Source organism: Lynx rufus, unplaced genomic scaffold, assembly GCF_022079265.1.
Source record: "Lynx rufus isolate CCGP_SWC_20201006 ecotype Redwood Valley unplaced genomic scaffold, mLynRuf1.p SCAF_14, whole genome shotgun sequence".
Taxonomy (NCBI): Eukaryota; Metazoa; Chordata; class Mammalia; order Carnivora; family Felidae; genus Lynx; species Lynx rufus.
Window position 1 is genome coordinate 19,647,332 of NW_025814828.1, and position 64,281 is coordinate 19,711,612.

General features: G+C 41.4%; 1 protein-coding gene across 1 annotated transcript; it reads left to right on the forward strand.

Annotated features, from left to right (window-relative positions):
• The first annotated feature begins 37,656 nt into the window (after window positions 1-37,656).
• On the forward strand, window positions 37,657-58,994 carry PRDX4 (peroxiredoxin 4). Its single transcript, XM_047076001.1, has 7 exons — window positions 37,657-37,959; window positions 41,486-41,603; window positions 45,171-45,287; window positions 47,715-47,837; window positions 52,673-52,803; window positions 53,816-53,850; window positions 58,882-58,994. The coding sequence occupies exons 1-7, from the start codon at window positions 37,716-37,718 to the stop codon at window positions 58,930-58,932; spliced, it is 819 nt and encodes a 272-aa protein (XP_046931957.1). The 5' UTR covers window positions 37,657-37,715; the 3' UTR covers window positions 58,933-58,994.
• Window positions 58,995-64,281: the final 5,287 nt, after the last annotated feature.

Sequence of the window (64,281 nt, forward strand, 5' to 3'; positions counted from 1 at the left end):
ACTCTCCCCCTTGCCCCCCGCACCACAAACTTATATGTTGAAGCTCTAATCCCCAGTGTGATGGTATCTGGAGATAGAGCTTTGGGGAGGTAATTAGGTTTAGATGAGGTCATGAAGGCAGGGCCCTCATGACGCGATTTATGCCCTCATAAGAAGAATAAGAGACACGAGAGCTCACTCTTCATCATGCGTGAAAACAGCAAGAAGGCAACCATCTTCAAGCCAGGAAGAGCGTCCTCAGCAGGAACCAAATCTGCCAGGACCTTGATTTTGGACTTCTCGCCTCCAGAACTATGAGAAATAAATGTCTGTTGTTTAAGCCAACCATTCTATGGCATTTTGTTGTAGTAGCTGAGCCGAATAAGACAGCTGGGACAAATGACATAAGTGCAACAGCCTTAGCAAGCTTCACTCATGACTCTGGAGTTAGAAGTACAAAGGGACTAGTGTCTACTTCACACAAAAAAATAAAGTGGAGCCAGAGATGCCCTTACCAGAAAGTACAATAAAAGCACTGAGTTGGGAGCACCTATACTCCCACCTCCTAAAGAAGAGAGGATTTGGGTCACCATGTGGAGTGTGAGAAAGGAAATGTGGTAGGGTTTCTCTCCACTCTCATAAGGTAGGGACAGCATATAATAAAGAGCTTCAGAAAGCTTTTCTCATGTCCCATGGAGCTTTTGAAACACAAGGTACAGCATCTGAGATACACAAATAAAGTCACAAACCTGGGGCTGGAGCCAAAGCTACTCCCGAAGGCATCATAAGAGGGTGGTTTGGGAGCGCACTGCGCTTCTACCACATGCAGAAGAAAGGGCTGCGTCTTCCATGTCCACATGTGAACGTTAGAATTGTGAGTGGCATAAAATTGTGTAAAAAGGAAATCACCCAAGGGAATATGTGGAATGAACAGAGAGAGCCAAACAGAAGTGTCAGTCACCAAAGACCAAGAAGTTACGTATGAGTCAGGTGGACAGTCAAGGAAAAGCATATTCCTGCAAACTTGCATTGAATATGACTGTGAATACATATCATCCCAGGTAAGACAGTGGCAGAGGCTCCAAAGGCCAAAAAGAATAAATGCCAAATACGTTCATAATGTAATGTGAGGAACTAGGATGCCTGTTATGGACTGAACTGTGTCACCCAAAATTCTTATGTTGAAGCCCTAACCCCCAATGTGACTTGTTTGGAGATAGGGCTTTAAGGAGGCAATTAAAGCTGAATGAGGTCATAAGAGTGGGGCCCTAATCCACTAGGACTAATGTCCATTTAAAAATAGGAAAAGACAGGGGCGCCTGGGTGGCTCAGTCAGTTAAGCGTCTGACTTCGGCTCAGGCCATGATCTCACAGCCTGCGGGTTTGAGCCCCGCCATCGGGCTTCTGTGCCGACAGCTCAGGGCCGGGAGCCTGCTTTGGACTCTGTGTCTCCCTCTCTCTCTGCCTCTCCCCTGCTTACACTCTGTCTTGCTCTCCTTCAAAAAGAAATAAACATTAAAAAAATTTAAATAGGAAAAGACAGGACACCTGGGTGGCTCAGTCAGTTAGGCGTCCAAGTCTTGATTTCAGCTCAGATCATGATCTCATGGTTCGCGAGTTCAAGCCCCACATCAGGCTCTGTACTTTCAGTGCAGAGCCCACTTGGGATTCTCTCTCTCCCTCTCTCTCTCTGCCCTGCCCCCACTCGCACTGTCTCTCTCTCTCTCTCTCTCTCTCTCTCTCTCTCTCTCAAATAAATAAACTTAAAAAAAAAGAATAGGAAAAGACACCAAACCATACGCTCTCTCTCTGTATGCATGCACAAACAAGAAACCATGTGAGGATGAACAAGACAGCCATCTGCAAGTCAGGAAGAGGACTCTCACCAGAGACCAACCCTGACGCTTTGGTCTTCCAGAACTGTGAAAAAAGTAAATTTCTGTTGTTCAAGCCACCCAATCTGTAATATCTTGTTATAAGAGCCTGAGCAGGCTAATAAACCATCCTGCAAAGAAATGGATATATGTGGGTTCTCTTGACATTAGCTTGTCATCCACTGCAGAGATATAAAAGAACTGAGGAGAAAGAAGGAGAAAAGAATTCGCAGACGTATCAGTGTGACAGGCATTTTCTCCATACTCATGAAGCAGGGAAAAGGACTGTTTCCCCCTTGCCACAAAATCACTGACAAATGGCTTCATAATGGTTGACTAAGGCCCCTGAAGATCAGGGAAGACAGGAACTAGTGTCTGACTCACCCAAGTAAAATCAAAAGGCTGGAGCTAGTGGTACCTCTGGATAAGGAACAGCAAAAGTGCATCTTGGGAGTAAGCAGCAATTCCACCATCTACAGAAGAGAAATCTTTGATTTCCTTGGTTTATATATGAATTCTACGGGGAGAAAGTAGCCTGAAAATTACTTAAGTACCAAGAGAGGCACATGAAGAGGTAAAATGACCCCAAAAGAGGTAAAAAACACAAAAGCCCTATTGACTGAGGGACAGTCTCACGACCAGACAGAGGAAAGGCATTGCATTTAGCAGGGCATAAAGCCTTAAGTCCCTAAAGGATGAAATGAAAACACCTCTAAGAGAGCAGCCACCCAGGATTTCCTCAATATCTCACACACCAGACCCACGCTATCATTTAATCAACTAGGCAAGGGTAGGCTCTTCTCCCTAAGCCTCTCTCTCGCTGGAAACCACATCAGTGGTGGGAGAATGAACAACTGTACAACAAGGGAGAAGTTGCACAATAGTTCATTGATTAAAAAATAAAGGCAAGGGGCACCTGGGTGGCTCAGTCAGTTGGGCGTCCGACTTCAGCTCAGGTCATGATCTCACAGCTCGTGAGTTCGAGCCCCGCGTCAGGCTCTGTGCCAACAACTCAGAGCCTGGAGCCTGTTTCAGATTCTGTGTCACCCTCTCTCTCTGCCCCTCCCCTGCTCATGCTCTGTCTCTCTCTGTCTCAAAAATAAATAAAAACATCAAAAAAAATTTTTAAATAAAGGCAAAACATGATTGCCTATTTTGAACTCCACATCCATATACACATCATTTGCAAGACTCCAATCTTTAAGCAGGTCCTAGCTGGGGATGGAAGATATTTCTCAATGTTCAGTAACTAAAGTTTTGGTTGTTGCCCTGTAACAAGCTTCTTGGAGACTGGAGGTAGCAACAGAATATTTCCCTATCTAAGAGTAACAAGAAAAACCATGGGACCCTCCTGGGCTTTCCTCCCAGACATGGGAAGAACAACTAGGTCCACAACATAGATTTCACAGGAAAGAGAAAAAGAATAAATCTTCGTTCTTTTTTACCTCTTTTTGACCAAACTGACTTTGATAAGTCAAAAGCTGATGTCTTTTTGGATATCAGCTCCATAAGAACTCAAGGGAATAAAATGATCAAAGTCCAATATGACTATGCTCCAAAGTTCTTTGAAAACCCAAAAGCCACAATGAGGACATAAGGGATCCATCCACATTTCTGCTATTTGATACCACCAGGTGGGAGGCAATGACGCATGATGACTTGTCAGCTCTCCATAAATATATTTTTCCTAGTGTTTTTTAGAGGCCTATAAGACAATTAGAAAAGACCTCGATTCCCAACATGTCACATTATGACAGGAAAACAGAATAAAAATGCAGAAACTGTTATTGAACAACATGAAGCGCTTCCCACACCAGCAGGCCCAAATTGACTAGATCCCCGAAGCTGTGCTGAAATCAACGGCCAGCAAATACCAAGTCTTCATAAGGGGCCTTTGTAGGTCACGTATGTGGGAAGTCTGGATGCATCCTGACAACTTATAGAATGATGGGATGAAAGGGTACTGCCTTACCCCAGCATTTGAAACATGAAAAATGAGTCAAGAATTTACCCGTAGTTCCTATAATAGAGTGACGAAATATGCTATGCATCAGACAGATCCTTGAAAGTCTGTCCTAAACAGAATGTTGAAAGCAACTCATCATTGGAAAAGTGTTTGTGGCAGAGGCTCCAAAGGTCAAAACAAAAGTGCCTAGGACCCCATATTCTAAGGTACAGAAATGTACTATCTTGCTAAACATCAAAACAAAACTAGGTCAACAGCAGCAACCCACTACCCCCCTCAGGGATATGAAAAATTCAGGTGGAAGAAGGAGGAAAACATTGGAGGGAGTTAGCAGCATAGTAGCCACAGTTGGGCCTCATCCCCTTTACCTAACCTCATAATTAAAGATTTTACTGAAATGTGAAGCACCTGCTGTGGAAATGTCACAATTAAAGCTCAAACTGGGGCGTCTGGGTGGCTCAGTCAGTTGAGGGTCCGGCTTCGGCTCAGGTCACGATCTCACAGTTTGTGGGTTCGAGCCCCGCCTCAGGTTCTGTGCTGACAGCTTAGAGCCTGGAGCCTGCTTCGGATTCTGCATCTCCCTCTCTCTCTGCTCCTCCCCCACTCATGCTTTGTCCCTCTCTCTCCTTCAAAAATAAATTTAAAAAAATAAACTGAAACTGACTTTGATAAGCATAGGCTCCACTGAGAGCTGAGCACTGGTTGATTGGTTGTCCTTGCTCATTATCTTTTTTTTTTTAAGAATCTAAGCAATCTTTCAATAGCATCTGCCTTCCTAGGATGACATGGGGACGAATGGTCCATTGAATGTCTCCTTAATTTCCCCACTGCTGAGTACTTTTTGCTGTAAAGTTGGCACTACTGTCTGATTGGATGTGGTCACCAAATTCAAATACAAAACACAATCCAACTAACAGTCCTTAAATACAATTTTCCACGTGCTGTGCTCAGAGAATTGCTAGTGCCATAGTCAGAAAAGGAATCAACTGCAGTTCGTGCCAGTCATAACCTTGAGAGGACAATATATCACCAGGTTTGGCACATCTATTTATGGACCCAAGATTTCCCTCTGTACTTGACTGTGTAACTGGCACTTTAAGCACTTTTCCCAGGCTTCCTCGGCCTCACGTGCTAAAATCTTATTTTCAGGCCAGGTCCTGAATTGAAAATAGATCATGCCCTATGCAATCGTCTATCCAGTTGACCATTGCCCTTTCCCCAGCAGCTCAGATTGATGAGCTTCTTGATTCAACAGATTTTTATCCTAAAAGAGTCCCTACTCATGAGTATTCACATGAAGCACAAACAGGAGCTGTGTGCAACTGGCTCATAATGTTTAGCTAAACAGAGCCTGGGGCAAGCATCAGTTCACAATGTCAGCCTAGACGCATCTACCAAGGAGTCAGTCAAAATATAACAAGATACATTCCAGGGGAATTTTTCCAGTGAAAGCACCACAAAGTCAATCCTCATCCACTGAGAATATCTTTTTCTATGCAAAATTAGTTTCATTCGGGTTTGCACAGTCTTTGGGTTTTCTGTATCTCACTACACTCCTTTTTCCATTATTTACTGGATTTGCCTATCAAGATCCACCCAATCAGATCCAGGCATCTTCAAGAATTTGGATGTATCTGGACACTTTTTCTTGTAACTCTGAGACATCTTTAACAATGCTTTATTTCTCCTTTGTATATACCACTTTCCCTTAAAAACACATGTACCTTGGGGAATAGCCACATTGTTGGGATTCTCATTTGTAACCCATCTCATGATAGGGAAGTCAAGGTTTAACAACCCCTGGTCTTGCTTCATCACTCTCTTTGGGTCCATCAGCACCCACTAATAAGCCTGTAACAGCCTTTTAAATGGGGTATATTGGGTAGTAGTTCCAGGCAAGCACCATGAACAAACCCCAAGGGTGCTATTGCCTAATGGCCATATCTTTTCGCCATAGGTCCCACTCTGCATAAATGTTGGTCACTGACACTTTTTGTCAAAATGCACTGAATAGGTAATTGTTCCTAATGGAAAGGTGATTTGTACAGCTTTTGTGTATTTTCTAAGGCAGACAGTTGGTGAATTCTATGCCTTTCCAATAATTTTATATAACGGTCTGGGTAGGATCCCTATGTGATATACAAAGTCTGTCCAATACCAAACAAGTTTACCATATGCTGTGCCAAAGTTGGTTTTCTGAAGGGTTAAGGACACCAATTTTATTAAATTAGCTTGAGGCTGTTAACTGGGCATCAGCCACATGGTTCACCAGAACCTATCTGGGTTGCTGAACACTGATTCTTATAAGAGTTAATCTATTGGCCTGATTACCTAGATAATGGACAGTTTGTCTAACAAGGACAATCCACTGTCCTTAGCTCTTCCAATCAAAATAATGTCATCACATAATAGTACCATAAATTCTCTAGTGAGAATTCTTATTTTATAGATCTCAGCCTATCAAGTGGTGAGGTATCATGGAAAAGTTTAGGTTGCCTTATATTACAACATAAACTCCATGAAGGCAAGTTAGTTCCCATGACATGGATGCAGATAATTAAAGAGAAGATTATCATGTCCACCCATGCAACTTCATTACGTGCCATCACCTCCATAACCTGGAAGTGAAGAGGTGATGAGTAACACTGCTGCACTGACCTTGCACTCCAGCACAGTGACACGAGGTAGCATAGGGTTTGTTAACCAGCCACGCAAAGCTATTCTGTAGCACTGTATAGTTTTCCTAAGCACCTCTGCAACTATTAATGCTTTGATCTGTGGAGGGACCTCCTTTCACTCCCCTGCCCCATATTCCTGTATCCTACAGTATCTACTGGTAACTCATGACCATGTTGAGGAAGCCTGGTGGGCTTCCAGTTGCCCATTCACCCCACTATCACAATTATATTGTGGCATTTTCCATTGGGAACATCCCTTAAAATCAAAAGAATTACACTTAACACAACTATTCCCACAATACATTCAATAGCATAAGTAACAACATCTTACATGTATATTGGCTCAAAAGTAACCACACTTCATGGTGCCTGGGTGGATCAGTTGGTTAAGCATCCAACTTCAGCCCAGGTCATGATCCTACAGTTTGTGGGTTTGAGACCTGTGTCAGGTTCTCTGCTGTCAGTGCAGAACCTGCTTAAGATCTCTGTCTCCCCCTCTCTCTCTGGCCTTCCCCCCATGCTCTCTCTCTCTCAAAAATAAAAAAAAAAAATTTAAAAAGTACCCACGCTTCAGCACACATCAGTCCACAGTCCAATCTGTGAGTTATATCCGTCTAGGGTAAGTTTTCTACCATACCCATACAAGTTTCTAGGAACAATGGTGACTTTTGCCCCAGGACCCATAACAGGTAAAAAGTTAGACAACTTTGAGTGCCATCAATTCTCCAACACACCTTGACCAGTGGATAAAGCCTCTTGTTCCAAAAAAATAGAGATGGTTCTCAAGCTCTACCCTAGATCTCTTTGTTCTTAAAAGAAAGCTCAGGGTACCTGGGTGGCTCAGTCGGTTAAGCGTCTGACTTAGGCTCAGGTCATGATCTCACGGTTCATGGGTTTGAGCCCTGTGTTAGGCTCTGTGCTGACAGCCCAGACCCTGGAGCCTGCTTCAGATTCTATATCTCCTTCTCTCTCTGCCCCTCCTCCACTCATGCCCTGTTTCTCTCTGTCTCAAAAATAAACATAAATTTTTTTTTAATTTTAAAAGAAAGCTCGGGGTAGAAAGATGGTATAGAATACATTAGATAAACAACAGTCTAAATAGCACAAATCTCAGCTAAGGGTCTAGGTCTCTTGCACTCTTCCTGCCATCAGCAATTCTACCTCCTGCAGAAGAAAGATATGTGTTCTCCATGGAGGACATGGGGTTCTCAGAGACTATGCTCAGCTTTCGTTCCATCTTAAGCAAACAACACCCACCTCATTTTCTGGTGCTCAAACATCATACCCTCAGGAAAGCCTTTCCTGACCACTCTCTCATCTATCCCAACACTGAACTGGGAAAGTCCTGTGTTCAGTGATAGAAAATACAGACCATGGGGGCACCTGGTTGGCTCAGTCACTTAAGTGTCCGACTCTCGATTTTGGCTCAAGTCATGATCTCACAGTACATGAGTTCAAGCCTCACGTCAGGCTCTGTACTGACAGCACAGAGCCTCCTTGGGATTCTCTCTCTCCCTCTCATTCTGCCCCTCTCCTTTTCATGCTCTCTCTCTCAAAATAAATAAATAAAACTTTAAAATTTTTAAAGAAAAGGAAAAAAAGAAAATACAGACCACGTATCATTTCACAGTTGTATAGTTATATGAATATTTCCTAAATTCCCGATAACACAACTAAAATTTTAGCTCCTGAAAGGCAGAAATATGCATCTTTGGTTAATGCAGTCTCCGAAATAATAGTGCCTGAGACATAGTGGGCACTCAAAAGTATTCCAGGGGCACCTGGGTAGCTCAATCGATTAAGCCTCCAACTCTTGTTTTTCACTCAGGTCATGATCTCACGATTTGTGAGTAAGATCAAGCCCCATGTCAATCAGCACAGAGCCTGCTTGGCATTCCCTCTCTGCCCCTTCCCTGCTCACGTGCATGCATGCATGCATGTGCTCTCTCTCTCCAAAATAAATGAATTTTAAAAAAAGTATTCCTGAGGAGCGCCGGGGTGGCTCAGTCGGTTAAACGTCGGACTTCAGCTCAGGTCATGATCTTACAGTCCGTGAGTTCGAGCCCTGCGTCGGGATCTGTGCTGACAGCTCAGAGCCTGGAGCCTGCTTCAGATTCTGTGTCTCCCTCTCTCTCGGCCCCTCCCCTGCTCATGCTCTGTCTCTCTCTGTCTCAAAAATAAATAAAATTTTTTTTTATTTAAAAAAAAAGTATTCCTGACATATCGGACAAAGGGCTAGTATCTAAAATCTATAAAGAGCTCACCAAACTCCACACCCGAAAAACAAATAACCCAGTGAAGAAATGGGCAGAAAACATGAATAGACACTTCTCTAAAGAAGACATCCAGATGGCCAACAGGCACATGAAAAGATGTTCAGCGTCGCTCCTTATCAGGGAAATACAAATCAAAACCACACTCAGGTATCACCTCACGCCAGTCAGAGTGGCCAAAATGAACAAATCAGGAGACTATAGATGCTGGAGAGGATGTGGAGAAACGGGAACCCTCTTGCACTGTTGGTGGGAATGCAAATTGGTGCAGCCGCTCTGGAAAGCAGTGTGGAGGTTCCTCAGAAAATTAAAAATAGACCTACCCTATGACCCAGCAATAGCACTGCTAGGAATCTACCCAAGGGATACAGGAGTACTGATGCATAGGGGCACTTGTACCCCAATGTTCATAGCAGCACTCTCAACAATAGCCAAATTATGGAAAGAGCCTAAATGTCCATCAACTGATGAATGGATAAAGAAATTGTGGTTTATATACACAATGGAATACTACGTGGCAATGAGAAAAAATGAAATATGGCCTTTTGTAGCAACGTGGATGGAACTGGAGAGTGTGATGCTAAGTGAAATAAGCCATACAGAGAAAGACAGATACCATATGGTTTCACTCTTATGTGGATCCTGAGAAACTTAACAGAAACCCATGGGGGAGGGGAAGGAAAAAAAAAAAAAAAAAAGGACGTTAGAGTGGTAGAGAGCCAAAGCATAAGAGACTGTTAAAAACTGAGAACAAACTGAGGGTTGATGGGGGGTGGGAGGGAGGGGCGGGTGGGTGATGGGTATTGAGGAGGGCACCTTTTGGGATGAGCACTGGGTGTTGTATGGAAACCAATTTGTCAATAAACTTCATATAAAAAAAAAAAGATGCAAAGAAAAAAAAAATAAAATAAAATAAAAAAATAAAAAAAAAGTATTCCTGAAATTAAATAGTTAATATAATGTGCATTTTCAATGTCTTAATTTCTTTGATTATGAATAAGACATAGCATAGAAACATAAAAACATTGCAAGGGGTGCCTGGTTGGCTCAGTCGGTTGAGCACCCAACTTCAGCTCAGGTCATGATCTCGTGGTTCGTGGGTTCGAGCTCTCCATCGGGCATGCTGCTGTCAGCACAGAGCCCACTCCAGATCCTCTATCCCCCTCTCTCTGCCCCTCCCCTGCTTATGCTCTCTCTCTCAAAAATAAATAAAACATTTTTAAAAACCATATTACAAAGAAATAAGTGTTATAATGACAGAATTTGGGACTATGGGCAAGAGAGAAGGGAAGACACTGGGGATGGGTGGACTTTCCTGGGGCTCACGGAATCACATGCCTTAAGTGACTGTCTACATGCGGATGAGGTCTTTTCCATCAGCCAAATACCAATCCACTCCACAAATGAAGGTGTAAACCCCATGAGCATCTACTGATTTTCAGCAATACACAGGCTCCACAACTAGGAAAGACAATCAATTATTTTACTTCAGACCAGGGGGAATGTTTCAAACATGTAAAGAACATACGGATATATACCCACAGTGCAAAATTATGGTTGCGGCAAATGAAGGTGTTGTGGTCAGATACAGTTTTGAAAGCTTGTATTGAATGGGAAGGTGAACACATCCTCTCAGGTAAGACACTAGCAGAGGCTCCAAAGGCCAAGACTAAATAAATAAATAAATAAATAAATAAATAAATAAATAAATAAATAAATGTAACATTGTGTGTCAACTATACTCAAATTTTTAAATTTAATAAACAAATAAATAATAAAGTGAGTATCAGGCCACCTTGCAAAGAAATGGATCCAAATGAATTAGCCCATCACTCAACCCAGGTATAGAAAATTCTTTAGTTGAAAGGAGAAGAGAATTTTCAGAGGGAGTTGTTAGCATGCTGGGAATTTTCTCCACCCTCATGAGGGAGGGACAAGGACTATTTCCCAGTTGCCACAAAATCACTGACAAAGCACTTCAGAAATAATGACTGACATCCACGAAAGCTGAAAGAGGAAGAAAATGGTAGGAGCAAAGGACCTGGACTCATAAGACCCATACTTGGAGAATGGCTCTGACACTTCTACCGCAGTGCCCTTCTCCTAAGCTGAACATCCTGATGTCTCAGTTAAGGTGGGAAATTCATATTACATATTTATTTGGGTCTCTCCAGGTCCTAGGGTCCACATTACCCCTTCCAGCATCAAGATCTTCCATAATGTTGTTTTCTGGACCTCTCGGAAGCTCATTCCTGATCCTTAACTCTGCCCTATACACAAGGGATTTCTTCACCTAGTGACAACCACATAATCAGTGCCTCAAAATTACATTATTCGGAAAGTATTCCCTGATGACTCACTCACCCACTCTGACCTCACCATAGAAGAAATCCTGCATTCTTTCTATGGGCCCTAATAGCATCTGGATTTTTTATTTCAGAAAGAGCGTTTTACAGTTTTTTAATGTTTATTTATTTTTGAGACAGCACATGTGTGCAAGTGGGGAGGTGCAGAGAAAGAGGGAGACAGAATCCCAAGCAGACTTTGCACTGTCAGCACGGAGCCAGATGCGGAGCTTGAAGCCATGAACCATGAGATCATGACCTGAAGTGAAATCAAGAGTTGGACGCTTAGCTTGTCAATGAGGAACACGAGAGAGAGAAAACATAAAAGTGGGAACTCTTACTCAAGCTCCTTCCCCCAAATAAAAATGACAATCACGTTTGGCCTCTACCCTTCTCTCTTTCTTCCACACCACCCAACCTTGGCTACATGTACAAATGACAGATGTCAAAACTTGTCCATGTTCAACTAGAGGCTACTTTCAGAGTTCAAATGGCTCCAAAACACACATGTCTGGGAGAAACATTTGTGAATCCCAGCCTTACCTACACATCCTTTACTTTTGAGTCTCAGAAGCTATGTTAAGATTCATATTAAAAAAAAGATTCATATTTATCATTTATTTCAGCTTCAATCCATAGAGAAGGTATTGAACTATATCCCATATAAAGACGAAGCAATGAGGTAGAGAAATTTAGTATCTCTCCCAAGGCCACCAAGACATAAGCAGATGCTCTTAAGCCACAGGAAGAGGAGGTTTCACACCATATGGAGGCATCATTTCATGTGCCGAGCAGATAAACCTCACCTTTCACGGGTGCTCTGAGAACACAGCAGTACATAGGAACCACCACTGTACTTAAAATAAGCAGTGTACAAAAGGAAAACCACCCATTGTGCCTACAACTAAGGATGCAGCAAGTGAAGCTTCTATGAAACAGACTCACCCCTCAAAATATGTATTGAACAAGATGTTGAAAGTAGCCCCTCTTCTCTTCTAAGACATATGGCAAAGACTCAAAAGAAACAACCAAGGCCTAGTATAACCATATTTGAAAGGGAGGTGCTGGGCTATGTTGCAAAATAGACCAAAACTTGTTCTGCTGACACTGTCCCACAGCCCTTCCGGATGTTCAGTTAGAAAGAATATAGAATCGTCAATGAGAGTTGTTGTGGTCGGCATATATTCAACGGTCATGACTCTGGGTCTCCTTCCCCTACTCTCAAAGACATAATTCTACATAAATTATAGGCTCCCTTCTGGAAGCTGCCACAGTTAGAACCCAAATTCACATGTGTTCTACTGGGAACTGAGCAGCAGTCACCCCTTTCTCTTTTTCAGTTTCTTCTAGGACAATCGAAGCCATTCTACAACGAACAGTATGTGCTACCTGGCTATTCTACTGACCATGAACAGCCTGAAAACATCCCAGAGAGCTCAAAATGCCGGGAACTTCTTAGAAACTAGGCAACCCTGTCTGACTGGAAGCAGTCAATGAATGCAAACACAAAGCAAAGTCAACGTCTATTGCAAAAATTCCCCAATCTGCTCTGAAAATGGTTTTGCAGTAACATACTCAGAAAATTTATCTAATATAGTCCATGACCAATGGTACACTTGAAAGTGCAATAGAATACCAGCTCTAGTATTTCTGCTATGGGACAGAGAGATCCTCTCTACTTGACCGTGCAGTTGGCACTCTGCACATTTCAGAGAGTCCGTGGCCTGAGGCAATGGAATCTCTGGGTCTTGTCTTTAGTCAGGTTCAAAACTGTAGATAAATCACCATGTCTTGTTGCATACGCTCTCCAGTTAGCACTGGTCCTAACCTGGACATGACATGTTTCGTGAGCTTGGTGATTCCATAGAATTTCCCTCAAAGGGTCCTTATCCATGGTTATATAACGCACAAATAGATGGTGTGCATTTTTAGTGTCCTGGTGGTTAATGCTCATTTCAACAAAGGCTAAAAATTGATCATCTAGCCTTTCAGCTGCCAGCCACCAGCCCCCACTGCCAGGACATTACCAGCTGCACATGACTCAGTAAAATGCAGCAAGATCCATTTGGGTGCTTATTCTCCAGGACAAGCATCCAATCCTAAACTCCACTGATTGAGGAGAATTCCCATTCCAGGCACAACTGTCAACAGTTTTTGTTGGTGTTGTGCAGCTACAGTGGCCCCCATCACCCACTGGAATTTAATTTAGTTGCAAATCCACAAACTAGACCCAGGCATTCACAAGAAATTTGGTGTACCAAAGCCACCAAGAAGCCAGAGTTGATGTCCAAGCCTCTGCATCTATGACAACCATACATGGAGAGTGACTAGGTACGTTTTCCTGTAGCTGTAAGACACCATTAATGCCCAATTAACTTCTTTCCTTGATATAGCACTTCCAGGTAAACATGGAGGCTCAATGGGCCATAACCACTTCATGGGATTCTCATCTTACCAATCGCTTGATAGAGATGTGAGAGTGTAAAAACCTCCGCCTTTGATGTGTTGCTCTCTCAAAGTCCATCATTACTCACAAACAAGCCAGCAACACTCTCTCAAATGAATACACCCAGTGGTGCTATCAGGCAAGCACAAAAAACAAAAGCACATAGCTACATTTGTGGTGAGCAGAGCATAATGTATAGACTTGTCAGAATCACTATGTTGTACACCTTACACTAATGTAACACTGCATGTCAACTACACTTCAATATAAATAAATAAATAAATAAATAAGTAAGTAAATAAATAAATAAAGCAAAACAAAACAAAAGCACACAAAGACATTGAGCTACCAATATTGGATATTATGTTAATGACTTAATTTCAGAATACTTTTGAATGCCTAGTGGCATTAATAGACTATAATCCATTAATTCACAGATGTAAGAATGTGAATAGTTAAGTACTAAGAAGGGAAGACAAAACCCCAAACTGTGTCATTTCCTTACTTCGGTGGCTGTTGTTACTTAATATGTAACAGATCAATCTTCTAGAGCCAATTACTAGGAAATCGGACCAGCTAAAACAGACCATCCACCGCTCTTGCCACTTTCAAGCAAAATAATGTCATCCATGAAATGGAATTGGGACACCTCAGATGATGTATTCATCTTCTCTAGGTCCTGACCTATCCACTGGTGAGAAATTATGGGTCTTAATGCACTGCCACATTAACATATAATGTAATCTGACCCATGAAGGCAAATAGACTTTAATCACATGGCTTTAGTGGGATCCGAAAAAAAGCATTAGCATATCCCACCACTGACAAGGCCCTTCAGTATGCACAATGTACTCCTAAAATGTTATGATATCTAGAACTACCAGGATGAGAATGTCTGCTGCCACATAGAGCTTACTGTAATCTATAATGAGGCCCCAAGTACCCTTTGTTTTCTCCACTGGCTGCCTAGGGCTACTGGACATAGTCTCTTTAAGCACATCTACCTTCTTTAGTTCCTTGACCAATGTAGAGTCTTCCTGTTATACATCCCTCAAACCAGAATCCTACACTGCTGTACTGATACCTCATGGCTGGGCTGGGGAAGTCTAGTGGGCTCCCAATTGTCCATTCGTCCCACTACCACAATTCTACTGTTGCATTTCTGATTGGGAACATCCCTTACAATCAAGAGAAGAATTACACATACTTAACACAATTCTTCCCACAATACAGTCAGAGTATCAGTTACAATAATATGTGCGTGTATTGATCAGCTGAGTTTCGGGATCTGGCTGGGAAATGAATTACACCTCCACCTACTGCAGAATTAAGTTTTGTGTTCTCCATGTGGACAGACAGACCCTTAGAAAGAAAATACAGTACGGGTTGCCTGGGTGGCTCAGTCGATTAAGGATCTGACTTCAGCTCAGGTCATGATCTCACAGTTCATGAGTTCGAGACCCACGTCAGGCTCTGTGCTGACAGCTCAGATCCTGGAGCCTGCTTCAGATTCTGTGTCTCCCTCTCTCTCTGCCCCTCTTCTCTCTCTCTCTCTCTCTCTCTCTCTCTCTCTCTCAAAAATAAATAATCATTTTTTTTAATTTTTATTTAAAAAAAGAAAGAAAGAAAATATAGTAAACTTCTCCACCCTGAAGGATGAGGAACAAAGATTATTTCTCACTTGCTTCAATCAAATGACAAAGAGTTTCAGAAAGTTTGTCTTACATCCTGTGGAGTTTGTGAAAAACAGAAGAATTAATATTTGGCTCACACAATCGAGTCAAGAACCTGAGACTAAAGCTGCACCTTGAAGGTATAATAAGAATGCTGGCTTGGAAGTGAAACGCACTTCCATTACATGCAGAAGAAAGAAAAGACTGTGTTTTTCGTGTCCACATCAGAACTGTACAACGGTTGAGAGGCCTGAGAGTGCATTAAAATGAAAGTGATGAAAAGTGCACATAGAACATTCTTCACAATAGATAACATCTTAGGCCACCAAACAGGCCTCAACGCATTCAAGATCAAAGTCATACCATGCACCTTTTCTGTCTACAACACTATGAAACTAGAAGTCAACCACAAGAAAAAAATCTGTAAAAACCATAAATGCATGGAGGTTAAATAACATGCTACTAACCAATGAATGGGTCAACCAGGAAATAAAATAAAAAATTTAAAAAAATACAGGGGCACCTGGGTGGCCCAGCCAGTTAAGAATCCAACTTTGGTTCAGGTCATGATCTCACAGTTCATGGGTTCGAACCCCACGTCAGGCTCTGTGTTGACAGCTCAGAGCCTGGAGCCTGTTTCAGATTTTGTGCCTCCCTCACTCTTCCCTTCCCCCACTTGCATTCTGTCTCTCTCTCTCAAAAATGAACAAATATTAAAATTTTTTCTAATAAAAATATGGAAGCAAATTAAAATGAAAACACAATGGCCCAAAACCTTTGGGATTCAGCAAAAACTATTCTAAGAGGGAAGTTCACAGCAATACAGGCCCACCTCAAGAAGCAAGAAAAATCTCAAACAACCTAACCTTACACCAAAAGGAGCTAGAAAAAGAACAACAAGCAAAGCATGAAGCCAGAAGAAGGAAGGAAATGATAATAATTAGAGCATAAATGAATGATACAGAAACTAAAAAAAAAAAATAGAAATGATCAATGAAACCAGGAGCTGGGTCTTCAAAAAAAATTAACAAAGTTGATAAACCTCTATCCAGACTTATTAAAAAGAAAAGAGAAAGAACCCAAATAAATAAAATCACAGATGAGAGAGGAGAAATCACAACCAACACCACAAAAATGCAAATGACTATAAGAAAATATTATTAAAAATTATATGCCAACAAATTGGACCACCTAGAAGAAATGGATAAATTCCTAGAAACATATAAACTACCAAAACTGAAAAATGAAGAAATAGAAAATTTGAACCAACTGGTAACCAGCAAAGAAATTGAATCAGTAATCAAAAAACTCCCAACAAACAAAAGTCCAGGACCAGATGGCTTCACATGCAAATTTTACCAAACATTTAAAGTATCAATACCGGGGCGCCTGGGTGGCGCAGTCGGTTAAGCGTCCAACTTCAGCCAGGTCGCGATCTCACGGTCTGTGAGTTCGAGCCCCGCGTCAGGCTCTGGGCTGATGGCTCGGAGCCTGTTTCCGATTCTGTGTCTCCCTCTCTCTCTGCCCCTCCCCCGTTTGTGCTCTGTCTCTCTCTGTCCCAAGAATGGATAAACGTTGAAAAAAAAATTTAAAAAAAATAAATAAATAAATAAATAAATAAATAAAGTATCAATACCTATTCTTCTCAAACTATTCCAAAAAAAAAGAGAAAAGGAAAGAAAAATTCCAAATTCATTGTATGAGGCCAGATTACCCTGATACCAAAACCAGATAAATCCACTACTAAAAAAGAGTACAACCGGCCAATATTCCTGATGAACATGGATGCAGGAATCCTCAACAAAATACTAGCAAACTGAATCCAACAATACTTTAAAAAAAAATCATTCATCATAATCAAGTGGGATTTATTCCTGGGTTGCAAGGGTGGTTCAGTATTCACGAATCACTCAATGTGATACATCACATTAATGAAAGAAATGATAAGAACTATAGGATCGTTTATATAGTTGCAGAAAAAGCATCTAAGTACAACATTCATCCCTAACAAAAACCTTCAACAAAGTAGATTTAAAGGGAACATATATCAATGTAATAAAGGCCATTTATGAAAAACCCACAACTAACATCATCGTCAATGGGGAAAAACTGAGAGCAGGAACAAGACAGAGACGTCCATTCTTACCACTTCTATTCAACACAGTACTGGAAGCCATAGCCACAGCAATCAGACAACAAAAAGAAAATAAAACACATCCAAATCAACCAGGAAAAAGTAAAATTTTCATTATTTGCAGATGACATGATACTCTATATAGAAAACGCAAAAGACTCCACCAAAAAAAAAAAAAAACAATGTGCAGAAATGTGTTGCAATTCCATAGAGCAATAATGAAGCAGCAGAAATAGAAATTAAGAAAACGATTCCATTTACAATTGCACCAAAAACAATAGGATACCTAGGAATAAACCTAACCAAAGAAGTAAAAGACCTGTACTCTGAAAACTATAAAACACTGATGAAAGAAATTGAAGATGACACAAAGAAATGGTAAAATATTTCATGTTCATGGACTAGAAGAACAAATATTATTTAAATGTCTACACTACTCAAAGCAATCTACACATTTAATGCAATCCCTGTCAAAAATAACAACAGCATTTTTTTACAGAGCTAAAACAAATAATCTTAAAATTTGTATGGAGACACAAAAGATTTCAAATATCCAAAACAACCCTGAAAAAGAAAAGCAAAGCTGGAAGTATCACAATTCCAGACTTGAAGCTATATTACAAAGCTGCAGTAATCAAAACAGTATGGTACTGGCACAAAAACAGACACAGAGATCAACAGAACAGAAGACCCAGAAAGGAACTCACAACTACTATATGGTCAATTAACCTTCCACACTGCAGGAAAGAATATCCAATCGGAAAAAAATGTCTCTTCAACAAATAGTGTTGGGAAAACTGGACAACTACACACAAAAGAATGAAACTGGACCACTTGACTACACCATACACAAAAATAAATTCAAAATGGATGAAAGACCTAAATGTGAGACCTGAAACCATAAAAATCCTAGAAGAGAACATAGGCAGCAACATCTTTGACATCAGCCATAGTAACTTCTCTCTAGATATGTCTCTGGAGGCAAAGGAAACAAAGCAAAAATAAACTGCTGTGACTACATCAAAATAAAAAGCTTCTTGGGGCACCTGGGTGGCTCAGTTGGTTAAGCATCTAACTTCAGTTCAGGTCACAATCTCACAGTCTGTGAGTTCAAGCCCCACATGGGTTGTGTCCTGACAGCTCAGAGCCTGGAGCCTGCTTCTGATTCTGTCTCTCTCTCTCTCTCTCTCTCTCTCTCTCTCTCTCTGCCCCCCTTCCCCTACTCAGACTCTTTCTCTCTTTCAAAAATAAACATTGGGGCACCTGGGTGGCTCAGTCGGTTGAACATCCAACTTCGGCTCAGATCACGATCTCACTGTTCATGAGTTCTAGCCCCAGGTTGGACTCTGTGCTGACAGCTCAGAGCCTGGAGCCTGCTTCAGATCTTGTGTCTCCCTCTCTCTCTCTGCTCCTCCCCTGCTCATGTTCTGTCTCTCTCTGTCTCTCGGTCTCTCAAAAATAAATAAATGTTAAAAAATTAACTGAATAAATAAATAAAATCTTTAAAATTAAATAAACATTAAAAAATTTTTAATAAAATAAAATAAAAAGCTTCCACACATCAAAGGAAATAATCAACAAAATTCAACGGCAACCTATGGAGTGGGAAAAGATATTTGCAAATGACATATATGATCAAGGGTTAATATCCAAAATATATAAAGAACTTATAAAACTCAACACTCAAAAAAATGTATAATCCAATTAACACATGGGCAGAAGACATGAATAGTTATTTTTCAAAGAAGTCATGCAGATGGCCAACAGACACAGGAAAAGTTGTTCAACATCAATGATCATCAGGGAAATGCAAATCAAAACTACAATGATTTTGTACCCACCTGTCAGAATGGCTAAAATCAACTACACAAGAAACAACAGGGGTTGGCAAGGATGGGGAGAAAGGGGAACCCTCTTGCACTGTTGGTGGGAATGCAAACTGGCATAGCCACTCTGGAAAACAGTATGGAGTTTCCTCAAAAAGTTAAAAATAGAACTACTCTATGATCCAGAAATTGCACTAGGAGATACTTATCCGAAGAATACAAAAATACTAATTCAAAGGGATACGTGCACCCTGCTGTTTATAGCAGCACTATCTACAGTAGGCAAATTATGGAAACAGCCCAACTGTCCATCAGTGGATGAACAGAGCACCAAGACGTGGTATATAGATACAATGGAATATTACTTGGCCATAAAAAGGAATGAAATCTTGCCATTGATGACATGGATGGAGCTAGAGAGTATTATGCTAAGTGAAATAAGCCAGACAAAGACAAACACCATATGATTTCACTCATATATAGAATTTATGAAACAAAACAAACAAGCAAAGGGGAAAAATAAAAGAGAGAGAGAGAGAGAAACCAAGAAACGGATTCTTAACTGTAGAGAACAAACTGATGGTTACCAGAGGGGATGCAGATGGCGGGGGGGGATGGGTGAAATAGGGAATGGGGATTAAGAAGTGCACTTGTGATGAGAACAAGGTATTGTATGGAAGTGTTGAATGACTATATTGCATACCCGAAACTAATATAACACTATATGTTAACCAACTAGAATAAAATAAAAACTTTAAAATAACTTTTAATAAAATTAAAATTAAAAAAGAAACATTTAGCTATGTAAGAGTAACTAGAAAAGCTATGAGACTATCTGGGTTTTTCTCCCAGACCTGGGAAGAAGAGGTCCCCAACAGAGTTCCCAAAGGGAAAAGATAAAGAATCACGTTGCTTTCTTTTAGACTCCGCTTATATCAGACCAACAGAAACCAGAATGAAGAAAAGCTGATCAAATTCCAATTTGATAATGCTCCAAAGCTACATGACATTCCAGAAATCATAGTAAGGACTGCAGGAGAGCCATAAAGTCACCCACTCTAATATATGATAATACAATATGGAAAATGACACATCATGACTTGTCAGCTCTCCACAAATGTATTTTTCTATGACTTTCTCAGGGTCTTTGAAATGACAAAAAAAAAACCCACCTGGAACCCCAACATGTCTTTCTACAATAGGAAAACAGAGTACAAATGTGGAAATTGGTTTATGACAGAATAAAGGGCTCCCCACAATGGTGGGCCTGGTTTGACTAGGTACCTGAAGCTATGGTGAAATTAACAGTCAACAAATAGCAAGTCTTTTTAAGAGAACTTTAATATGTGAAACGGGGGGCGCCTGGGTGGCGCAGTCGGTTAAGCGTCCGACTTCAGCCAGGTCACGATCTCGCGGTCCGTGAGTTCGAGCCCCGCGTCGGGCTCTGGGCTGATGCTCAGAGCCTGGAGCCTGTTTCTGATTCTGTGTCTCCCTCTCTCTCTGCCCCTCCCCCATTCATGCTCTGTCTCTCTCTGTCCCAAAAATAAATAAACGTTGAAAAAAAAAATTAAAAAAAAAAATATGTGAAACGGGCTTTTTCAGAAAATCCACAAGGCTAAACACCCAGGCTTGAAAGTATAAGGACAACATCACACTAGGGATATTCCAATATACAAATTCTAAGAACAACTGGAAGGACTCAGGCCTGGAGAAAAATGAAGGAAGTCACATATGTGAAAGGTCTACATTCTCCCCGACAAGTCCTGCAAGGATGAGAAAAAGTATACTGGTTTTTCTCCCACTTTACCTGATCATGACTTTCTGATAATCTCTCGGTCTCCTCTGTACTCCACTTGACCCCAAAATTCCCTTTTCTCTATTTTTCACTCCTCCTCTCCTATTTTCACTCATTGTGTCTAGTTGTATCTATAAAGTATGCAGCGGTTCTCTGACCTGGGTCAGGACTCCAAAGCTACAAGTGGCCTGTAATATTTAGTATCAGGAGATGTACTAAGGCTTCTTATTTACCATTTCTTTTCGGTTTTACACATAGTGAGGGTCAAAAAATATCTCCCACCTACACTAGAGGAAACTGAGGCTCAGGGAGATTAAATACCTCTCCCACTGGCACAGGGCCAATAAACAGCAGGTGTCAACTAGGAACAGAAAGAAATTTTTCAATATTCAGGAACAGGGAGGGGTTATGGTTATTATTTTAGATTGAGTTTCTAAGGATGTGACCATAGGATAAGTTATTTAAAAGTAAGCAAATAACTACTGGAATTTCTTCCCATATATAGGAAGAACACAGCCCTAAGCCAGTTTTCGTTTATAAAGAGAAGGAAAAAGTTACTTTTTTTGTGTGCCCGTGAAGGCAAGCTCAACAATAACACAACTGCAGACACAGTGAACAAATTCCCATCAGAATACACTCCAAATGAACTGGACAGCCAGGTCACCACAGTGAGGACTGTAGGAAAAGGACTCCATCCTGGACTATTTGAAAGTCCAAGGCAAGAGATTATTATATATGATGACTTCTCAGCTATGAACAAATCTATTTTAGTAATTTTTTTATTTATTTTGAGAGAGAGAGAGAGAGAGAGAGAATCCCAAGCAGGCTCTGAGCTATCAGCACAGAGCCCGAAGAAGGGCTCAATCTCACAAACCGTAAGATCATGACCAGAGCCAAAATCAAGAGTCAGATGCTTAACCCACTGAGCCACCCAGGAGCCCCTGTTCTAGTATTTTTTTTAATGTTTATTTATTTTTGAGAGAGAGAGACAAGAGCATGAGCAGGGGAGGTGCAGAGAGAGAGGGGGACACAGAATCTGAAATAGGCTCCAGGCTCCGAGCTGTCAACACAGAGCCCAACATAGGGCTCGAACTCACAAACCCTGAGATCCTGTCCTGAGCTGAACTCAGATGCTTAACCAACCGAGCCACCCAGGTATGCCCCCCTGTTGTAGTATTTTTTAATTAGACATTGAAAATATGAAAAATAAAGAGGCCTCCTGAGAAAATCCATTGGTACAAATTCCCCTGCTTGACATGGGGAGGAAATATTCACACTGGAGATGATCCTCCAAGAATTAAAAGGGGTTACTAACCCAAAGAAGAGCTCAATGCATTCACATATGTGGAGGGTGTGCATGCAAGCTGATTATCCAGTGAAGGATGGGATGAAGAGACACTGGGTTACATGCATATTACACCCACTTTGTCTTCCTGAGTTTCTTTCAGTTCAACCCCCTTTTCTCCTGTCTTTACCCCTTGTTGCTCATTGTCTATTTTTTACCATGCCTCTCAAGATTCTCATTCACTATGCTGAGGGATATCTACAAAAAAACACAGCGGTTCTCAGAATGACAACTGGATTCCAATCATTCCAGGACACTTTTCTAACAGTGGCTAGGCTAGGAAAATCCTAATGGAATCTATTTCCACATACTCATCTTCTGTACATGTGGTTTCCTAAATTAGGTCTGCCCTTGAATGACCATGAAATACATCCAGGTTCTCCTCCTATACTTTTCACTATCAACTCGTCCCATTTTAGCCAGCAGGACCAATTATATTTTTCAAAAACTACACTCTGACCTTAACAGCCTCTGGAATTAAGAGGCTAAAACTTCACCAAGTAAATTTGTCAAAAGTAGCAGACACCTTGAATTCCCACTCCACACAGGTGCCGACACCAGGGCCCAACACGGAGACAGGGCCATCTGAGATGCCACCACCATTTCATTGCAAATGTGAGGTCACACTTTCTACCTGGCAACTGGACATGTAAAGTGCCATGACTCAAAAGGCAGGAGTACAAATAGGAGAAAACAGTTTTTGCAAAATTCCAGGACAATTCATGGATTGGCTGGACACCAGAAGCTATAGTGAACCCAAATCCAATAAAGACCAATCTTCTCAGAGGAGCTGAAAAATATAAACGAGGCTCTCAGAGAATACGCACTCATCTAAATACCCTACCTGAACATCAATGGAAAGGAGATAATCCAATATACACATTCTCTCTGACAACAACCAGACAGAGCAGAAGGAGGTCAGGATGTAGCAGGGTCTCATAGAATGACAAGATGAAGGAACACTGGCTTACCACCACTTTTGAAATACATAAAGTGGGTAAGGAAATGTGCCCACAGTACCTACAATTAAGGGTACAATGAAGGAAAAGGCTATAGGTCAGACATATTGCTGAAAGTCTGTCTTGAACTGGATATTGAAAGCAACTCGTCCTCTGATAATAAGCATTGGCCGAGACTACTGAGACCCAAGCAATAAATGCCTAGAACTGCATATTCTAAGGTGAGGTACTCTGCTAACTGGATAAAACCTGACAAAAACTAGGTCTGCTAGCATTAGCCCACCAAGTGGAAGTGGAAGAAGGGGGAAAGAAACTTTGGACGCGGTTACCAGTGTGGTAAGCACTGTCTTCACTGTCCTGAATCTGGGCCTCTTCCCACTTCCCCCAATCTCATAACCAAACATCTGGGAGACACCTTCTGAGAAAATGCAACATTTATTTTTTTTATGTTTTTATTTTATTTTTGAGAGAGAGACAGAGTGCAAGCAGGGGAGGGGCAGAGAGTGAGACACAGAATCTGAAGCAGGCTCCAGGCTCTGAGCTGTCAGCGCAGAGCCTGATGCTGGGCTCGAACTCACAGACTGTGAAATCATTACCTGAGCTGAAGTCAGACACTTAACCAACTGAGCCACCCAGGCGCCCCGGAAAATGCTACATTTAGAGGCCAAACTAATTAAAAAGAGAAACAGCTGGGTAGAACAGTGATGCTGAAGGTGCTAGACAAACAGCAAGAAGAACACGGATCTCACCAAGGGGGTCTAAGTCTCTTGATCCTCTTCCTGTCATTACCAATACAGACGTGGCCAGACAGGCTTGAAACATGGGGTCGGGCATAGACAACCAGGTGACCTCCACTCCTTGTCCTCCAGGACAGCTGGCAGGGCCAAGGAGCTACGTGCACAGCCAACTACAACCTTCATATCATTTTCCCAATATACAACCTTCCCAAATACATTTTCCCAAATACAATCTTCATGTCATTTTCCCCACTCACTGTATTTATGGACCTCAGTACATTCTGCATAACCTACTGCCCCAAATACTTTATCAATGAGCTCAGCTACTGCCCCTGGGTCCTGTTCTATACTTAACCGTATTTTTCCAAAAGGGCACTGTGACCTACCTGATCAGCATCCAGGAAAAGGGAGTTTCAAACCCTGTGGAGGCAATCTGCCAAAAGCATGTGGGACAAAGCCTGATGTAACTTTCCCTCTTTTACATTAAGACAAACTGGTCAACTTTTGTGGCCATTTTGTAGCAGCAACAACTTTTCTCTCAGGAACATAGAACAGTTTTGAAAAGATGGCAAATTGTTCCTTGGCTACAAGAGATATAGTGTGTAAGACCATCTACATGGTTTTATGCATCAAAACTGGCCAGTAAGCCCTGAATTTTGTTGAAGATTGCAAATCTCCTTGCTGGTGGGCATCCAAGGCCATAGATAATAACACCTTCAACGTTCAAGTCGACAAGATACCAGAATACCATGAAAAGTGTTGAACATCAGAGAAATTTTTCTGATACCATGTGAACATGCACAGTTCAACACAGAACACATTAAAATACACAGAGTAGATGACGAATCGCTGGATTCACAGGTCTCTCGATGATAAAATCATTTTTAGCTTTTGATCTTTTCACTACAAGTTCTCTCTCCTGCTTTCAGACACCTTCTGCAGAAACAGAGACCGGGAATATTTTTACACAGACAGCACACCGCCAGCTTCCTGGAGATCATCTACTACCCTCAGCTGGAGACCCAGGATGTGAAGAGGAGGGGCTATGCGGTGGGAGCAACAGGCACTAGTAAGCACTGACTTGCACATTCTTCCAGCCATTCTCCAGCCCACCAAAAAATGTACTTTTAAAAACAATTAGGCGTCAATCGGAGAGGTGATTTAAGTCCTATCCTACCTCTACCTGCCTAACCCTCCAAACTATTTCAACAGGTAGCATACACAACGGCATCCCAGAAAATCTATCTTACTCCTAAACGGGCCCACACAGCCTAGAAGAGGATGCACGGTGGGAGGACCCTTACGCGCCCCCTCACACACCATGTAGATAAGGAATGTGCGAGCAGATCCTAGGGAGCCACGCTACTCATGACCTGGCCTGCACTGCTCTACTGATCCAGGTAGGCTTCATCTACCCTGATCTACCCTTGCTGTGCCGCCAGACAGATCAGGGGAGTCTCGTCCACTGATTCAACCGGGGTCAACCCAGGTGCCATGGATCCCTGGCACCCTATCCACTCTGACATGGAAAGCACAGTCCTCCAGTGGGGGAACCCTACTGACCCTCTCAGCTACCTAGATTACAGGATGCTCTACCAGATCCTGAGGAATCGCTCTTAGGCACAAACCTGGCCAGAGTGACCGTCATAATAAAAGGGCATCATAACTTCGGGGGCCACACATTCTAGACGAAACCTGTCATCTCACGCACAGAGATATATGAAGCCAAGGCCAGAGCCCAAATTCTCAATCCACTAAAAACATGAAAAAATTTAACATTTTGACACTTGAATACTTTAAAAAAGAGTAAAAGTGAAGAATGAGGCAAATGTGCCAGCTTCCCATGATTCTCACTCCACACATCAAAATGAAGACGGGGTAACAAAAGGGGACTTAACGACCTCAGTGCATGTTGCTCCCCACTTGTGGAGAACCTCTTTGAGGCTGCAGCTAAGTGCTTGTTCAACCTGCAGCTCCATGCTCCGATGGGGGCAGGGCAGAAAGCCCCGTATCTCAACAGACCCTGAGAGGATGAGGAAGCACCTCATGAGGAGGACGGCTGGAAGAGAGGACTCAAGTGCAACCTTTCAGAAAGCTTCCCTCATGGTGCCTGGGCTCCCATAGGAAGAACAGCAGGAGCTAGAACTGCTCCTGCCAATACAGAAAGAAAGAGGCTGACGTTGGAGAGGACTGCACATCAGCCAGCTGCAGAAGAAAGACATGTATTTTCCAGAGTTCACCTGTAGACCGTGAAAAAGGAACAATAGCGGGCATTTTCTCCACCCTCATGAAGGGGGAACCGAGATTACGTCTCCCGTGCCTCAAGCAAATAACAGTTTCAGAAAGCTGGATGTATGTCCCCTGGAGTTAGGGGGACAGTGGGACAAGTGTGTGACACAGAAATTGACTTGAGAACCTGAGGCAGGGACCAACTGGGTCGGAAGATACAAGAGAGGACGGGCTTAGAGCAGACGGCACTTCTAACAGCTGCTGTAAGAACAGCTGTGTTTTCTACGGTCCACACACGTACTCTGCGAAAGGGAATCTCAAAAGTGAAACACCAAAGATGGGCACCTGGACAGACAGAAAACCCCGATACAAGAGAGGCCTAATGAAACCTGGCTGTGCAGGGGGGTGTAACGTCCAGAGAGAAGCCACATCCCTGGGCCCTTTAGATAACGGGACCCAAGGCACTAGTATCTAACTCACACAGAGAAGGAAGACCTGCGGAGGAAAAGCCTGTGGTTTTCCGAAGTCAGTACGTGTACCCTGAGAAAGCGATAATAGTAAGCATTTTCTCCACTCTCATAAGGACCAAACAAAGATCACTTCCTCCTGACCTTAATCAAATAAAAGCAAATAAAAGCAAGCTTGAGAAAGCTGGACTCGTGTCTTCTTCAGTTAGCCAGATACCAGAACTAATGTCCGACTCGTGCAAGCAGGTCAGGAGTCAAGGGCTGGAGATGTCTGGCTAGAAGATATGATAAGAGGGCTGGACTGAATGCAAACTACAGTTCGTCCACATTCATAGGACTGTGACTTCCAAGGTCGACATGAGAACCCTATAAAAGTGAGTATACCAGGTTGTCTTAAAGGGAAGGCACCAAGGTAGAGAAGCCAGAGAAGTAGTGACCCCAACAGAAATGTGGGTTATTTCGTGGCCAGTTAGAGGAAAGGCACCTGATGAGGCAGGAGCCAGCAGTCTCAGGTCCCTTTAGGAAGCTCGAAATGTGTCCACGACGGTGTCAGCTCAGGACTTCACTGTTCACAGCCCCCAAACCACATTACAACTTTACAGACCAGGCCAAGATGTGGTCTTCTCCACACACCTCTCTCCCTGGAGATCACATCCGGAATGGTGATCAAGGAGTAGAGGGAGCAGATGAAGAGAGGAAAGGCAACAAGAAGTACTATATCTATCCTATTAACACATATGCACACATCATCGGCAGGATGACAAAATCCATGAAGGCTCCAGTTGGTTTAGACAGAAATTCCCAGTATTCAGGAACATAGCATTTTGACTGTTATAGTACACTGTGCTTCTAGCTGCTTGGAAGTGACCACAGGATGGTTGCTTATTTAAGAGTTAACAGTTGGCTATCGGACCTTCCGGAAATTTCCTCCCAGACTAGGGAAGAACATATCCCCAAGGGACTTTTCATGCATAAGTAGGAGAGAAAAAAGTTACTTTCTCTTTACACTTGTCAAACGATACTCAACAAACTTTTGACAAAGACCTATTCTAGAAGAAAGCCCGTGTTTTGGAAAAGTTTCTGCTTTCCCTCCAACAACTGTAGGACAACAATATCAAAAAAGTATCTCAAAAAAGAAACACTTGGAAAGCTCTGTGCAAATTTGAATAGATAACCTTAGAAAAAGTCACCTCATCTGAGAAAAAGGAACTTCACAACTATGTTGCTCAAATAAGAGCATCCCATTTCAGCCTACAGGACATCACCTACATTTTCCCAACAGCATATTATGGCCTTAGCCTCCAAGTGGAAGGAATTAAAAATCCTGTGGGATCAATCTGTCAAAAGCCTCTGAAAACTCAAGAGCTTGGGCCAGGGGCCCACATGAAGACAGGTCACTTCAAGGCACCTTCACTGCCATGTGCCCAAACTTGGGCTCAGGCTTCCTGGCCTGGCGAGGAACCCACAGAGCCTGCAGGACTGACGTGATGCTATACAAACTGCAAAAGGAACATAAAGGTCAGAAGCTAGTGTTCACCAAAACAAAGCACTGCCTACAATGGCCAGCCAGATGAGTAGATCCCTGAAGCTGCGGTGAACTCAACAACCAGAAAATACTGAGACTTTTTAATGGGCCTTTAAATTTAGAAAACAGTCCCCCTGAGAGAACCCAAAAGGCTAAACACCGAGGCTTGAAAGTGCAGAGAAAACATCACAACGGGGATATTCCGATATGGACGTTTTCGCTGAGAGATATATGAAGGCAGTCACATATGTGAGGGGTCTCCATGCACCCTGAAAACTCCTACAAGGATGGGACAAAGGGATACTGCCTTCCCTCACTTTACCCCAACATGACTTCCCACTACCCTCTGTGCCCCCACTTTTCTCTCCTTCTCTGCCATACTGCAACCTTGCGTTCACGTCAGTTTCTTCAGTATTACACTGACAGCATAAGCAACCAAAGTAAAAGTAATTGAACCGGGGGGCGCCTGGGTGGCGCAGTCGGTTAAGCGTCCGACTTCAGCCAGGTCACGATCTCGCGGTTCGGGAGTTCGAGCCCCGCGTCGGGCTCTGGGCTGATGGCTCAGAGCCTGGAGCCTGTTTCCGATTCTGTGTCTCCCTCTCTCTCTGCCCCTCGCCCGTTCATGCTCTGTCTCTCTCTGTCCCAAAAATAAATAAACGTTGAAAAAAAAAAAAAAAGTAATTGAACCGGAAATTATCAAAATTTTTAAAATTTTATGTCCAATAACAGTATCAAAAAGGGAAGACAAACCACAAAATAAGAAAAACTATTTGTAAATTGTATCTGATAACGTTGTAGTACCTAGAATAAACAAAGAACTCTTAAAAGTCTATGAACAAAAGACAACCCAAATAAACAATGGGCATTTCTCCAAAAAAGATACACAAATGGCCAAAATGCACATGAAAAGATGCTTGACCTCATTAAGTCATTAGGCAAATGCAAATCAAAACCACACAATGAGATACCACTTCACACACAACAGGATGGCTATAATCATGCACACGGACAATAACAAGTGTTGGCAAGGATGTGGGGAAATCAGAATCCTTGTACATTACTAGCATGTGATGGGGATGCTGCTGCGGAAAGCACTGTAACGGGTCCTTAAAAAAGCCAAACAGAGTTACCATACGGTCCAGCAATTCCAGTATAGACACACACCAAGACAACTGAAAAATATGTCCACACAAAAACTTATCCTCCAATGTTCATGGCAGCATTATTCACAATAGGCCAAAAGTGGAAACAACCCAAATGTCCATCAGCTGAAGAATGGATAAACAAATTAGCTTTACTACGGAATATTATTCACCTATAAAAAGGAGTAAAGGCAGAGCAAAGAGGATTTTTAGAGTACCAAAAGTACTCTGTACGATATTATAATGATAGATATATGTCATTCATTTGCCCAAACCCACAGATTGTACAACACCAAGCATGTACCCTAAGGTGAACTATGGACTTTGGGTGATTAACGACAAGTCGATACAGGTTCATCCTCACCAAAAAATGTACCATTCTGGTGAGCAACATTGATAATGAGGGAGACTACGCATGTGTGGGGACAGGGGGCATATGGGCAATCTCTGTACCTTCCTCTCAATTTCATATTAAACCTAGAACTACTCTAACAAAAAGTCTTTTTTAAAAAAGGAATGAATGGGGGCAGCTGGGTGGCTCAGTAGGTTGAGTATCCAACTTAGCTCAGGTCATGATCTCACAGTTCGTGAGTTCAAGCCGCACGTCGGGCTCTTTGCGGACAGCTCAGAGCCTGGAGCCTGCTTTGGATTCTGTATCTCCCTCTGCCCTCCCCTGTTCACGCTCTCCCTCTCTATCAAAAATAAATAAGCATTAACAAAAAAAGGAATGAATGATTGACTCGTGCTGCAACATGGATAAACCTTGGAAACTTTATGATATATATGCAAAAGAAGTCATTCACAAAAGATTGCACATCATAAGATTCTATTTATAGCAAATGCCCACAACAGGGAAATCCTTAGAATCAGATAATAGATTAGTTGTTGTCAGGTGATGCACTAGAGTGAGGGAACTAAGAGTGATTATTAAAAGGTATGGGGTAGCACTTTGAGGTAACAGAAATGTTCTAGAATAAGATAGCGGAAACAGTTGTGTAACAATGAATATACTAAAAATCACTGTATGGATGTGAGCTGTATTTCAAAAAACGGCAAAATTAAACAGCAATGAAGATTCATCAAACTCACTGTTTGTGCAGGTCACAAATTCAGGCACTGCTGAGCTGAGTGCTTCTGGCCCAGGGCACAGCACGAGGCTATGGTCAAGATGTCACCAGGGCTGCAGTCATCAGAATCGACTGGAGCTGGAAGATTTGGTTCCAAGGCGGTGCAGTGACAAGGCTGGCATGGTGGTGCCAGAAGTTCGTGGGAGGCCCAGTTCCTTCCCATAGGCTTCTCCACAGGCTGCTTGAGTGTCCTCATGACTTGGTGCATGACTTCTCCTACAATGAAAGAGGGACAAATGTTGCTACCTCAAGCAAATGACAAAAGGTTTGAGAAATCTTGTGTCTCCTGTAGGTTGAAGATGAGAGGAACTAGTGTCTGACTCACACAAGTAAAGTCCAGAGACTGTGGCTGGACTGTCCTTAGCAGATGGGACAATAAAATGACAACCTTAGATGTAAACTGAACTGGCAGAAAATGCAGAAAAACCTATGTTTCTAGGGAACAGATGTGGACCCCACAAAAGACAGCGGCCTGATACTGTCTTAAAAGGAAAAGCAGCCAAGGGGCTACCCAACACAGGGGTGGGTCACAAAAGACCTAGGAACTGAGGGGGTGTCTAAGTGGCTATGCAGAGGAAAGACACTCAGTGTGGCAGGGCTTGCACTGTGAGGTCCCTCAAGGAACCTGCAACCGTCCGATGGTGTCAGACAGGGATTTCCTCCAACATCACGGAGCTCCAGCCCATATCACAACTTTGCCAACCATGCGAAGGCATGCCTTTCTCCCACAGTCCTCATACTCTCTGGGCCCCAGTGACAGATCAGAAATAGTGTGTGGTCATATATGCGTTCAGGGCACTCACGTGACCATGGACTCAGGTCTGTGAGTACCATTGGAATTTTAGCTCGATGATAGCAGGGACACATCTGTTTTGTTACTGCTGTCTCCCAATGACAGTGTATGGTACATAGTAGATGCTCAAAAAATATTTTTGAGCCCTACCTCAAAAATATACAAAATAACTCAAAAATAATCAAATACCACCTATAAATCTCTTAGAAGGAAACATAGGTGTAAAAAAGATAGATAAATTGGACTTCATCAAAATTAAAACCTTTTGCATCAAAGGTTACTGTCAAGAAAGTAGAAAGACAACCCACAGAATGGAAGAAAATATTTGCTAATGTCTGAAAAGGGTTTATCATCCAGAATATATAAACACTTATAACTCAACAGCAGAAAGAAAAACCACCCAATTACAAAACGAGCAAGGGATTTCAATAGACATTTCTCCAAAGACTATGCACAAATCCCCAATAAGCACCTGAAAGGGTACTGAACATCATTAGTCATTTGGTCAGTGCCAATCAAAACCACCATGAGATACTGCTTCACACACAATAGGAGGACTATAACCAAAACAATGTACAATACCAGCTGTTGAGTAGGATGTGGAGAAACCAGATCCCTCACACATTGCTGGTATAAATGTAAAATGGTACAGCTGCTTTAGAAAACACTTTGACAGGTCCTCAAAAAGTTCAACATAGAGTTCCCATATAGCCCAGCAATCCAGTCTTAAACGTATATCCAAGATAAGGGAAAACATATGTTCACACAAAAACTTGTACAAGAATGTTCACAGCACCATCATCCCTAATAGTCTAAAAGTACGAACAACCAGGGTGCCTGGCTGGCTCAGTGAGTAGAGCATGCGACTCTTGACCTCAGGTACTTCATGCCCCACGTTGGGTGTAGAGATTTAAATAAATAAACGAGGGGCGCCTGGGTGGCTCAGTCGGTTGAGCGTCCGACTTCAGCCAGGTCACGATCTCACGGTCCGTGGGTTCGAGCCCCGCATCGGGCTCTGGGCTGATGGCTCGAAGCCTGGAGCCTGCTTCCGATTCTGTGTCTCCCTCTCTCTCTGCCCCTCCCCCATTCATGCTCTGTCTCTCTCTGTCTCAAAAATAAATAAACGTTAAAAAAAAAAAATTAAAAAAAAAATAAAAAAAAATAAATAAATAAACGAATGAATGAGTGAATGAATGAAAGTATAAACAACCTAAAAACCCAACAATTTATGAATGGAGAAACAAAATTAGTACATCCATACAATGGAATATTGTTCAGCCATTAAAAGGAATGAAGTATCAATGCACGCTACAACACAGAAACCATTAAACTTTGTCGCAAACCATGAGTCTGGAGTTCTCTCTTGTCTAGCAAGAGAGCGGACACAGCACTGAATATGAGAGAAGCTAATGTCCAGGGGGAGACAAGAGCCCCGAGCAGGGGTTTCATCTCCACGTTTATTGAGCTCACAAGATATCACCCACGGGCGACTGTGAAGAAAACAAGATCTTACACACGTGAACGTGGAGAAAACAACCAACAATAATCATTTACTTGTGTGTGTAAGAAGCAAAGGGTCTGGGGGCGCAAGTGGAGTTTGTGATCAAAGTGCAATAGTATACTGGCATCATATGGAAAGTACTCGTGATCCCATTACAATATCTCACTAGCTAACCTCGGGCACTTTCGCCCAGTGGTGGCAGCTTTCCACCCTAAGCTTTTTTTCTAAACTGTTTATGTAAGTAGAACCTATTTCCCCACAAAGCTTAAGAAGCCACACACAAAAAGATAAATATTATGTGATTCTACTTATATGAGGCACCTGGAATAGTCAAATTCAGAGACCAAAAGTAGAATGGTGGTTTCCAGGGCCTGAAGGGAGGAGAGAATGGAGACTTATTGTTTAATCAGTATAGTTTCAATTTGGGAAGATGAAAAAATCTGAAGGCTACTGACGAATGCATAACAATGTGAATGTACTTACTGTCACTGAACTATACACTAAAAAATGGTTAAAATGGTATCGTTATGTATATTTTACCACAAGAAAAAAGGAATGAGGTACCAATATATGCTACAACACAGATGAACCTTGAAAGCATTATACTTAAGTGAAAGAAGCCAAAAGCAAAGGGACACATATTGTAAGATTCTATTTATATGAATAAGAAATGTCCAGAACAGGCAAATCTGTAAAGAGCAGAAGCAGATTAGTCATCACCAGGGGCTAGAGGGAAGGGAGTAATTGACTGCTAAGAGCTTAAAGTTTCTTTTGGGGGGTGATGGAAATGTTCTGGAATTAAATAGTGGTGAGCCCTACTACAAAGCTGTAATCATCAAGACAGTACGGGGTGCCCGGGTGGCTCAGTCAGTTGAGCATCCGACTTCGGCTCGGGTCATGATCTCGCAGTCTGTGAGTTCAAGCCCCACGTCGGGCTCTGTGCTGACAGCTCAGAGACTGGAGCCTGCTTTGGATTCTGTGTCTCCCTCTCTCTCTGCCCCTCCCCCACTCATGCTCTGTCTCTCTCTCTGTGTCAAAAATAAATTAACATTAAAAAAATTTTTTTAAAAGAAGTATGTTATTGGCACAAAAACAGACACATAGACCGATGGAATAGAATAGAGGCCCCAGAACTGGACCCACAAATGTATGGCCAATTAATCATTGACAAAGCAGGAAAGAGCATCCAATGGGAAATAGTGGTGAGCACAGAGCACAACATGATGGCTATACTAACAACCACTGAATTACACATTTTAAAATGATAAATTACATGTTTTATGAATTTTATCTCAAAAATAATTTGGACAAAAAGTCTTCCCCTAGAATGAGCAATCTAAGCACAGGACTGAAACTATCCTCTTCATGACTGAGCCTAAGAAATCACAAAGCATTCCTCCTGTCATATCCATAAAAAGTGAGTCCTAAGTCTAGCCCACATTCCTAATCAGGTTTTACATTTATATCATAAAACTCATGGCATAGCAGTTTCACAACATGGGAAAGGTATTAATGCCTCCCATCTGCAGATGAAACTCAGGCTCAGAGAGGTTACATACATTTCCCAAGGCCACAAGGCCAATAGGTGGCAGAGTTTCGACAGGAACCTAGAGTCGGCTGACTCCACAATCTGTGCCCTTGCCCTCCATCAATGGTGGTTCTTAACCAGACACACCACCTGTGAAACCCTAGATGACTTGGACCCCCCCACACACACAAAGGACCTCTTAAATAAACATTTCTAGGGCTTGGTCAGTACACTTGAATGTTTTTAAGCTCCCCAGGTGTTTCTGAGATGCATTCTATATATAGAACCACCCCCTCTGTGCCTGATGGGTTTTGTCTTATTAATCTGGACAGTTGACTCCAGCTGGATGGTCAGTGCCTTGGGGGCAAGGCCCCCACCACCAGCTCCTTTGTGACTGCCACTGTGACAGCATAGTGTCTGCCTACAAGAGGCAGGCAGGCAGGAAACATCATTGGACAGGGCAAGTGACACCCAGAATGCCAGTTGCCAAGGGATTCCAGTGAAACTAAGAGGAGCACAGCTGGTGCCTGAGAGCTGGCCGACCTGGCCACTCTCTCCAGTGGGCAGGAGGTTCGCTGGGGCCCACTTGGTGGGCAGCCCCTGCTGTCAACTGGGGCGCCTCAGCTCAGCCCAGAGCAGAGGTGCCAGGGCATAACACTCAAGTTTCCTCTCCCAGTTCTCAAACTAAGAGGCCCAACTTAGGGCCTAGAATGCTCTGAGGCTTGTTGGCTGATTGGCAGTCAACATGGATCACCGAAGCCGACCTCGGGGCATAGGCCTGAGCCGAATCCCTGGGAATCAGTCCCGAACCCCTCGGGCCCCACTCCCTTTCCACGTGGAACAGGAGGTCAGGGAAGGAGAATGGGAACAACGAGAGCAACCTCGTCAAAGGACTCCTGTCCACGGGCCGTCCGAAAGTCAAGACTTGCCAGACAACGTCATGGGTAAGGACAAGCTTCCCCAGACCCCCACCTCAGAAAAGGGAGGTGGCTTCATATTTCCCTCCTTTGCCCACAGGAAAGGGGTGTTGGGAAACAAAAACCAAAGCATACAACGGGCAGGACTGGGGTGAGAGAGGAGTCTGAAAGGGAAGGTTTCCTATCTGCCTCAAAGGGTTGTCACGAGGAGCAAAGATATAATATGTGAAAGTAACTGGAAACCAAGGCAGTTAGGAATAGGAGGTGTCATTCAGAAACTCAAGTGCTGTGCTCACTTTGGCAGCACACATACTAGTAAGTCAAGTGCTCACAAGAGTGCCAGGTGCCTTGGGAAACAGATGAATTCGTCATCAATTTCAACTCCAGGGAGCTGACAGTCTAGGAGAGGAAAGACAAACTGTTAGGATGGCTTCTGTGAGATTCAGAAGGATGACAAGAGTTCACAGGAAGACAGGACTCACAGGGGGCATAAGGGCTGCCAGTGGCCCCTGTCTTTCCTGTATACCTCGTGTCTCCTCCCCCCAGTTCTCACTTACCATCCTAGCAAATGGGTGAGTGATGGGGTTAATTGTCAGAGGATGGAACAACGCTGTGCTGGGAGAAAGGGTTCTCTGGGAACTTACCAAGTCTTAATTTTTAAAAATTATACACACCTTGAGACAAGCTTAAGTCACCTCTGTGCCCTTCCTGCTGAAAGAGTGCCTTTCCCACTGGAAAAGAATAAATAGTCTCGAGATACTGCTTTTCAGGTTAGACCTTTCTTCAAGTTTTCCCAGGACTTGAAAGGGATACAACAGGAGAGGGGAGTGATCACTATTCACCCAGCTCACTCCAAGGAAAAGGAAAGTAAATGTCTGTTAAAGGTATAAAATGCAAGCCATTCCAAAGCAGAATGGTTCATTTCAGCTTTTGGTGAGGAGACAGGATGGCGCGCGGTAGCGAAGCTTTGTGGGTTAGGTGGGTGCCAAAGGATGAGGATCTAAAACAGCGCTGACTGCAGAAGACCAGTCACCAGCTCACCAATGGTGGGAGACCATCTCCAGCGAAGCTTTCCGAAGACCTGGGCCTGCATGGATGAGCAATGCTGAAGGCAGGCGGGAAGGAGGGCAGGAAGACGGGAGACCACTCACCATGGACGCCACAAAGCAGTCTTCCTGGAGTTGGGCACCACGTGGCAGCCGAGGCCTGCCCCAGAGCACAAGCGCAAACACCCGCGGGAGTGCGGGAGGTGGGGGGGCGGGAGAAGGGGAGGGGCGGACAGGGGCAGGGGAAGGGACCGGGGGCCTGAAGGAGCAGCGGAGGGAGTAGGATGCCAGAAACCTTTAGCCCTATTCCCATCAAACTCAAACTCTTCCGAGGTATATAATAGGCGGGACTGGGGGTAAGGCTTGAGTTTGGAAAAATTAGGTTTCCTATCTGCCTCAAAGGACTGTCACAAGTAGCAGCTATAATATGCCAAAGCATCTGAAAACTAAGACTGTTGGGAACATTAGGGGTCATTTAGAAAATCAAGCGCTTACAATAGCAAATGGTCGCAGAGTGCCAGGTGCCTTGGGAAACAAAAGATGAATTAAACATCGATTTCAACCCCAGGGAGCTTGAGAGTGTAACAGAGGCAAAACACGGTGACTTCTGTGGGTTTCAGAAAGATGCCAAGAGCTCGCAGGAAAATAGACGGGATCCTCCTGTAATATGATGGGGTAATTATCAGAAGACGGAACAACACTGTGCTGGGAGAAAAGTCTGCTTTTCTGGGAACTTTTCAAGTCTTAATTTAAAAACAAAACAAAACACCTTTGAGACAACTTTAAGTCACCAAACCTCCGGTTTGCCCTTTCCTGCTTGAGAAGAGTAAAAGGCTAGATCTCTCTTCTCCAAGTTTTCTGGGGACTTAAAAGTGCTGCAGCTAGAGTGGATAGTCATGGCACTTTTCACAAACCCATCACTTCAAGGGAAAACCAAGTAACTGTTCGAAGTATAAAATGCGAGCCATTCAAAGGCAGATAGGTTAGTTTCACTTTAGGGTGGTGTGTGACGGTGAGGCTCTGTGAAAGAGATGGGCGTGGAAGGATATAGAAAACTGTACCGCGGAGGAGGGGGGCAGTGGCGCTTCAGGACCCTCACGCACGACGCCTCCGAGCGGCCTTGGTTCACAGAGTTGGGCTAAGTAAGCTCTCGGCCCCGGCCCGCCCTGGGGCGCAGGCGCAAACGCCGGCTGGGGGCGAGCAGGCGGGGCTGGAGCCCACGTGGCGGGGGGCGGGGGGCGGGGGGTGGGGGAGCGGGGAATAGGGCGGGTGCAGGGGGGCGGGAGGGGCGGAGCAGGTCTCGCGAGGCCGCGCCCCGACTCACGCGGGCGTCCGGCGCGGATTGTAGCCGCCTGGCGGCGGGGTAAGTCGCGCTCGCGCCTAGGGACGTGTGTTTGCGCTCGCGTGGTCATGGAGGCGCTGCCGCCGCCGCTAGCCACGACCACTCCGGCCTCTGGCCGGAGCCGAAGACTGCTCATGCTGCCCCTGCTGTTCTTCTTGCTGCCAGCCGGAGCTCTGCGGGCCTGGGAAGCAGAGGAGAGGCCCCGAACCCGCGAAGAAGAGTGTCACTTCTACGCGGGTGGACAAGTGTACCCAGGGGAGACGTCCCGGGTTTCGGCCGCTGATCACTCCCTGCACCTCAGCAAAGCCAAGAGTAGGTGGTGCCCCGCCAAGAGGGAGGGTAACGGGTGGCACAGGAAAGCGGGAGGTGGAGAGGGCCTGGAGACACGTGCACCCGTGTTTCGGTTGCCACCTGGGGGCCTGGCTTGGGCGGCACCCTCTAGGTGGCCTTAGGTCCCCCGGCGGGCCTGCCTCCCTGGGGGAGGGGGGACGGAGAGGGGTTCCCCGAATCAGATTTTGGAAGAAGTGGTGGTTACCCCAAAGCCGCAGATGAGGGAAGGAGGGGTGCCGAGTTTGTAGGCATCAGGATGTTGTGCAAACTGAAACGCTTCCTCAAACATCGAAAAGTGCCAGCAGCACATCGTGTCTATTTTCAAGCACTATTTCAGGGAAGAATATATTGAGAAGTTGAATAATGGTTCGCAGAAAGTTTAAACAGAAAAGTGATTGACCAAAATGCTCAGGAGAGCAAAACTTTCCTTTTTCTTTCTTCTTCTGTTATTGCATCTTATAAAGGAAATTAAAACCCACCTTCCCCAAAACCTGTATAGTTAATGGGTATTCTTTGTTTCTCAGAAATGAAGAGCTTGTTACAGGGTGTACTTTGGAGGCTCTTTGTAGGAAAACGGAAAAACCGAGGTTGGAAGTAATGCATTTGGGTTGATGATAAACCACGTGGCAAATTTGTGTCCTGCCAGTTTGGCTTTTGATTATTTGTATTTCTGTCCAGTGTACACAACTAATGACCACTTTCAGGAAGGACACGTCAGACTAAATAGATACTGAGAAAGTTGTGGCCTGCTGCATCTGGATGTTAAGACTGGCCAAAAAGAAGTGGCCAGGAGTTAAAGGATAAAGACTATGGCTTGCTTTTAAATAACCAGTTTTTACTATGGATCACTTGGCAATTCTGTAGATGTATATTTGGTTCCGTTACAGTCTGTTTCATGCCTGTATTCAGTGACAAAAGTGAAGCTTCACGATTACGAATCCCCAGTGTAAAACGGGATGTTGTTTTGACTTAGGATGGAGTGGGAGTGAGAAGTGAGAAAAACTCTTTTGCCTTCTTACACATTTGCAGTTCTTTCCTACTGAAAGTTAACAAAGGTACTTTTAGATTTTTATTTTTAAAAAGCCAGTCTTGCACTTTTAAAAATCAAAGTATTTACAAGTCCTGTTGCTTTTACTTGGTTTGGGAAGATATTTTGAAATATGTCAGTCAGTTAAGTATTTACTGGCATTACATAAATTTCCCATAAGAAACAAATCCCATCAAGGTCTGCTTATAGAAGCAAATAAATGGTAATAATAGATTTCTCTTTCCCTTTAAATAGATTTACTTTTTCAAAGTTTAGATGTTTGCCACATTTCCGTGTCACATGTAGGCTTATCTAGAATTAAAGCTATGAGGACTTTTACTCATAAAAGAATATTATAGAGCCATTAAATTTTAAATAATTTTGAATTAATTTCAGTAACATGAAAAGCCTTTCATGACTTACTATTCCCTCCCTTTTTAATTTTAATTCCAGTGTAGTTAACATACAGAGTTACATGTTTTCGGTGTACAATACCGTGATTCAACACTTTGCATATATTACTCAGTTCTCATTGCTGGTCCCTTTTTAAAATCAGGTGCAACATGATCCAAATTTGTGTGTTTAAAAAAGAATGGAAAAAAACACATCAAAATGTTAACAGTAGTTAAATTGATGGGGGATATGGGAAGAAGGAATTTAAACGTTCTTCTTTACTGCTCTGCACTTGCCAGATTCTTTGTTAACTCTGCCATTTATATTCCGGACAATTTTTGTTTTTTAACAAATACAAGGGGTTGCTTTGGGAATTCCATTTATAGATCTTAATAAAGTAATTGCAGTCTTTTTTGCCCTAGAAATTGATGAGTTTTTTTCTTTTGAACAGAACTTTCCCTATTTAGAGATGGCATGATACTACATATACAAAACCCTAAAGATGCCATCAAAAAAAACTATTAGAACACTGCAGTTCTTGAGTCAAAACCCCAAAATTTCCAAGATCAGAATTTTCAGAAAAAAATTATTTTTCAAATTTGGTTTTCCCTATCCTTCTCCTTCTCCTATCCACTTTTCCTTCTCCTATCCACTTCTCCCTTCTGGCCTTTACCGAATTAGATCAGGATATCTATATGAGGTAGGCTGCTGGCTCAAGATAAATCATCATGTGTTATATATTAACTTTGCAGAGAAATTCATCTTAAGTTTGTCTCTATTTTCAGAGTGATCAAAAGTGCTGACTATTGTTAAGCCTTACTTTCTAGGAACCTTATAGTCAAACTTGGAAGCAAGTATTGACTTCAGTGTATGTAATGGTTATGAAAGTTTAAGTGCCCTGTGAACGTGTTAACAGAAGATGAAGGTACGTCATGTTGGCTAGAATTACAGCATGCCCTTACAAGAGAGCAGCACAGACTGTTCAGTTTCTGTCAGGTCAGTTGAAACTGTTAAGGGGTGTCTCCTGTTTCAGAGCCCCCTGGGAAAATAATCCCATGGTCTGGGATTTTACACTTCTCACCTGACATATTTGCAGAGTGTGGCAGCAGGTCTTCTGTGTGTATGTGAGAAACTGGACAAACATTTACATGAGTACATCTAAAAGACTACCATTAGAAAAAGGATAATCTAATTATAAACTTGGAGGGGCTATATAGTGAAGCATCCAGTAGGGTTTAGTGCAGGGATGGAATATATGGGGTCTGTGAGCATAAATAGAAAGACAAAGTCTTGTGGCTCAGTCACTTAGGCATATGACTCTTGATTTCGGCTCAGGTCGTGGTCTCACAGTTAGTGAGAAGGAGCCCCGTGTCAGGCTCCAGCACAGAGCCTGCTTGGGATTCTCTCTGGCCCTCTCTGCCCCTCCACCGTTTGTTCGTTCTCTCTCTCTCTCTCTCCCCCCCCTCCCTCCCTCTCCCTCCCTCTCTCCCTCCCTCTCCCTCCCTCTCTCCCTTTCTCCCTCTCTCCCTCTCTCCCTCTCTCCCTCTCTCTCTCTCTGAAAAATAAAGATTAAAAAAAAGAAAAACAAAGTCTTTAGTTTCACTAACCTCCAACTGAAATTTAGCATTTCCTTCCATTATAAACATCAGCAACAAATCATATTAGCTTTAGCAGTACTTGCTTATACCTGTTGCCAAGAGAATCACAGATGTTCTTCTGCCACATCATTGTAGGTATCCTGAAACAAAATTTACGCTCATCATTATCTTGGACAGTTATGAGACCACTGCTAGATCTTGCAGTTTTAAAGTGTTAATGAAAGGGTACATGCATTACTATATCACCAATTTGCTTTTTATTATTTTCATCATTACATTTCAATGTAATTAGTTTCCTTTGTAATTCTATATATTTTGTTTTATGCATTCAATAACACTGTTCTTAGAAAAAGTCCATAAGCTTCACCAGACTGCTAAAGAGGTCCAAAGGTTTAGAATCCTTGATTTTTAGTAATTTCCTGAAGATGTCTTTCTGTCCTCTCACCGATTTTCTCATTGTTCCAGAACTTCATATATTTTTCTTTCTTAGTTTCCAAGCCAGCGCCTTATTGGGAAGGAACAGCTGTGATAAATGGAGAGTTCAAGGAGCTCAAGTTAACTGACTATCATGGGAAATACCTCGTTTTTTTCTTCTACCCCCTTGATTTGTAAGTAATACAGGTACAAGTAGTAAAACGTCAGTCATTATCAATCATTATTCGAGAACATCAAATAGAAATTATTTAATTTAGCTCTTGGTTCTTAAAAGGCAAGCCAAGATGAATTTTTTTCAAGAAGGTAACATTTGCCATGTATTTCAGACCCATAACCCACTGACCCCAATACGTTATACTTAAATCTACATGATTGTGTTATCGTAACGTAATCATTAAAGAAAGGAAAGCTTCTTGCTAAGGCAAGAAAATGAATATTTTAGAAAGCAATCAATAGCTAGACTTATGCCACAAGTCTGTTTAATGTATCTCTGTTAACTAGAAAATTAGCCCTTTACAATACTGATGCCATTTAACTATGATTTTATAATATTTATTCTTTGCTGTGTATACTGCTTTCCTGTGATTTGAATATTTTCCTGAAAATACTGCATATGCCTGAGGAATAATGCCTACTAATATAAATTATGGTTATTGGGGGGAATTTTCTCTTTAACTCTGACATTGAGTACTTTTTAGATAGAAAGTTGACTCAAATACTCTTTACAGCTATAGTCTTATCAATGATATAATTTTATCTGGAGTGTTTTTCAAATTCCATGAAAGTGAAGATACCAAAAAGAGAGTTGTCTTGAGTTTATCTTTTTCCTGTTTGAATATATTTTTTGGTTACAAAAAGTAGAAGTTTCTTCTGTCTTTGCCACTGTATATTAAGGTATTTTTTCCATTAGGACTAATCTAGAACTATATAAATAAAACCTTAACCTTACAGGGAGGATGTATTTCAGCTCATCTCTATAGGTGGTCCCTAGACCACAGGTCGGCAAACTGTTTCTATACTGGGCCACGTAGAAAATATTTTAGTCTTGTGATCTCTAGTGCAACTACTCAGCTTTGTCATTGTAGCACAAAAAACAGCCATTGACTACATATAAATGAATGAATATTGTCTTCTATTGAAAGTTTATTTACAAAAAATAAGATAAGCTGGATTTGGCCTGTTGACTGAAGTTTGCTGACCCCTTCTGTAATCCAAATAGGAAAAATTCTAAGGAAAATTAGTACATTGAGAATAAAACAAGTCATAAATCTGGATAATACATAATCTTTTAAATTAGTAAGAACTGGGGCGCCTGGGTGGCGCAGTCGGTTAAGCGTCCGACTTCAGCCAGGTCACGATCTCGCGGTCCGTGAGTTCGAGCCCCGCGTCAGATTCTGGGCTGATGGCTCAGAGCCTGGAGCCTGTTTCCGATTCTGTGTCTCCCTCTCTCTCTGCCCCTCCCCCGTTCATGCTCTGTCTCTCTCTGTCCCAAAAATAAATAAACGTTGAAAAAAAAAATTTTTTTTTAAATAAATTAGTAAGAACTTGCTTCTTTCTAATCAATTTGTATTGTGGCCTGACTAGCTACAATGTATGATGTAACTTAATTTCTAATAGAAGCCAGAAGTAGAAATTTTAATATATAAAAATGATAGGCCTACTAAATTCATGTTCTAAAAGGAATAAGTTAACACGTCTGTTGAATATATATGACGCTACACGTGAATTTTGAAATTAGTCTAACATAGCAGACAAATATCCTCTGTTTCTGCCAGTGTTACTTAAAACCCCATAATGAATAAGACATATAGAACATGATGTTACCAATGGCCTTCTGGGGCAAAGAGCTAAGATCATTTTTTTCTGTTTCTATGTAATGCCAGATTGGGCCTGGTTAGAAAGGAAGAATTCTCGGGCATTTGCCACAATCTGCAAGCACAGAAGTCATATACGTAACCCTTCAGTTTTCAGTCAGAACTTTTTCTCTGTCTTCACTAAGAAGTTGAATAAATGTGTCTCTACATAGCATTTCGTTGAATAATAGGAAGGAAAGCAGGGGCTGACCGTACCTACCTTTTGGAATATGTTAAAAATACATGTCATAGGAGCGCCTGGGTGGCTCAGTCAGTTGACCATCCAACTCTTGGTTTCGGCTCAGGTCATGATCTCATAGATCATGGGTTCGAGCCCTCCATCAGGCTCTGCACAGTGCAGAGCCTGCTTGGGATTCTCTCTCTCCCTCTCTCTGCCCCTTCCCTGCTTGTGCTGTCTCTTGTCTCTAAATAAATAAATAAATAAATAAATACTTTCAAAACAATACATATCAGGGTGCCTGGGTGGCTCAGTCAGTTAATCATCTGACTTTAGCTCAGGTCGTGATCTCACGGTTTGTGGGTTCAAGCTCCGCGTCAGGCTCTGAGCTGTCAGAGAGCCTACTTCGGATTCTGTGTCTCCCTCTCTCTCTGCCCCTCCCCCACTTGTGCTTCTCTCTCTCAAAAATAAAAAATTTAAAAAATATATATATCTTAGCCTAGGTTTCCAGAGATAACATCTACATTAGAACTGTCTGCTTTGCATGTGGCAGTTCTACATTTGAACAACTGAAACATTTGAAAAGCCTGCTTTGGGCTGTGGTAGGAATTTGTCCCCTAAGTCTGTGTTCTTCTAACTTTCTTGACCACGACACACAGTATGAAATACAGTTTTCATTGCCGCCCAATACACTGCATGTACATACAGGGTAACATTCAGTCTGTAAGCACCAGTACAGCCATGCTCATCACAGTACTGAAACACTTCCGTACCAGATGGTAAATAGCCACTTTCCCAGTCCCCTCCCACCTGGTCCCTTCAAGAAACCTCCAGAGCTAAAGCCAACTTTGAGTTAAGGTTATTAAATATTTTTAATATCACTCCTGAACACACATATATATGCACTTGTACATACATATGTTTCATAACACCCTTACTGTATATAATGTATTCTCGTATTTTCTATTCCACTTTTTTAAAATGTTAGTTAGAACTCAGTAAATTGGCTTCAGTATTCCCTACCATGGTTTGGAAAATAATACCCTGAGGTAATATTCTCTAAACATGCCCTTCTGACAACAGGATGGGGAGACAGGGTAGAAGAGGACCTTATCAAGAAAGGGAGGGGGATGGAAGAGATTTCCTCATCTCTAAAATAAACATCATGCATCTAGCTCATAGGGGTGGTATAGAAATATTTAAAAAAGGGAATGATGTAAAATTTGTATACATCTTTGAAAGCTATAAGGCACTATATAAATCATTGTTAAATAAAAGCAAATGAAGGGAGAGGAGGTGCTGCCGTAAGGGAGAAGGGGATACTGGTTGACCACCGATCCATTAGGTTATAAAAATACAGTTCATTGAGATGTAATTGGGAACTCTGCAATATACTTTTCTTAATTAAATGATATGTGATCAAATGACAGTCTTTTAGACAGCTGCATCTTGACAGTGTTCATATATAAAAATTGGTTTTTGTAAGATTTTATTTTTTTAAGTAATCTCTCCACCCAATGTGGGGTTCGAACTCACAACTGTGACATTCAGAGTTGCGTGCTCTACCAACAGAGCCAGCCAAGCACCCCTGAAGTTGTTCTTAATATGTGTTTTTATATGCTAAAGGTGTTTATAACAACTAAGTCATTTGAAACTTTAGGTACATGCGTATTTTGAGAATACTGATATTTTTTTTTTTTAACTTTCAGCACTTTTGTGTGTCCAACTGAAATCATCGCCTTTGGTGACAGAATTGAAGAATTCAGATCTATCAACGCTGAAGTCGTAGCATGCTCTGTCGATTCACAGTTTACCCATTTGGCCTGGTCAGTATCTTACACTTAGATTTGTAGGAAAAGGAATGGATTTACTTTTAAATTATGGGCAGACAAGTCTTAATGTGACAGGAATGTAGTTATCAGTTTGGAAGTAGAATTATCTGAGAGCTGCTAGTTCAATGAAGTTATGGTAAAAGTGCTTACAGATTTTAAAGGACATTTCCAGAGTGGAAAAAAAAAGTTCATTGCAGGGGCACCTGGGTGGCTCAGTCGGTTAAGCGTCCAACTTCCACTCAGGTCATGATCTCATAGTTTGTGACTTGGAGCCCCACGTCGGGCTCTGTGCTGACAGCACAGAGCTTGGAGCCTGCTTCAGATTCTGTGTCTCCCCGTCTCTTTCTTCCCCTCCTCCACTCACGCTCTCTCTCTCTCTGAAAAATAAATAAACATTAAAAAAATTTTTTCTTTAAATAAAAAAGTTCAGTGCAAAAGACATAATATCCATATGGTTTCAGCAGATATCCAATGGTTTCAGCAGAAACCACTGAAATGTATGATTACTTTATTATGACAAACTGGGTAGCCTTAAACTGGAAGAAAAAAAATTCCTTATAATTCCATTTTTCTCTTATATAGTTGTCTAATACTAAGTCAAACTCATAATAGTTTTTATAATTATTTTTCAAGAAGCAATGATTTTCTTGATTTTGTAAATAATTTTTTAATTCATTAAATGTGAAAAGGTGTTTCACCTAATTAATTGCAAAGAATTGTAAATTAAAATGACAAGAGATGCCATTTTTTTCCCTGATTGGCCAAGATTTCAAATATTGAAACATTTCATCCAGTGATGACAAAGGTGTCATTCTTTTCCCACACACACAGTAGGTTTAGCATTTCTGGAGAGCAATTAGGCAGTATGTTTTACAAGCTGAAATGTGTGTGTTTATGTGAATTTTGCATGTCCAAAATTCTGTGCACAAAATTTTATGCACAATAAAGATGGTACAGAAATATTTTTGGTTTTAAAAGTTAATATTCAATTCATTAAAGTGAAAAATTCAAAACATCTTTTTCTGTATTTATAATTATATATACACATATATAACTAAAATATTAATTGGTGCAGGAGCTACAATTTATATTTTCTTAAGTAATTATCTCAAGTATTTTTAAATGCAGTTATATATTTAATATATTTTATTTCCTTTATCTCAACTTTGACATAAAACTTCCAAAACTTAAGTAATAATTCTAGCAAATATATTTTAGATCCTTTTAAAATGTTTCTTTACTATTTTTTACTACTTAAAATGTTTCTTGGGGCACCTGGGTGACTCAGTCGGTTAAGTGTCCTACTTCAGCTCAGGTCATGATCTCACGGTCCATGAGTTCGAGCCCCACATCAGGCTCTGTGCTGACAGCTTAGAGCCTGGAGCCTGCTTCAGATTCTGTGTCTCCCTCTCTCTCTGCCCCACCCCTTCTTGCTCTCTCTCTCTCTCTCAAAAATAAACATTGAAAAAAATATTTTAAATGTTTCTTTACAATTTATAAACTGAATAAAATTTCACATTACACGTTTTCAATAGGAATCACAAAGCGAAAACCATGGGTTTAATTTGCTTTGTCACTTCTGTAGTAATTCTAAATCTTTGTAGGTTCCAACACAAATCCACTAAGGAAAAACTTATGTCATCCCAAATAATTTGGCATTGGTTTCTCAAGGAATTTGGGGGGATGCAGTCTCAGCTGGATAGGATTCATATCAACCAGAAATTTCTACTTGGGTATCGGAACTGGGGCTGCAGACATCTGAAGCAGTATTTCCCTGTTTTCCAGCTGCTATGTCAGTGCCTTCCCATTGGGACACCAGCTGACTTTCCCTGGTTTCAAAAGAATACTTAAAAAAAAAAAAGAATACCTAAATCTGAAGGTTGATGTGTCTGACTTTGTAACTAACTTACTTTGCTGCTTTAAATGGACTTTGCATTTCTTTGTGTCTAAGAATATTAAAATATTATCTAGTTTTATTGTTCTTCTCAAGGTTTTGTCTTGTGATCACAATTCTAAGGTTATACTTAGGACAGTGTATATCCTTTGATCCATCAGTTCCTCTTCTAGGAATTAATCAGACAGGTGTACAAAGCTGAGAATACAGAAATGTTTCCGGCAGTGTTTATAAAAGCAAAAGAAAAACTGAAACAGTTTAAATGTCTACGAATATAGATAAACAAAAAACACTGTGTCAACACATTAAAAATGTGATATGTATCTCCATATTTAGTGTTTAAAAGAAATGAACATATTAACTGGGGAGTAAAGGCAAAAAATAGAATGTATATTAGCCTGTTTTCATTAGAGAAAGAATGTGTGTGTTGTGCGTTCATTCATTTGTATGTATCTGCAGAGAAAGAGTGCTGTTTGGATACATGCCATTTGCTTAGCTCTGAGAGGTAAATGTTCTGTTTGTTACAGGATTAATACCCCTCGAAGACAAGGAGGACTTGGGCCAATAAAGATTCCACTTCTTTCAGATCTGAATCATCAAATCTCAAAGGACTATGGCGTATATCTGGAGGACTCAGGCCATACTCTTAGGTACCTTTCAGTGGTTTTATATTAGGACAAATCCAAATATATTTGTAATCCTCCTTAAAATGGAGTTAGAAGATGCAAGGCAAGAAGTATTATTTGCTCTATTTGCAAAAATGTTGTAGTGTTTTATTTTTTTTTTCAACGTTTATTTATTTTTGGGACAGAGAGAGACAGAGCATGAACAGGGGAGGGGCAGAGAGAGAGGGAGACACAGAATCGGAAACAGGCTCCAGGCTCTGAGCCATCAGCCCAGAGCCCGACGCGGGGCTCGAACTCCCAGACCGCGAGATCGTGACCTGGCTGAAGTCGGACGCTTAACCGACTGCGCCACCCAGGCGCCCCTGTAGTGTTTTAAAATAATTGGCGAGTGCCCTACTTAAACTCTGTGAGTTATCATAGACTGTTAGAGCTGGAAACTCTGTCATTTCACAGATAAACAGATTCATAGAATTCTATGAACTTAGCCAAAGTTAAATAATTAATGGCAGAGCCCACACTCGAACCCCAGTACCCAAACTCCTTATGTTTCTTTCTCCTCTTTTCTATTTCTAAAATGACGCCAGTAATGGTTTTTCCAAATACAAGTATCCTAGTATTTAACAGGCTTGTGCCTTGAGGAGTGGGAAAAATTAAGAAAACACCACTGTAAGTCTTTGAAAAAAGGGCAACTTTAGAACAGCTGTGATTTTGTTATAATTATAGTGTCAATTTGCATTGCAGTGAGAATAGTTTCTTTTTTAAAATGTTTATGTGAAGATGTCAGTATTTTATAATCCTCTGTTTTTTATAACAGCTTTATGGAGATGTAATTCACACACAACTCACCCATTTAAAGCATACTATTCCGGGGTTTCTAGTCGACCCAGAGAGTTGTGCAGCCATCACTACAGTCAATTTTAGAACATTTTCATTACTCTAAAAAGAAACCCCACACCCCTTAGCAGTTATTCTCCCTTTCCCCAGTCCCCCCACCCTGGCCCTGGGCAGCCAACCACTTACCTACTTCATGTCTCTATGGTTGCCTATTCTGGACATTTCATATAAATGGAATCCTACACTGTGTGCTTTTTTATGACTATCCTCTTTCACTTAGCACAATGTTTCCAAGGTTCCTTCATATTATATCATGTGTCACTACCAATAGTTTCTTTTTTTCTACTCGCCAAGTCTTTAATATTTTCTCCTTTCATAGTTTATTACTAAGTTAATTCACAGAAAGTAAAATGCCACTAAAAAGATTGAAGCTGTTTTAAAATTTGGAATTATTTAGGGACGCGTGGGTGGCTCAGTCGCTTGAGTGTCCGACTTCGGTTCAGGTCATGATCTTACAGTTCGTGAATTCGAGCCCTGTGTCGGGCTCTGTGCTGACAGCTCGGAGCCTGGAGCCTGCTTCAGATTCTGTGTCTCTCTCTCTCTCTCTCTCTGCCCCTCCCCGGCTCCTGCTCGCTCACTCACTAGCTCTCTCTCTCTCAAAAATAAACATTCAAAATAATTTTTTTTAATTTGGAATTCTTTGAATACTAACCGAGTAAAATTATCTAATACTAGCTATTTTGTAGTTTCTTTTTACGTTTTTTATTTTCATCAAAGAAATACGTGCGCATAGTTTTTAAAAGTCAGGGGGCGCCCCGGTGGCTCAGTCGGTTAAGCGTCCGACTTCAGCTCAGGTCATGATCTCACGGTCCGTGAGTTCAAGCCCCGCGTCAGGCTCTGTACTGACAGCTCAGAGCCTGGAGCCCGTTTCAGATTCTGTGTCTCCCTCTCTCTCTGACCCTTCCCTGTTCATGCTCTGTCTCTCTCTGTCTCAAAAATAAACATTAAAAAAAATTTTTTAAAAAAAGTCAGATTGTCTTTTTTGTTTGTTTATTCATTTTTGAGAGAGAGAGAGCATGAGCAGGGGAAGGGCAGAGAGAGAGGGAGACACAGAATCTGAAGCAGGCTTCAGGCTCTGAGCTGTCAGCACAGAGCCCTATGCGAGGCTCAAACCCACGAATCATGAGATCATGACCTGAGCCGAAGTTAGACGCTCACTGACTGAACCACCCAAGCACCCCAAAAGTCAGACTGTCTTAAGCAACAATCCCCTCCCTACTCCTAGTGCTGCTTCTGGAGGAAACTGCTTTCAATTCTTTAGCTACTGCTTTTACTATTTATCTCCATACTTCCAACTCCTGTACTTTTTCTGAATTTATCAATTTTGACATTATTTATAATGGTAAATAGTACTTTCTTACACCATCCCCAAACTTATCTTTCCGTGTAATATGTGGTAATTGTGGATTAAGCCAGTATTTATTTTTTTTATATAAGTATTGTTCACTGCTAAGCTCTTTTTAAATTTTTTTTTTAACGTTTATTTATTTTTGAGACAGAGAGAGAGCATGAACGGGGGAGGGTCAGAGAGAGGGAGACACAGAATCGGAGGCAGGCTCCAGGCTCCGAGCTGTCAGCACAGAGCCCAACGCGGGGCTCGAACTCACGGACCGCAAGATCATGACCTGAGCCGAAGTCGGCCGCTCAACCGACTGAGCCACCCAGGCGCCCCAGTTCACTGCTAAGCTCTTAAGTGTAGTGTCCTAGGGTTTACATTTCCCCTCTATTAAACTTTTTGTTATTTTATTGTGGCTAATAAACTACTACTTTTTTGTTTCATTCGTTTAGTTTTCTATATACCTATCACTAATTCTTCCTAAACTTCCCAGCTAGTTGTAACCACTCTAAATACTACATTTTTCATGTCATTTGTTTTTCCTGGAAACCTCCATCCTCCTGTTTGAGTTCAGACTGACCACTCTCTAGACCTGCTCCACAGCTGCTGTCGTAGCGCTTTGCGCACCAGCATCCTGGGAATTTGCTTCGCTTCTTCTCTGTTGGATGCCCACTTTTTAGGCTCCCATGCCTGACTTCTTTATTTAATCCCTCTTTTTTTGCTGAAGCACATCCTCATAGCTTCCTAATAAAAGGTCATTGGACCGGCGCCTGGGTGGCTCAGTTGATCGAGCATCTGACTTTGGCTCAGATCATGATCTCACAGTTCATGGGTTTGAGCCCTGCATCAGGCTGTGTGCTGACAGCTCAGAGCCTGGAGCCTGTTTCGGATTCTGTGTCTCCCTCTCTCTCTGCCCCTCCCCCGCTCACACTCTGTCTCTGTCTCTCTCTCTCTGTAAAATAAATAAACATTAAAAAATATTTTTAGGGGCGCCTGGGTGGCGCAATCGGTTAAGCGTCCGACTTCAGCCAGGTCACGATCTCGCGGTCCGTGAGTTCGAGCCCCGCGTCGGGCTCTGGGCTGATGGCTCAGAGCCTGGAGCCTGTTTCCGATTCTGTGTCTCCCTCTCTCTCTGCCCCTCCCCCGTTCATGCTCTGTCTCTCTCTGTCCCAAAAATGAATAAACGTTGAAAAAAAAAATTAAAAAAATATATATATTTTTAAAAAGGTCATTAGAAGGTAAAATACTTGAGGACTTCCATTCCTGAAAATGTTTTTATTCTGCTCTTGTGCTTGATTAACAATTTCACTAGGTATAGAATTCTAGATTGAAAGACATTTGAAAGCATTGCCCTGCTACCTTTGGTTTCTGAGGTTCTTATTGAGATACATATTGTCATTTTAATTTCTGATTTTTTTATAAAAATGACCTATCTGTTCTCTGAGGAAGAGACATATGTATATATTATACCAAATATGGCAAATGTCTTAGTCTCAAAGTCTACAAAAGATAAAAATTTGCAAAATTAAAAGAGAAAACAGAACTCGAATTTGCTACCAAAGAAAGGGCAGGTTTGTTTCTCTGTGGTGTGTGTTGGTATGATGTATATTACAGAAGTAAGCTCAAAATTTCAGCTCAGGCTCACTTACTTCAGAATAGACTTCATCACCATTGACAACCGTTTTCTACCGTAAAAGTAGCTACACGAAAGAACACCCATATGAATAGTAGTTAATAGTTTTGTCCCCACATTTGGCCAAGTTGACCTAGTCCAAGGAGACAGCTATAGTTAGTTCAGACTTCCTGGTGCTCATTAAAAGAATGTATCGTAGGATAAGCAGGAACATTTTAGTTATGTTTAATATGATTTTGAAATAAAGTTTCACGTAAGAGGTATATAATTCTGTGTATTTCTATTAAAAATAGTTGTTATTATTTTTAATACTCATACACAAACAATTAGCCCTACTAACCTGAGATCTTTCTCTAAACCAAGTATTGGGTTGTAATCCATATTGACTGAAATAAAGACAATAGTCCTTTGGAAATTTTTGTTTTTCTCTAGTCTGCTTTAACTCTTGCAACACCACTCCATTTTGGCAGGTCTTTTAGGTTAAACTACTCAATTATTCCCTAGGCCATTAAAGTGAGTCACACATATAGAGATTTAGAGGGAAAGGTAACTTTGGTGACTCTGTCTTTTTCCACCATTGAAAAAGGAAATACAAAGACGTTCTAAAGAGTCAGAGATAAGAAAGATGGATCACAGGTTCACCCAGAGGAAGACTTTGCTATGTAATTTCATAATCTCACTTACAGTGCAGTAAAATCCCAAACCTAGTACTTGTGAAGATTTGACTGGAAATACAACAGTCCATTTCAAAGACAAAAACAAATTTCTAAAGCTACCATTTAACAATGATAATCCCAAATTATACAGTAGGTAAGTGTGGGGGGCAGGGGGGTGCTGTATTTGCCTGTGTTTTTTGTACCAGTCAGGAAGATAGGTAGCATGTTATTGGTTCTGTATAACTTCCTTCTGTGTGGATGGCACAGGGATTCACATGAACTAATACTTGTCTTAATTGAGATTGAATGACCTCACCTGTACCACCCTTGTGTCTTACAGAGGCCTTTTCATTATTGATGACAAAGGGATCCTAAGACAAATTACTCTGAATGACCTTCCTGTGGGAAGATCAGTGGATGAGACACTGCGTTTGGTTCAAGCATTCCAGTACACTGACAAACATGGAGAAGGTACCCTTTCCTTCTAAACATCTTAGCCTTTTGATTTTTTCATTTGAGAGATTATGGCATGATTAATTTTGTTTCTTACTCAAAAAGTAATGTGGATGGTTCCAAAGTCTTCTGATTGTTTTCAAATTATTACCTGATATTTTGAGCAGATCCATTTATTATTTAAAGTGCTTTTAGCAAAATATCACTAATATATTCTACTTACAGGGTAAAATGCAAAAATATTCATTATTTGCACAGTCCTTTTGGATGGGCTCAAAGAGAAAAGTTTCTGCTACTGCAATTTTTCAAATTAGGTTTCTGTAAACTTTAAAATGTGCCTGTCTGGCAGTATTTAGTAATACAGGTTTTATTTTCATGTTTACATGATTTGATTTAGCTTTGTTCCTCAGCTATTCGGTATCACACCAGTAATCTAGAAGTTTATCCTTTCACTGCACGTGTTTGCAGTAGCTAAATAGAAAAGGTCAGATTTTGCTAAAGTGGAACATATGTTACACATTCCTTTCCAAAGTGTAACTCAGTGCCTGGATAAGGGTGCATTTCACAGAAAGGGGAAATCCCACTTTCCTAGTAATTTTAAACTCTCATTTGGCAAACAGCACATTATGACATCACTACAAAATACTGCAGAAAACAGAAGAGAAGCTTATATTGGAAGTTTCGGTAAATTCAGAGAAATTTTTGCCATGCCCCAACCTTTCAGTTCACCAGATTCCCAAACCTTCCAACTTTATTAGAGGAATGCTCAACTTGGTTTCTTATAGTGTACATGTAACTAGACAAAATTGGCAAAAATGGAAATAGATGAGCTACCTGCTTATAAACTCCGTGACTGAAATTCCTTGGTGCAAACAGGTAAGCTAACAGTAGTCAGGTGTTCAGTGGCCTAGAAACGTTCTCATTATTATAGGCTCCATTTTCAGTTTCATTTTGGAAAAACAAAAGCCAAGAGTTGTGAAGAGAAGTGAAATCTGTTTTTAACCTTTTTGCCAATTTTTGTTCCTTTCAGTCTGTCCTGCTGGTTGGAAACCAGGTAGTGACACAGTAAGTCAAACATTTTTCTGTTAAGGGGATAGGTGGGGGAAAAAAAATGCCAACCTTACGGTAATCTCTCCTTGTAATAGAACTATCTTGATTTTGTAAATGAAGTAAATATTAATAGACAGAAATCATAAGAGTACAGGCATTCTTTGGACTATAGAGAGAGTGGCTGAAACTGCAGAAAGCAGAATACGTGATTTAATGCTATGAATTTTAAAGCCAAGTATCCAGAGAAATACACCATTAAAAAAAGGGAACAGTGGAGACCTGGTAGAATAAATTCAGAGGTCTTAGAGATCATAAATGGAATTTCTTCCTACACATTATGGGCAAAGAATATAGTCACAAGCAAAACCTTTCTGTCTATAGTAAAAACTTTTGAGAAAATCTGGCTTAAATAACATTGAAGCTAATGCTTCTCTCCTTATCATTTGAAGGAAGATCGAAACAGGTATATCCTTACATTTAGGGAGGCTATATAATTTATAGACAATCCCTGAAGTAGTCTCTGGCCAAAATAAAATTTGGACACATTTTAAAAAGTCTGAACTTTTTAAAAATAACATGTTTATCTACTAAAGATCAACAGTTTTATACAAACTATAGTTAGGAAACTGACAAATACTAGAGCATTGGAGGAAGAAATCATTATCTTAGGATAAAAGAAAAATACAGATCCGTAAAACTTTCTTCTTTAGCACACCAACAAAAAAGTACTATTCATCCTAGACAATGAGAGGTAGAAATTCACTCTATAACCTAACTCAGATTGAGTAAAGTAACATTTCACTGATTTTGAACCTGTTTTTGATGGGTTTGCAAAACAGCATTGCCTTTGGGGATCAGAGTTAATGTTATAGTACAAATTTATTTAGAGTACAATTTATTTACACAGATCTGATGGATCTCAAAGATAGATATGAAATTAGGCATTAAAGGTACTTTGAGCACTAGGTACTTTAGTCATCAGGTTAGTTTACAGTTATTGATTGTGAGGCTTACAGATAGAAATATGAATCAGAAGCTGCAGGTGTCACCTGAGAAGCCTTAGAAAGCATTTCTGGATGGATTTTCAAAGTAGGGGGCATGTTCCCCTGGACCTGTAGCAAAACCAACAGTGAGTGATGAATAACATCACCGTCAATCACAGGCATGTACTGAGATCAGCAAGAACTTCCAAGAAGTACAAATTAACTACGAAGGGTATTTAGAGGATGAGTATTTTACATTTCAGAAAACATACTGACTATCCACTTGATCAAGTTTTAGAGGGTCCACAAACCCTCTGAGAATGTGATAAAAACCATGAGTTATGTTATCACATACTGTGTTCGGGCATTCTTTTTTTATTCTCAGCTTTATTGAGACATATTTGACGAATAGAATTATATATATTTAAACTGTATGAGTGATGATTTGATATATGCATACATTGTGAAATTGTTACCACAGTCTGCTTAATTGACAAATCCATCACCTCACAAGATAACCTTCTTTCATGTGTGGTGAAAACGCTTAAGGTCTACCCTCTTAGCAAATTTCAAGTACACAAAACAGTATTACTAACTATAGTCACTGTGTTGCATATTACATTTTTAGAACTTATCTTAAAACTGAAGGCTTGTACCCTTCGGTTGGCATCCCCCCATTTCCCCCACCCCCAGCCCAACAACCACAATTCTACTCTGATTCTACGAGCGTTCTTTGAACAGACATTTCTGGAGCACCTGCTGTATGGCAACTATTCAAACTATTACAATGGGCAGATGGTATTTATTAGTGAATACCATAGCCAAAGTCCACCCTTGGAGTTACATTCTAACGCTAATTTTAGATTATGGCAAATGCTTTGAGAAACACGATGATGAGAGTTGATGGGGTAGTGTCTGGCCTGGGGGATTAAGTGGTCAGGAAAGACTTCAAAGATGACATTTAAGTTGAAATGTGAGTGAACAGACGGAGTGAGTGAAGCATAGAGCAGTGCAGAAAGAAAAGCAAGGGCAAGTCCCTGAGGCCAGGAACCAGCTTAGCATGTTCAGGAAACATAAAGAGGGCCTGTGTGGCAGGAATTGGGTGGGCTGCAAGGAAGGAAATAGGGACACCGGTGTCACGTGCCATGGAGAATTGGAACACAGTGAAGTAAGTGACAAATGTGTCCTCTTTGGTGACTGTGGTGATGGTGGCAGCTAGTTTGGGGTAGTTTGAAAAGAGATGAATTTTTCCTGTGTCCCCGTCAGTTCTCACCTGTGTATCGCACAGGCCTCCTGATGGGTTGCCCTGACCTCAGGTTCTCTTCCCCCTAGAGCATGTCGCTCTCTAAAGCAGACTCTTAGCAGCCCTCCAGGACTCGTGGGCCCAACTTCACATACTTGGCATTGTTCTTATCTAGCAGCCTGTCGCAGGCCCTCTTCCCTACGGTGCACGCACGCACGCACGCTGTGCTCCCGCGGTGTGACACCACTCAGTGTGTCCCAAAATAAGCCCTACTTTTTCACACCTGTGTGCCTTTGCTCAGCTCTTTAGCCTGGAATAGCTTCTCCCTTCTCCAGATTATTCTCGTCTTTCGAGACCCACATAAATGCCACCTTCACTCTGACGCCTTCCTTGATGCCATCTCAGCCTCCATTCAGTCACGGCCTGTGTCATACGTGATCATATTGTGCGTTGCAGCAAAAGCTGTCATGTACACGCACATCTTCCCCACATGGTTGTACAAGCCTCAAAGGCGGGAACTTTAATGTCCTTATCCTTGTACACCCCACTGCCCAGCACACTACTGGCACAGAGTAGTTATTCTACAAGTACTTACAGATTGAATATAAATGCAGAGACGTTATATATTGGCAAACACAGAATACTTGAAATGATGCCTGAAAAATTAGGTAATATTTATTATATGCTGAAGAAAAATTCTGAAGAAAATGCGTATAAAACTACAGTAAACTGATTACAATAGGTTACTTTTTGTACAGAGATAGATGTACTTGACCTGTAACTATCAAATAACATAGTTAATGTGAGGTCAAATTATATTGGAAATTTCAAAAAAATCTAATCTTCTAAGGCTGTGATGCTTTTAAAGAGGGAACATTTTTTTTCTTTCAGAGTGTTTGTACATTCACTGAATAGTTATTGAAGGTAATACTTCATGTCATATTTGAGTATTTTTTTTTTACTTTGCAGTTTGAGATTCAAAGGTTGCAATTCCAAACCTCCAGGAAATCCATTTGACAGATACAAAATGTGTAGTATATATACAATGGAACATTAGTCATAATAAGAATGAAATCTTACCATCTGCAAGAACATGGATGGACCTAGAGGGTATTATGCTAGTGAAATAAGTCAGAGGAGGACAAATACCATGAGATGTGTGTGTGTGTGTGTGTGTGTAAAATCTAAAAAACAAAAGCAAAAAAAAAACAAAAACAAAAAACAAAAAAACAGAAACTCATAGATACAGAGAACTAATGACTGCCAGAGAGGACAGCAGTAGGAGGATGGACAAAATACATGAGGGGGATTAAGAAGTAGTCTTTCAGTTATAAAATAAGTCATGGGGATGAAAAATACAGCATAGGGAATATGTCAGTAATATTGTAACAACTGTGTATGGGGACAGATGGTAACTAGACTTGTGACATTTCATAATGTATATACTGAATCACTATGATATACACGTGAAACTAATACACTAACTTAATATACTAATAATTTAATACACATACTCTTGTATGTCAATTATTTTTAAGAAAATGAAAAATTAAAAATCCATTTGAACACACTGCTGCCTTTCAGGTTGTGGCATACTCACATTTCATCAGCAGATGACTTTAAAAATACATTAACATCTGGGCGCTTGGGTGGCTCATTCGGTTTAGTGTCTGACTTCAGCTCAGGTCATGATCTCACATTCATGGGTTCAAGTCCCGCATCAGGCTCTGTGCGGACAGCTCTGGAGCCTGCTTCAGATTCTGTGTCTCCCTCTCTCTCTTCCCCTCCCCTGCTTGCACTCTGTCTCTCTTTGTCTCTCAAAAAAGACAAAAAATAAAACATGAAAAATAAATTTAAAAAAATACATTAACATCTGTAGCCATGCTCCCTTAATGTGTTTGACTTAATTAGATCAAACCTGAAGATGTCATGAAAGCCTGGTGGCCAAGAGAAGATCTGTAAGTAAATTGGGGGATGCTTGAGTACAGATGTTAATTTATTAACAAATTATTTGCCTTTTTGGATAGCTGAGATTAGTAGTTAGGACAAATCCAGTTTTTCCTTATACATGATATAATCTGGGACACAAAAATCATAGTTTATCTTTTTTAGTGAAGAGATGGGCAACTCATGCCAGACTACTAATGATGCACTTTGGCTTTTAAAATGAGTAATTTGCAGATACCAATTTTAAGAGATGTATGTACCCCTGTGTTCACTGCAGCATTATTTATAATAGCCACGAAATGAAAGCAACTTAAGTATCCATCAAGAAATGAATGTATAAGGAAGATGTGGTGTGTATAAAGACAATGGAATATACTCAGCCATTAAAAAGAATGAAGTCTTTACATTTACAACAACATAGATGGTCCTAGGGGGTATTATGCTAGTGAAATAAGTCAGAGAAAGACCAATACCGTGTGGTTTCACTTCTATGTGGACTCTTTAAAAAGCAAAACAAATGAACAAACAAAACCCCAGACTATTAAAAATAGAGACCAAACTGGCAGTTGCCGGAGGGGAGCTGTGTTGGGGGATGGGCAAAATAGATGAAGGGGATTAAGTGGTACAAACTTCCAGTTATACAATCCATAAATCACAGACATGAAAAGTACAGCACAAGGAATATAGTCTATAACGTAATAATTTTGTGTGATGACAGATGGCAAGTAGACCTCTTGTGGGGATCATTTCATAATGCATAAAAATATCAAATCGCTATGTTATATACCTGAAAATAACAGGATACTTTATATCAATTATACTTCAACAAAAAATAACATTTTTAAAATGAATAATTTGCTTTTCTTTTAACAGATAATTCCAGATCCAGCTGGAAAACTGAAGTATTTTGATAAAGTCAACTGAAAAATACTTCCTCACGTTACCATGCTCGACAATTCTCAGTAAAGCTCACCGTTTTACTACCATACTGTGTTACGCCAGTAATTTCTTGGAGAATATAAAACTTCATGTCAGGTCATGGGGTGCCTGGGTGGTTCAGTCAGTTAAGTGTCTGACTTCGGCTCGGGTCATGATCTCAAAGTCTGTGGGTTTGAGCCCAAGTCAGGCTCTGTGCTGACAGCTCAGAGCCTGGAGCCTGCTTCAGATTCTGTCTCTCTCTCTCTCTCTCTCTCTCTCTCTCTGCCCCTTCCCCACTCATGCTCGCTCTCTCAAAAAGAAATAAACATTAAAAAAAATTTTTTTTAATTCATGTCAGGTCCAAAGTTAAAACACTGATGCCACAAGGTACACATTTATTCCCTATCTTTCAGAAGTAAAAAACGTCAGATTGAGTCCAGCTAGTAACAATAGTAACTAATATTTATGTAACAAGTGCCATGTGTCAAGCATCCTGTTAGGTAGATTAGCTGCATTATCTCATTTAATCCCCAGGGCAATTCTCTGAGTTATTTTTATAGTTGGGGAAAGTGAAGTTCAGATAAATTGATTGCCCAAAGTCACGCCACTAGCTAGCATAGGTAGAATCAGATTTTGAACCCAAACAGGCTAATTCTAGTTTCTGGGGTCTTAACACTCTATTGTGGCTCACTTCTTTATACCTTTGAGGGTGGCAGGAAAAAACAAGTTGTGATGTACACTCACCTTCCATAGCATCTGGGTAGGGAGAGTTGACCCCAGAACTCACTGTTCTGTACGACACGAAGCCCTTTAGAACAGCCCCTTCATCCCTTACTTCCTCTAAATTCACGTTTTCAATGTGTACCAAATCTATATGTAACAATATGCTTATATAGTTTAACAAAAATTGAATCCCTAAATGTATGTAGCTGGCTCTTCGCAAACGACCATATATAAAGCTGAACTCCAGTGCTACTTCCATCATCCCACTTACCACCCCACTATGGCAAAGACCGTAGTGTAATTATCTGTATATGTGCTGTGTAGTTACAGGAGCTGGTACCAAAGAGACTGCCTCATCTGGCTTCCATGCTAATCCCCTCTCGACACACAAAAAGCCCCTCGCTCCCCGAGGTAGGCCATCACTAAAACTGAAGGTATTACCAGCCTCCTGGCTGAAACTCCGGAGTTCTGTCATAAATGGCAGGTGACTAGTGACGGGTATTTGGACGTGGACGTGGACACCCAACTGCCAGTTATAACCCTTTGCTAAGTATGTTCTAAATGCTAGTTTACCGTTGAAATTTTAGAAGCCGACCTATTAGTAAAGTTGAAGACTGCTAGTACTTTGGTGTCTAGACAGGTTTATGATAGGCTTGTCAATCCACTTTCAATACAGTTGGAATCCAACCTTTTTTTACAGCGAGAAAGCGTGAGTGGGGGAAGGGGGCAAAGAGAGAGAATCTTCAGCAGGCTCCATGCTCAGCACAGAGCCCGATGCGGGGCTTGATTCCGCGACCCTGGGATAATGACCTGAACTGAAATCAAGAGTCAAGTGCTCAACCCAGCCACCCAGGCTCCCTGGAATTCTTGATATTTCCTCTTTCCAATTAGAAAATTAGAAATTTTTACTCCTGGAATACAGCTGTATCTTCTTGATTACTAATTTCCATTCCATTAATAGTTTTCTAGCTACGTATTCATTTTAGGTATGTTTACAAGGAAGACAATTTAGATACATTCCAAAAAGCCAGCTATTAAGTGTTTCATTCAGCAACTTTTGATCATCTACTCTATATACTTGGCACTTACCAAGTAACCAAAGACAAGTTTCTGCCCTCAAGGAGCTTAGCATTTGACTAGGCAGGTGCTGAAAGTGTAGCCATTTCACAAGTGAAAATACATCCTGACTCGGCACTTTCGTGTTAACTGGGTAATGTAAATAGCCTGACAAACATAGCAATAAATATGCACTCCTCTTCAATGCCTTCTATAAACTATCCCTTCAAACAGCTGACTTCTGAAAGTCCACAGATCCAAAATTATATCCTTAAAGATGATCTCGTGTGACCATTTACAGAAGACAAGAAAAACTGTTCAGAAAGGAGAGTCCCCTTGTCCTACTGGAAAGGATGGGCCCCGGGCCTGACTGGGATGTAGCTACAGGGCACCTGTTCCCGGAACATGCAGCTGTTCTCAACTGCCTCCAGGGGACATGGTAATGTCCACAAATGTTTTTGGTTGTTACAACTGTGGGAGTGCCACTGGCGTCTGTGGGTAGACGCCAGTACTACTAAACATCCTACAATGCATGGGACAGCCCCCAGAGCAAAGAAGTATGTGGCCTGAGATGTCAATAATAAGGTGAAGAGACTCTTCTCTAGAGACAGCTGCCAACTGATTAAAGAAAGGAGACCAGTGTAGTTTAGTAGCTGCCTGTGCGGCAGAAGAGAACGTGCCCTAACACATAGGGGCTTATCCAAAATAATAGGTCAAGAGGTGGCTTCAAGTTTCTGTGAAATACACTGGGCAATGTCTTTTCAGACCACTAATACATAGATGACATCTATAATTCCCCGCTTCTGCCTCAAATATGTAATCTTGTGTCGAATATTCCCCAGCTAAGCCTTAGCAGTGTTCGGAACTTTACAATGATTGTGGCAGACTGCTCTTTCAGGAGTCTTAGTCCCCAGAATCTCATGCAATCATTCCCCACTCCCATCATTTCTTCTCTGTCCAAGGACATATCTAATGCTACATCCTAAGTTTTCCATCTGTCAGTAGACTTCCAGGTTGTATATTTTATTCTCAAATACATTAACCACTGTTTTATTATTTAATGAGATTTTTGTACCCCACCCCCCCCATCTGGTATCATGGAATGCATCCTTGTATTTCTTACAAGAACTTTCTGACAACACTAAGTTAATGAAAGGTCTTTGAAGAGAGTTGCTACTATATGAATGTGATGAAATGTGTATTTCAGGTAAAGAGATCTACAAAGGTCTCCATGTGAAAGGAGATATACAAATATACATACACACATACATACATAAATCTATAGATACACACATATACACACTTCTATAATTTGTACCTAGCTTTTAGAAGGAAGAAAATGTTTATCATAACTACTATGTATTTAGTCTTCAATAGCAAAGCAACTGTTACCAGTTCCATTATTTAGGTAATGCAATTTTGGCATAATGTTATATACACTTACGGAAAATCCTAAACATATATATTATTTTAATGTTAATGTACTTTTGAGAGAGCGTGAGCAGGGAAGGGCAGAGAGAGAGGGAGATACAAAATCCGAAGTAGGTTCCATGTGGGGCTCAAACTCACAAACCATGAGATCAACACCTGAGCCAAAGTCAGACGCTTAACCGACTGAGCCACCCAGGTGCCCCTGAAAAAATATTTCTAAAGATCCACCTTCCTGAGGCTTAAGCTTACAATTTTTTAAATTAAAAAAAATCAAGGGGCGCCTGGGTGGTTCAAGTTGGTTAAGCATCCAACTCTTGATTTCAGTTCAGGTCATGATCTCACAGCTGGGGAAATCCAGCCCCACAACAGGCTCAACACTAACAGCACAGAGCCTGCTTAGGATTCTCTCTCTCCCTCTCTCTGTGCCCCTCCCCCTACTCGTGCTCACACACTCTCTCTCTCAAATATGAACAAAAAAATTCTTCATTAACAAAATCAAAAGACAAGTCCAAACCCAAATTCACCTAAGCCATGCACTTGTTCAAACAGGAAATATTACCTACATGTGTGCAAGGTACTTTGCTGGCAATGTGGATAAAAAGATATGAAACAATCCCTTCCCTCAAGGAGCCCAGAGTCTCCCAAATGAAAGCATATAAAAAGAGCATCAAAGTGCAATAAATCCAAAAAATACCTACCAATGGTGGAGGCCCTAAGGGGAGCATGAGAAGCTACAATACAGGGATGAGGGAAGGTTTCCCACAGGCAAGGAGTTCGCATTTCCTACTACTTCACCGAAGGCCATTTCTCCTCCAAGTGTACTGTCCTTTTATAAAAAGACAGTACTTGGGACTCTGTCTCAAGAGATGAAGCACTAACTGGTTTTCCTCTATGATAATCCTTCGGGAGATGGCATGTACTTTACAGGTGATTGGTTAGGGTTAAAGGCGTGTGGCCAAGGCCAGATGAAGGTAAGAAGTGAAACTCATTAACTTCAAGCTATGGCCATTTGTACAGCTCAGTCAGGACATCAGAAACTGGATCTACGAGTTTTCTATTAAAGGTAGTATGCTGCACTGTAACCCAAAGGCCACCAGGTGGCGCCAGCCACACGGAAATGGCACAGCAACTTGCTGTGTCCTAAGACCCTATCAGGCTAAACTAAACTCTCAAATGGCTTTGTTATTGTTGTTTGGGGGTTTTTTACAACTCTAAAGGTAAAACTTCAAAATTCTGATCAACCTAAGTACAGCTCAAGTACACATCTTTATTTGTATTGAGTGTACTCCTTCCATCAATGACCGTGACCCAATTAGTACATTTTACACTGTGACCTAGTACACGTAAATGTATGCACCATGCACATGTCTAACAAGTTTCACATAATACTTACCACTACTAGGCATGATGTGTTATACAGTCTTCTTATAAATGTATATAAGATGTAGGTATGTATATATGTAATCAGGATGAAATAAACACCTGCTGTATCAATACCTTGTCATGTGTAATTTTCATTTTACTTCCATTAGGGTTTTGTTCATTTGTTTTAGCCATCCTATTCCCTCTACTAAAGATGCACAATTTCTGTGACACAAACCAAAATATCTTACCCTTTTTTTGGTTACTTTAATCCTTTCTCTGAGATACTAATTTCTCAATGCCTCTGGATTACTGAATGGTCTTCAGAAGGGCTTTTTTTATATCTTAAATAGGACTTGATTTTTAAGATGATATGCAGTATATTCATTAAAATATTTCACTAACCAAACAGCCGAATCAAGCGAAACAATATAGGCCTAAATCAGGGGACTATGGAATGAAGAAGGTGCCCCTCCTTTTATGGGATGGAAAACAACTTGAAGAGATAAAGCCCTTAGCCCACTCCCAGACCTAGCCAGTGGCAGAGAGCCCTAGGCAAGACCTCCCAGGTATGGACATTCACGCCAACACTACTTCACATCACTGCACACTGCCTTCCAGAAACCCGCCCTCTGGGTGAAAGGACCCCCAAATCCACCTCAGATTGATCCCCTTAGATTAAAAGTTTTATGATACGAGAGTCTCATCTAAAAGCAACATGATGAGTCAAGACCGTTAAATCCATTTTTGAACTTGCTCAATCCTTTTTAATTCCTCTTTCTG

Excerpts from the sequence above, each read along its gene's own strand:
- PRDX4 (XM_047076001.1), top strand. The coding sequence starts at position 37,716 with ATGGAGGCGCTGCCGCCGCCGCTAGCCACGACCACTCCGGCCTCTGGC. Across the intron at positions 37,960-41,485 it reads GCACCTCAGCAAAGCCAAGA|TTTCCAAGCCAGCGCCTTAT; the intron begins GTAGGTGGTGCC and ends TTTCTTTCTTAG. Across the intron at positions 52,804-53,815 it reads CACTGACAAACATGGAGAAG|TCTGTCCTGCTGGTTGGAAA; the intron begins GTACCCTTTCCT and ends TGTTCCTTTCAG.